This window comes from Vitis riparia, chromosome 18 (assembly GCF_004353265.1).
Source record: "Vitis riparia cultivar Riparia Gloire de Montpellier isolate 1030 chromosome 18, EGFV_Vit.rip_1.0, whole genome shotgun sequence".
Classification (NCBI taxonomy): Eukaryota; Viridiplantae; Streptophyta; class Magnoliopsida; order Vitales; family Vitaceae; genus Vitis; species Vitis riparia.
The window spans coordinates 38,956,276-39,027,452 of NC_048448.1; the positions used below are offsets into that span (position 1 = coordinate 38,956,276).

At 32.8% G+C, this 71,177-nt stretch overlaps 7 protein-coding genes and 1 non-coding gene across 13 annotated transcripts in view; all 8 read right to left on the bottom strand.

Annotated features, from left to right (window-relative positions):
• Nucleotides 1-8,875: 8,875 nt before the first annotated feature.
• On the bottom strand, nt 8,876-14,111 carry LOC117906775 (RNA-binding protein 24-like). Of its 2 annotated transcripts, none has more exons than XM_034819959.1 (6): nt 13,570-14,111; nt 13,310-13,442; nt 12,799-12,931; nt 12,284-12,320; nt 10,976-11,258; nt 8,876-10,261 (listed from the first exon to the last, which is right to left on the bottom strand). In XM_034819959.1, exons 1-6 carry the CDS (start codon nt 13,750-13,752, stop codon nt 10,221-10,223), a joined length of 810 nt encoding a protein of 269 aa, XP_034675850.1. In that variant the 5' UTR covers nt 13,753-14,111; the 3' UTR covers nt 8,876-10,220. The 2 variants fall into 2 exon arrangements, with proteins under 2 accessions (XP_034675850.1, XP_034675851.1); XM_034819960.1 differs by having other exon boundaries at nt 8,876-10,281.
• A 14,136-nt stretch (nt 14,112-28,247) lies between these two features.
• On the bottom strand, nt 28,248-32,499 carry LOC117906051 (DNA repair RAD52-like protein 1, mitochondrial). Its single transcript, XM_034818991.1, has 4 exons — nt 32,182-32,499; nt 30,819-30,856; nt 30,600-30,694; nt 28,248-28,774 (listed from the first exon to the last, which is right to left on the bottom strand). The coding sequence occupies exons 1-4, from the start codon at nt 32,469-32,471 to the stop codon at nt 28,631-28,633; spliced, it is 567 nt and encodes a 188-aa protein (XP_034674882.1). The 5' UTR covers nt 32,472-32,499; the 3' UTR covers nt 28,248-28,630.
• A 1,574-nt stretch (nt 32,500-34,073) lies between these two features.
• On the bottom strand, nt 34,074-37,300 carry LOC117905864 (GDSL esterase/lipase At1g71250). Its single transcript, XM_034818722.1, has 5 exons — nt 37,051-37,300; nt 36,214-36,341; nt 35,552-35,794; nt 34,537-34,786; nt 34,074-34,294 (listed from the first exon to the last, which is right to left on the bottom strand). The coding sequence occupies exons 1-5, from the start codon at nt 37,298-37,300 to the stop codon at nt 34,074-34,076; spliced, it is 1,092 nt and encodes a 363-aa protein (XP_034674613.1).
• A 1,554-nt stretch (nt 37,301-38,854) lies between these two features.
• Nucleotides 38,855-39,873, bottom strand: LOC117905865. Its single transcript, XM_034818723.1, has 2 exons — nt 39,485-39,873; nt 38,855-39,308 (listed from the first exon to the last, which is right to left on the bottom strand). The coding sequence occupies exons 1-2, from the start codon at nt 39,871-39,873 to the stop codon at nt 38,855-38,857; spliced, it is 843 nt and encodes a 280-aa protein (XP_034674614.1).
• Nucleotides 39,874-51,405: 11,532 nt separating this feature from the next.
• Nucleotides 51,406-51,526, bottom strand: LOC117907994. Its single transcript, XR_004650114.1, has one exon. It is a non-coding gene; the product is annotated as a U5 spliceosomal RNA (small nuclear RNA).
• A 1,348-nt stretch (nt 51,527-52,874) lies between these two features.
• LOC117907621 (F-box/LRR-repeat protein At3g48880-like) lies at nt 52,875-53,892 on the bottom strand. The gene is made up of 2 exons (XM_034821223.1): nt 53,430-53,892; nt 52,875-53,347 (listed from the first exon to the last, which is right to left on the bottom strand). The coding sequence occupies exons 1-2, from the start codon at nt 53,747-53,749 to the stop codon at nt 52,900-52,902; spliced, it is 768 nt and encodes a 255-aa protein (XP_034677114.1). The 5' UTR covers nt 53,750-53,892; the 3' UTR covers nt 52,875-52,899.
• A 10,642-nt stretch (nt 53,893-64,534) lies between these two features.
• Nucleotides 64,535-67,790, bottom strand: LOC117907230. The gene is made up of 4 exons (XM_034820699.1): nt 67,726-67,790; nt 66,757-67,208; nt 65,536-65,860; nt 64,535-65,133 (listed from the first exon to the last, which is right to left on the bottom strand). The coding sequence occupies exons 2-3, from the start codon at nt 67,132-67,134 to the stop codon at nt 65,669-65,671; spliced, it is 570 nt and encodes a 189-aa protein (XP_034676590.1). The 5' UTR covers nt 67,135-67,208; nt 67,726-67,790; the 3' UTR covers nt 64,535-65,133; nt 65,536-65,668.
• A 401-nt stretch (nt 67,791-68,191) lies between these two features.
• Nucleotides 68,192-71,177, bottom strand: part of LOC117907228 (F-box/LRR-repeat protein At3g48880-like) — a 20,878-nt gene continuing 17,892 nt past the window's right edge. For 3 of the 5 annotated variants that reach the window (XM_034820696.1, XM_034820695.1, XM_034820693.1), the window contains exons 3-5: nt 69,782-69,975; nt 69,078-69,436; nt 68,192-68,972 (exon numbers count right to left, since the gene is read on the bottom strand). In XM_034820696.1, coding sequence (XP_034676587.1) covers nt 68,414-68,972; nt 69,078-69,436 — 918 coding nt within the window. In that variant the 5' untranslated portion in view covers nt 69,782-69,975 and the 3' untranslated portion in view covers nt 68,192-68,413. The remainder of the gene's footprint in view (nt 68,973-69,077; nt 69,437-69,781; nt 69,976-71,177) is intronic. The other 2 variants (XM_034820692.1, XM_034820694.1) reach the window with 1 other exon arrangement.

The following is a 71,177-nucleotide window of genomic DNA, read 5'->3' on the forward strand; positions in this document are numbered from 1 at the left end:
CGATAATAACTAATTTTTCGTAATAAAAGGCATAAAAATAATCATGACAAAAAAATTACATTTTATAGTAAAAAGGCAGCTTGTTGCCATAAAAAAAATCATCACACAATTTGCTTGCTTTTACCCCATGAGTTTTTGTTTTGTTGCCAAGAAAGCAATAGTTAATAAAGCAAGCCAAAAGATGATTGAAACCACACAGACCAGACCTAACTCATAATTGATGAACATAGTGTTTCTAAGGAAAAGCCCCAACGTGTAAAAGATTCCATATAGTGCATGTTGAACTATGACCTACACCATTTATGGACCTACAAACATCCAACTTCTCATCAGAGCAAGTTTTGATACTATGATTAAACTCGTAAGATTTGGATTGAATATGTATATCATGCTGCTTAACGATGTATATTATTAATTGAGTTTAAATCTATAAAAATTTTAGACTTGATTTGAAAGTGCTCTTTAAAATAATTTCTTTATAACAAAAAATAGTTATTTAACTTTAAAAAATGGAAAAAAAAAAACCAAAAAATTTACTTTCATAACTTGTTTTTAAAACAATTTTTACATGTTTTAGGAGTTTTTTTTTTTTTTTTTTTAATTTTGATAAATAATTAAAAATATATAAAACACTGAAAGAATTTTTACATTTTATGTAAGTGCATAATATCTTTAGAAAGAATGAATAAAAATAAAAATAAAAACTAATTTTATATATGATTTTTCAAATAAAATTTTGTCCTTAAAATTTGTTCCGGATTTTGAAGTCCTTGCTAAGGAGGTCAATAATATTTATTCTCATGTTTTAGTAGTTTCATTTTCTAAGTTATTTTCTTAAAAATTTTCAAATTTTTTTATATATGAAATTATTTTTTATCTAACTTTTATAAATCCTTTATAAGATTGTAGAAAAGGGAAAAAAAAGTCTTCATAGCCATTTAACTAAAAAAAAAATGAAAATTTCAAAAATGTTTTTTTTAACAAAAATCCCAAAATTCAATAACTAAGCGTCTATTTGATAAATATTTTTTAAAACAGTTTTTTATTCTCCAAAACAAAAAAGAACAAAAAAATTACATTTTTCATTTTTAAAAACAGAAAGTATGATGCTTTCAGAAAACATCTTTTAATTTTTTATTATTATTTTTACTTGTTTTTTAGGACTGTTTTAAAAAATAATTGTACAAATATATAAAATAATTAAAAGTAAAACACTAAATATAAAAATTATTGTTTAAATATACTAAAAACATTTTAAGTTTTCAAACAAACTTTTATTTTACAAAATATCATAGAATTATTTTTAAAAATTATGTTTTAGAATTATTTTTTAAAAAAGTTATCAAATACAACCTAAATATTCTATAAATTAAAGCACAAAACTTCCACATGCTAGTACCCTTTACATTAGAGTTAGGCTTAGGCCAACTCCTTTATCTGTGAGCCCTCCCTTTCTTCCTTCAAATTATCCCAGTGGACTAACTCAATGGCTTACTGGTTATAGGGCGGGAGTCGGAATTGGGAAATACTTCTAGATCAAGGAAGCTTCGAGCTCATATTGATCATGGGTTGAGAACGGGAATTGAACTCTATGAGATCTAATCTCCCGTTGTTCCTCAGTAGCTCAGTGGTAGAACGATCGACTGTTAATTAATATTTGTATTTGTTCTATTCTATTGGTACTAATGGAACAGTTCAAATAAAGCCTGAGGATTGGCATTCCATTGCTGTCATTTTATATGTATATGGTTATACAATGTGCCTATGATGTAGCACCAGGAGGACTATTAGCTAGTGTGTATCTGTCAAGAAGTAACAGCTTGTTTAACAACTTAACAAGCTGTTATTTAAGTAGTTAACAGCCTGGTTGTTGTAACTAATTAAGAAGTGGTTAACAACTGATTTTTAGATTCCTGTATATAAGAAACAGAGGACCTAACAATGGGTATCTTAGTTGTAGCTCAATTTCAGTTGTTCATCTTTCTGGTTTTCTCTCAAACAGATGCTCTGCACATCTCGTTCTTATCTTCATATCTCTGAGTTCTTTCTTGGTATCAGAGCCACAAACTAACATCTGCAAATCCTTTTCCATGGCATCAGAAGGATCAACTTCTTCCACGGATCATCCTAACTCCAGTTTTGCTCATCATACAATGCCATCATTGAATCAAGCATTCACGGTAAGACTCGATCAATCAAATTACTTACTGTGGCGAACTCAGATGCTGAACATCATCATTGCAAATGGTCTTGAAGAAATGATCTATGGCAAAATCCCTGCTCCTTCACGATTTCTTGGAGATTCAGAGAACATAAATCCAGAATACAGTATATGGCAACGTCAGAATCGCTTAGTAATGTGTTGGATCTATTCTTCTTTGACAGAAGGAGTGATGGCACAGATTATCGGCCTTGATACTGCATCAGAAATCTGGACTGCTCTAGAGAAAATTTTCTCAGCAGCTTCAAAGGCTCATATCATGCAGCTTCGTTTCCAATTGCAGACAACGAAGAAAGGAGGATTGAGTATGATGGAATATCTACTCAAAATCAAGTCCATTGTAGATAACCTGCTGGCAATTGGAGAAAATATTACAGAGCAAGACCGAATTCTCTATTTACTTGCAGGACTCGGAGCAGAGTACAATTCGTTTGTCATTTCAGTTACCTCTGGGCATGAACCATTAAGCCTAGAAGAAATTCACAGCATGCTCTTGACTCATGAAAATCGATTGGAACAACAACACACAACAGAAGAAACAAATCTCCTGCAAGCAAATATTACAACAATGAACATTCAAGGACACAACAAAAAAAATCAAAGGTCTGGTCAATTCAAGACTCAAGGTAGAGGCAATCAGAATCAACAACAATTTAATCATCAGAACTTTGGTAGAGGCCGTGGGAGAGGCCACTATAACAACAATGGTGGAAATTTTGGACATGGTCCAGGAAGAGGTAGCTTTAACAACCATTCTTACTCATCTGGAAACTTCAATAATGTTTCTGGTGGCAGCAATAGAAAACCACAGTGCCAAGTATGTGGTAAATATGGTCACATTGCAATTAATTGCTATCATAGATTTGATCAGACTTATCAACCAACAATGAACAATCATCTTGCTGCAATGGTTGCAACTCCGTCCACTGTTGGAGATGAAAGCTGGTACATGGACACCGGAGCTACGCATCACCTAACTCCAAACCTCAACAATTTGAATTCACATACTCCATTTGCTGGTTCAGACAAAGTCATGGTTGGAAATGGTAATTGTTTAAATATCTCAAATATTGGACACTCCACTATTTCTTCAGCTTCTCGGTCTTTAAATCTAAAAAATATTTTACATGTTCCACAACTTACCACCAATCTAATAAGTGTGAATAGGTTGTGTACTGACAATAATGTTACTGTGGAATTCTTTACTAATGGATTTGTGGTGAAGGATCAAGCTTCGAAGAAGGCACTTCTCCAAGGCAACCTTAACTATGGCTTATACAAACTGTCGTCTTCAGCACCTAGTAGAAGATATCAAGATCCTGATGATAATAAACTTGCTCGAAGAACAAGCTTGACAACTGAGGTCCCATGTATGTCATCTACAGTACAACTTTCCAATAAGGCAGATCTATGGCATTTCAGGTTAGGCCATCCTGCACGTAAAATAGTCAATAAAGTTCTGAGTGTTTGTAGCTTGCCTCCAGAACATTGGACAGGTGTTTGTGAACCTTTTCAAATGGCAAAGAGCCATCGCCTACCTTTTACTTTGTCTGAATCCAGAGCATCTCAGCCTTTTGCTCTTGTACATTCTGATCTATGGGGTCCTGCCCCTGTTGTTGGTACTAATGGTGCAAGATACTTTGTGCTCTTTGTGGATGATCATACAAGATTTTCTTGGTTGTATCTACTAGCTTCTAAAGATCAAGCTATGTCTGCCTTTTTGCAATTTAAAGTGATGATTGAGACTCAATTTGATACTAAAGTCAGAATGCTTCAAACTGATTGGGGAGGAGAATTTCAAGCCTTTACTAATACTTTGTGTAAGTTTGGGATTCTGCATAGAGTATCTTGTCCATCCACTTCTCAACAAAATGGCCATGTGGAGAGAAAACATAGACATGTGGTTGAAGTAGGCCTTTCCTTGCTTGCTCATGCTTCTATTCCTCTTAAATATTGGCCTTTTGCCTTCCAATCTGCTTTATATTTGATTAATAGACTTCCTTCCTCTATGCTGAACTTTTCTTCTCCATATAAGACTCTTTACCATTGTCTACCAAATTATTCTTTTCTTCGTGTCTATGGTTGCACTTGTTATCCTTTTCTCCGCCCTTTTAATCGCCATAAATTTGCATATCGATCAGTTAAATGCACCTTTATTGGCTATAGCTCTAAGCATAAAGGATATCTCTGTTTAAACATGTCCAATGGAAAAATACATATATCACGACATGTTATTTTTGATGAACTAGATTTCCCGTTTGCTAAGCCCTCTACAGTTCAGCCTCCTTGTCATGTTTCCCCCACTCATTGTGCCATTCCTTTAGCAGTACCAATCACTCCAATATCTTCCCTCTTGCCTTCCTCATCCAGTCCATCTTCAGAGTTGGTTCCAATCTCTAATACTAGTGTGTCAATTTCCTCTTCTGAGGTTGCACCTATTCCAACAGCTCAATCTTCTTCCTCTCATGTTCCTTCTCCTTGTCATCCCATGACAACGCGTGCCAAAAATGGCATCTTCAAGCCTAAGATATTTCTGTCTCCTACTGAGACTATTTTTCATCCACTTTGTGAACCGAATTCTTTCAAGGAAGCTGTTAAAGTTCCTGAATGGCAGCAAGCTATGCACCTTGAATTTGAAGCTCTCATGAGCAATAAAACATGGGTCCTGGTCCCTCCTCCATCTAATCAGAATATTATTGGATGTCGCTGGGTTTATAAATTGAAGTACAAACCTGATGGAACTGTTGAACGCTATAAGGCACGTTTGGTGGCGAAATGATTTCATCAAACTCCCGGTTTTGATTACTTTGAAACCTTCAGTCCCGTGGTTAAACCCACTACTATTCGTGTGGTTCTCTCTTTAGCATTAAGTAAAAACTGGTCTATCAGACAACTTGATGTCCATAATGCATTTCTTAATGGTGATTTATCTGAGCAAGTTTTTATGACACAGCCCCCAGGCTTTGTGGATCCCTCTAAGCCCAACTTTGTTTGTAAACTTACCAAGGCATTGTATGGTTTGAAGCAAGCTCCACGTGCTTGGTTCACCAAACTCAGCTCCGCCTTAGTTAAATGGGGTTTTTTCATGTCACAAGCAGATACATCAATGTTTGTATACTGTAACAATTCTGCCATGCTTGTTGTCTTGGTTTATGTTGATGATATTATTGTCACTGGCTCAAGTTCCTTGCTCATTGAACAACTTATATCCTCCTTAAACTCCTGTTTTGCTCTCAAGGATCTTGGTCCTCTCAACTTTTTTCTTGGAATAGAGGTGCTCAATTCTGGATCTTCTTTGCATTTAAGTCAAGCTAAATATATATGTGATCTTCTTCAACGTGCTGGTTTGTCTGAATCAAAGTCCATGGCTTCCCCAATGGCTGCTGGTCCTGTTCTCTCCATAACTGATGGTACCAGATTAGAAGATCCCACCTTGTACCGGAGTCTTGTGGGTGCCCTACAGTATTGCACAATTACTAGACCAGACATTGCTTATACTGTTAATAAGCTTTGCCAATTTATGCATGCTCCAACCTCTACTCATCTTCAAGCCGTGAAACGTGTCCTTCGTTATCTCAAAGGTTCATTGTTTTATGGGCTTTCCTTCCAACCATCTTCCTCCCTTGATCTTATTGCCTATACAGATGCGGATTGGGCATCTTGCCCTGATGATAGACGTAGCACCAGTGGCTACTGCATATTTTTTGGAGGCAATCTGGTCTCTTGGTCAGCCTCTAAACAAAAGGTGGTTTCTCGCTCCAGTACTGAATCCGAATATAGGGGCTTGGCTAACGCAACAGCTGAACTCACTTGGATCCAGTCCCTGCTTAAAGAACTCTTTGTTCCCCTGTTTCAGCCTCCTGTTCTTTATTGTGATAATCTCAGCACTACTTATTTAGCTGCAAATCCTGTCCTTCATTCTCGGGCTAAACATGTGGAAATTGATTATCATTTTGTTCGTGAACGAGTCTTGCAAAAAACTCTTGATGTTCGATTTCTCCCATCTGAAGATCAAGTTGCTGATGTCTTGACCAAAGCTCTTTCAACTCAACGTTTTCTTCATCTCCGAAGCAAGCTCACTGTCCTTTCTCGCCCTGTGTGCTTGAGGGGGGATGTCAAGAAGTAACAGCTTGTTTAACAACTTAACAAGCTGTTATTTAAGTAGTTAACAGCCTGGTTGTTGTAACTAATTAAGAAGTGGTTAACAACTGATTTTTAGATTCCTGTATATAAGAAACAGAGGACCTAACAGTGGGTATCTTAGCTGTAGCTCAATTTCAGTTGTTCATCTTTCTGGTTTTCTCTCAAACAGATGCTCTGCACATCTCGTTCTTATCTTCATATCTCTGAGTTCTTTCTGTATCATCTTACAAGAATAGAGTATGGTGTAGATCAACCGAAAGAGGTATGCATAAAAGCATTTGCCTCAAGGAGGAAGCAATAATATTTCTTCTTCAACAATATATTCTATACTAACAACAATATCTTTTTCTTTATTTTTATATTTTTTTTCTTTTTATTTTTCCTTGTTTCCTTTCATTCAATGCAGGGAGTGTTGGTAAGATGTGTTGGATGTTAATATGAGTATAAAAATATAAGTATGACATACAAATACTATACTTACATCGTAAATATATTAATATTATGGTACACGAGGTTAATATCTAATTTAAAAATTTTTGAACCTTTATTAAACCGACAATGTTGTGTACTTAGTATGTTAATGTCATGTATCAACCTTATAAGTCAAATAAAGTATTAATTTAAATTCATAATACTTATAGTTTTTTTTTAATAGTATTATTGCATTAAGTTTTTTAATATTATAAATAAATACCAATGTCAATAAGATATAAATAGATATATATATATATATATATATATATATATCCGATTCCCTTTTCATAAAATATAAATATAACATAAATATACTACACTTACAATAAAAATATACTAACATTACAATAAATTATACTAAACCTAATTTAAAAACTTTTGGATTTTTTTAACAAAATTGACCAATATGGTTATCATGCTATATTCGCAAGTGAATATCTATGTGTGGTTCATTTGATATTTGTTATTGGAAAATCGGTATTTATTTTATTAGGGTAAGAAAGTTTTCATTTGATTAGTCATACATAATTACTAAAATTTGTAGTTATGGGCTTTATTCCATTTGGTTTTCATTTTAGATATTGAAAATTAACCTTTCTCGGGTTTTTTTTTGTAAAAATCTCATTTTTTAAAAGGAAAAAAAATGATAATTTGAAGAAAATATATTTCAAATAATTTAGTTTTTCTTTTTATAAAAATGAGAGAAAATTATATAATTTATATATATATATACACTATCTCATCACCTTTTTTTTTTTTTCCTCATATTTGTACAAAGTAACTAAAAAGAAAAAAACAGTGAATAGAGGGGTACAATTGTCCTCTCATGGATTGGATCCTCCAATGGAAATAAATAGGACACCTTTTTGGCCCTCATGCCTCAGCTAACCCACCCATAAGTTTTCTCCCCCTTTTTAAAAAATTTTTTTTTTATTTTATTTCTTAAAAAAAAAAAAGAATTAAAAAAGCATTGTGCAAATTCCAATAAACCAACACATATTCCACAAAACTACATGTAAGGGAGCAGTACTGCCATTGCATTTTGTTTAAGCAAAATGATGATGCCTCAAAAAGTGCAACATTAATAGTCAAATCTTCTTTTTCTTTTGCAAACCGGATATTTTAGCTATAGATTTTAATTCTCTTTTCTATCCTATTATTAATAAACAAAATTAATAAAAATATTTATTTTTATTATCAGACCCCTTTTTTCTATTTAAATTCTTAATCATCTTTTTTATATATATATAAATAATATTTATTTATATTTTTATTTAATTGTGTAATTTTTTTTACATTTTTATTAATGAATTTTGGAATAATGTCCTTTCAATTCTTAACATTTTTCTTTTAATTGATATATAGTAATTCCTAGTAATAATAATAATAATTAAATCAAAGCTTTTGAGAAACCATTCAAACAAAGCATATATTATTATTCTTTTAAGTTTACTAATATCTTTCTCTTTTTTTCTATATATATTTTTTATTTTTTATATTGGGGTTTGATTTGGTGAGATATAACTTAGCAATATAATATTTCCATTGAAAATGAAGATGAGAAAAGAATACCATCAAAACCCATCAAGTAGCTTCACAAACCCTAATTCCTAAATTCATGTGAAATAGCCTCTAGAGACCATCACCATGACAACATCATCAACATCAAATAGAATATAAATCAAGCCCATTACAAGCAAATCAATCAAGGGTTAATTCATAGACAACACTAGATTGATTGATTGATTGATTAATCATTTCAACCCCAAATGAAAAATCCTCAAAACCCTATACACACTTGGCTTTAATTTGCATTTTAGTGCTAGTTTTCTTAGTGATTTTTTTTAAATCAAAAGTTGTTTTGAAAGAAATATCACTTCAAGTATATGTGATGATCACATTTTAATCATAGTGAGCAATGGGGTGCAAAGAGACCATTTCATACAACTGAATTTGGATCAAAACATCAACAAGAAGTTGCTGAGTTTCTCATTCCCCAAGCAATCGTGGATCCAAAGTTTAAATGAAGGACAATAAGTATGAAGCTTTTTGGGGGAATTAAAAAATAAGCATTAGCAGATATTAAGCAAAACAGTGTCCTCTAAAATTACTTAAGCAGAGAGTAGTAGTAGTAGGTAGTGTATGATCCATTCTCAACCAACATGGATGGAGAATGAGGGCTTGTCTTAGGCATAATATCCCTAATTACAATGCAAACCATAAGCTTATACATAAAAGGGAGTATCAAGGTCCATCTCAAAGTAAAATTTCACATCAGAGATGAATGAGAGAGGGAGAGGGAGAGAGGGAGAGAGGGAGAGAGGGAGAGAGAGAGAGAGATGGAGAAAGTGGGAGAGAGCTGGTGATGAGGATGACCTAAGTCCTAACCATGGTTGGTGGGTTAGTAGAGAAGAACCCAAGAGACTCAAAATATCTCTCAAGGGTTTGAGCTCCATATCCATGAATGGAGATCATAGGAAGTTGGTGAAAAATGAAAAGGAAAAATGCACTATCCCTCCTATAAGTTTAGTTGGAAAAAGGGGCTGAAACTCCCAAAGTTCAGCCACAATGAATGTACAAGAAACTAACAACAAAAGAAATTAGTGACATTATCCCTCCCTTACCCTAAGGGAAGATGTTTTGGTTGGTTAGACACAGATTATGTGAAATCATCAGTTGGTAAAAAAAAGATTTCAAAAGTAAAAACAGTTTTAAAACCCTAAGATCGAAGACTAGCTTAATTTGATGTCAAAACACAAAAAAACTCGGGCGATCCATGCCCATGTTTTCGATCGCTAAAACTACCTCTACATCTAGAGGTGATTAGCTTAAAACCAAAAAAAAAAAAAAGAAAGACAAGATGGAGGGACTATCCATTTTCTTCAAAACTAATACTGAAGCTCATTGAGGGCTTGGTATTTGTGTTGAATTTACAGTTTTTGCAAGCCATGTTAAAAGCTTTTAGCCTTTTCCAAAGGCTAAAATGTCCAAAAGGGGTTGTTTTTCTTAGCCTTTCCAGGGCTAGAAATGTTGACACAACTTCAGCTAATTCAATAGCTTGAGTTGATGATGATGATATTTTTATATATAGATGTACATGCACATGATTCTCTTGAAAGGAACCCTTCTCTTTCAAGGAGATGCAAAGAAGGAAGAAAGATGCATGACTCTCCACATTTGGAGGTGATGACTTTAGCCCCTATGGGGGGCTTTGTGTATGCGAAAATGCCGGTATGCCAAGCATACATGGGCTTTGTGTTAGAAGAGAAGAGATAGAAGAGAAGACAAGAGAGAACCATGGTTAGGGCAAAGGTTTCTTGAACTTCAGAAGCTGCTGAGGAACTGTGAAGCACTAGGAAGACTTGGGATGATCAATGAATCTTTAGCGATTTGATATCGGTGCATGAAGAGCCATGTTCACGCCTGTGGCACAGCAAAACACACTGTCAAAGATGTTAGTACTCCTTCCTTCAAAAACCCTATAAACATCATTCAATGAAGAACAAAAGTTATGACACCACCCCCTCTTATCCATCGATTTTGACGGTGTTTTTAAAAACAGTTCTAAAAAATTACGGAAAAACAATTTTCTTAACTTATATTTCATGGGAGTAGCAATGTTATTCTCCATATCTTCGACTATTTCTCATCAAAGTATATCAAATCTACTATAAAAAACAATCTATTCTCAAAATAAATTTTTTACAAATTGTTTCGAGTTAAAAAAAAAAAAGACAAAAAAAAATATTAAACCATTTTTTGATGGGGTGAGCTTGTTTGTTTTTCTAAATAGAAAAATGTTTTAAAAAATACTTTAATTTGACATTTACGACTTTTCACTCAATCGAGTTTGTTGTGTCCACACAATGTGGCACATTGAGATATGAGCATTCTTTCGTTGGCACATGATGCTTGAATTCAATTATTAGTGTTCGTGTTAGTAGTATTAGGCAATGAGAATAAGAATCTATTTGATAATGATTTTATGAAACGTTTTTAATTTTTATAAAACTTGAAAGTTTTTATGAAAAAGGCTGTGTTCAAATACTAGAAAAAAATTACAAAGGATTCTTAAAATCACTACAAAACAAGCTTTACTAAAATAATAAAAACCGAGGTGTCTATGCCAGTGCAAACCTGATTGCAACGCAGGGGTAGGGGCAAGAGACATGGGAGCACCATAATGCTGAGGGTACCCTCCAGTGGAGTTGATGGCCGAGTACTGAACAAGGTGGTGCGGGTACTGGACTCCATAGCCCTGTCCCGACGTGTAGCCACCACTAGCCGCTGCTCCTCCGCTCCCTTCTCCGAACTGAAGATACGGGTAAAAAGCCGCGCCTGCGCCGGTCATCATCCCTCCTGGCCCTGCCCCATACACAGGATATTGGGCAGCTGCACCTCCATAAACACTGTAGTAGCTCTGAACCAACAACACACAACTCACTTGTAAGTCTTCCACAAAACCCTAATGCCCATTTTGCTTAAACATTAGCCTAAATGTACTCATTTTCGGGTTTTAGGCGATTACATGAGCTTTTTTCGCCTTTTCTTTCCTTGAAAACTCAAATTTTAAAAGCGTTAAAGTGATTTCCTTTATAGAAAGATGGGAGAAAAGGAGGTTTGTCTTTGTTCACTATGCTCATTAGGAGACCAAAGCAGAAACATAAATAGTTCTGATGCTTATACTTCTATGAGCTTTTTACTAAAGACTGCTAACATTTTGCAGGCTTGTCTGAGGAAGAAAATGGACCACGAGTCCATGGACCATGTACAATCTGAGCTAATGATTGTGAAAGTCTTGCAAGACAAAGCAAAGATGACAAGTTGCTCATGATAATTTTCTGTCGTTTAGGGATGACAACAAAACGGGTATTTACATTTAGATTGTGCTACATTGTATGTGTTAATATCGGATCCGTGTCATATGGTACAATATTAACATGTTTTTTTAATGAAAAATTGTTTTTTGAAAATATTTTCTAAAAAATAGAAAACCCATTTTGGGGTCAACATGTATGTTCATTATTTTTATTTAAAAAAATGATAAAAGACACATAAAATCATGATTTGCATTTTTGCTATTACACAAAAATCCATAAAAATCTACCAATTTATTTAAATGATTTTGCTATCTACACTCAAGAATTTCATTTTCAATGAAAAAAAAATCATGCATTTTTCACTCTTTTCATATTATCATACAAATATTATTTTTTGTAATTACTATCAAACTCAAAAACAGTCAAGGGTATTTCTTTTTTATATTCTCAAAATAATTACTGTTTAAAAAGAAAAAAAGAAAAAAACTCCTGAGTTGGCAGAGAAAGTTAAAAAGTCATTGTCCCTCAAAAAGTGTTACTTCCAAACGCATCCTAAGTTGTAGAAGTGAAGGAAACGCAAAAGTCCATGAATAAGTAAATAAATAAAAGATAAAACTGTACAAACCGTAGGATATGTGTAGTCTGGGGAGTATGGAGAGTACCTGCACCAAATGACAAAGTAAACACTATTAACACTCATTTTCGTTTATCCTCACTTTAAATTCGGGATGATATATAAAATTACACGACATACCATTATATTTATCAAGTTAAAAAATAAAAGCCAAATCCCTAAAAACCCGAAAAGCAATTCATAGAAGAATTATTTTCATTGTTTGGATGAGCCATTCTCAGGGTTTAGCATGCATGCATGAATCAACTTGGGTGAAGAACCATTGATTGATCAAGAGTATGAATGAGTGATGATCATGGCATACATGCATGGAGGGCACATGCATGTACATAAATCAATGTATAGACATGCATGAGCATGATCATGATCATAATCATGATGAGTTGGCAATGCACGTGCAAGTACACATGTGAAGATAGATATAAATAATTAAGGATACATGCATGCGCTCATATACATTATAGATTTATAGGGTAGATATCCCTTAAAAATAAAGGCATACATACCCATAAAGATTATAGGGTATCCCTTGTTGGATGGCATAATGAGGGAAGGTTGCTGCTGAAGGAAAAGCTGTGCCCACCCCTCCTTGAAACCCTGTCTGAAAAGATCCCATTACCCTAAAGTTCCTGCCTCCACCTGCATATATGTCTCACATTATATATGTATATATATATATTTTCATATTTTCAAACAAAAAGCAAAAACATGTTTTCCAAAACAAAATCCATATTGTCTTAGAGAATTTCATGCCAAGTTGTTGATCCATTCCGTTTTAGGAAACATGGAGTTAATGGGAATGAAGTATTTTCCATTTTTTGGAGGAATATTCATGGCACATGATCCTGAATGTGCTGGCTCAAAATGGAAAGGTTACGAAGAGTATGTAACAATATGAAATCAAAGATTTTAATCGATATTTGGTAGATCTACCTTGATATAAAAAAAATAAAATAAAGTTACAAAATGGAAAAGAGGAGTAGATGTATATATATGTATATATATATATATATTTACCATGTTTTGGAGTAGAGGGCTTAGATCTTTGGACACCCAAAGAGGCTAAATTGCAGTTGGCCCTCCTCCCGTCTATGACTGGAGCAGCATCAACACAAGCTCTCATGGCAGCATCTGGCTCACGAAAAGTGACCTAAGATGATGAAGTGAATGAAAACTAAGTTATAGATCTTCCATTTTGGGACAAGATCTTGAGAAAATTGAGAAGGAAAATGAAAGAAAGTGGGGGAAAAAAGAATAAGAAGGGAGGGAGTACGTACAAATCCATAGCCTTTGGATCTTCCAGTGGTTTTATCAGTGATGACAACAGCCTCCAAGATCTCTCCAAACTGTTCAAAGTATTTCTTCATGGTCTCTTTCTGGGTCTCCCAAGCCAACCCACCAACAAAGACTTTGGTGTAGGTGGTGTCTCCGAACTGGCCTGCTAAGTTAGCTGGAGTCATCTTTCTCTTCCAATACCTCTCTCTCCCTGGATTAGAGTTTCTTTTCTCTCTCTGTCTCTTTCTCTCTGTGGATGTATGGTGAGGGTTTCTCTTTGTCCAACCTTGGAAGTTAGCTAGCAAAACTTGGTGGGTGGGTGTGTGTTTTGTTCGGTTAAATGGCGAAGGGGAATTGGAGTGGATCTAAGTTAAGGAAGATGGAAGAGGAAGAGAGGAAGGGTGGGGGGATTTGGAGGGTTTTATCCAATTTTTTGGAGGCGAATTTGGTGAAGATGGAAAGAGAATTAGGTCAGAGATCTAGAGTATAGAGAGGGAGAGACAGAGAGAGAGAGGGAGAGGGAGAGGGAGAGAGGGAAGGAGGAGGGGGAGGGAGAGAGAAGGGAGGAGAGAATTAGAAAAGAAAAGAGGGAGAGGGGGAGGGGGAGGGGGGGGAGAAAGCAAAAGGTGGAAAAGAGGAAAGACCTCTCATAATACGGACATGAATTGTATACACACTAGTCCCACCTCCTTTCCGTTCCCTCTCACGCGCCCTCTCTAACGTGAGTCTCACGCGTTTCTCTAGGGTTAATTCGGTGCCATTTTCTATTTATTTTCTCATATTTTCACATTTAATTATTAAATACAAAACATAAAAACAAAGTAGCAAAATGTTTTTAAATCATTATTCATTTACATTAATAGAAATAATCGGCACTATCTCTATTTATGTTGTTACGCTACAATCCATTATATGGTACTAAATATTTGATATATTATTATTTATTTATATCAACAAAAGTAATTATTATCAATTTATATTATTGTATTTTAATTTATAATAATTTAATATGAGATTAAAAAAATATTTATTCTTGCACAAAAAGTATACAATTCCAACAAACACCAAATTAGTTACTAATATATTAGCATTTCATTATTTATTTATATCGATAGAAACAAAAAAAATTAAATTATTTCATAAAATAAAAATTAAAAATTTAAAACTTTATTTTATTAGAAAAAATTTATAAAATTTAATCAAATATTAAAACTTTCAAATCTATCTTTTAAAGTCGATCCAAAAAATAACAAAAAAAAATTATTAAGTTATAAGTCAAACAAAAGGATGAAAAAGATTTGAGAATTTCCAATATACAATTGTTATAATGAGGTAAAAAACAAAAAGATAAGAAAAAATCAACTTTGAATCTTTAATCATAAAGATCACCTATGACACTGACATTAAAGACCATTACTATTTGAGTGACTCGTCCTTAATATTTTGTTTTTTAATATGACATTTTTATTAGTTGAAATTACAACTCTTAATTTTTTACTTTTGTACCCAATTTAATTATTTCACTGAAAATTAATTATATTTATCATAATACGCTAAACTTTTATAATATTTAACATCTTTTGATTATTTATTAAAAAAATAAATTCTTGCACCCATGCCGGCTTCTAAAATTTTTTGAAAATGATTTAAAAAATACAAAAAAAAATGAAAATCTTAAAAGAAAATTGGAAAAATCATATTACAAATACATTCCCTGAATCACAGATTCACAGTGTTGGAAGCCACGCGCCAACATGCGGGTGGGACTGGCATGTATGGCATTATTATGTCCGTCATCGCTGTACTTTTTTATTTTTGTGTAAGGGAAGGCGTGGTAATCTAAACGCCCTCAGTTTTTCCAATAATTACGAGTTTTTACCAGGGGATCCTGTGCTGTGAAGTGGCAAGTCCGTGGTGGCAGAAACGTAACGGGAAATAATTTCTTAAAACGGAGAGATTAAATCACAGCCACGAGGGAAGTCAACGGTCAACCTTCAAGATGAATGTTTAAAATGACTACACTTTTTAATTTTTATTTTTAATTTTATATTCGGTGAAAAGGATTAAAGCGGCCAACCGAAACCTCCGATAAGTCTTTGGCGGCAGAATTTTGCTGCCAAACCCTACAAGAAAAAGCTAATAATAATAAAATTTCTTTCTTTATTTTAAAATGGTGAGATTTCTATTTATTTTGTCACATAAATTGTAATTTTATGTAAATTTATTAAAAAGTTTATCAATCATATTAATTATCCAAAATAAAAATGAGGCATAGATAATATTAACTATATTTTCTATATTTCAAATGTTTTACTCATATTCAAATCCGATTAGACGACAGATGATATTTGGTTTAATATGATACTTAAATATCTTATCCAATATTAAAATATTAATATTTGTATTTTATCAAATTGAAGTAACTTTTTTTTTCTTTTTTTTTTTTTTTAAAAAAAAATTATTTTATTTTATCTATTTATTTATTTTTATTTTGAGTAATGGGTGAGAAGACAACATTATAGTTATTATTGGGAGGTAGTGGGGAAGTGAATAATTGGAGACGAGGCAAATTGTTCCATGGTGTTTGATTGGTTGGTGGATATTTAATTGTGAAGTTGGCAAAGGACAACCCAAACCCCTATTATTGATGCCATCCCTCATGCCTCTCAGGCTTTGGGCCATTCTCACTTAAATGGTTTTTTTGTTCTCAATATTTTTATTTTTAAAAATATTTCATTTCTAGTTGATGCTTAGAATATTTTTATCTTTAGTGATAGTAGGTGTGATTTTTATTTTTATTTTTTAAAATAAGTGTATTTATGGTAATATATCCTTTAACATATAATATATTTTAAGGCTATTTTAAAAATGAGTTTTTTTTCCTAATATTATTAAGACATTAACTTAGCATCTTGTGAAAAAAATAAATCTAAAAAATACTTTCAAGAAACGGTTTCTAAATCAATTATATATATATATATATATATATATATATATATATATATATATATATATAATCTATAATCTATTTGGGAACGTGAAATATTATTAACCTATTTTTTATATTTTTAAATATGTTTTAAAAAAAAAAATTTATTTGTACTATTTTATTTTTAATCATTCTTCATATTTATATAATTATTTTTTAAAATTACTTTCAAAAAATAAATAAAAACAACTAAAAAAATATTATATAAAAAGGTCATATTTTCTACTTTTAATAATAGAAAACTGTTTTTAAAAAACTGTTACCATACATAATCTTACTCTTAGACTCTTAGAAAGCAATTTAAAATTAGATATGTTAAAAACAAAAACATCTTTAAAAATTGTTTCCATAATAACTTTCATTTTGATTGAACACATACAATTACTTTAGCATATTGTTTCTTTCTTTACTTTTCCCCTCTTTTCCTTTTTAAAGAAATATATGTAATTATGTGATTCTAGTGTCAATGGAATCTTCATTCAATCCTATATAAATAAGAGGACATAGGACAAAAGTGCTTGTGGGTTGATCATATCCCAAATGGCAATATGGGCCATTACCATTTTTGAATTACTTTAAGATATCCAAACTCACAACCCATTAACTTATTAGAAATAATTAAATTTCCTAACAATATTTTGAGAACCTAACAATGTCACGCTATGTATTATTTATTAGTGTTAGGTGAAGATTCCATTTTTTTTCATCTTTTTTTTGGTGTCACAATTAATATATGATGAATGGTTTTTTTTTTTTTAGATTTATTTTTCAAATAAATGAACGAGAAAATTTTACTTCATTATTATTTTTGGAATATTGAGGAAATTTTTTCTTTTTAAAAATAAAAAATAAAAATAAAACCTTTTATGAGTTTAAAAAGTTAATAAAAACAATGTGATGGTATTATCCAAACCCTACACCTACCCCCACCATTTATGGTGTCCCTACTTTTTGAGTATTAATTATCAAAGAATAAACTTTCATACTTAGAGTTTGATGATAAAATTAATTTATTAATCAAATTCTTAATGTGGTTTATGATTATTTAACAAATCATATTGTCTTAATTAAGCAAACAAAATCAATAATTGTGCAAATGCAATGTCTCATGGTCTTCTACTATAAGAGTGCATATTTTTTATGTAATTAATCATATTCATTGTTGGTAAAAAGTTTATCAAGGTCATGAAGTTCGTGAAAATGATGGGAAGGAACCTAACTCATATCACGTGCTTAGTTGTAATAAGATGTGTTTACCATGCTTTAACTTAAATGATAATCAAAATATCGATTTCAAATTTTCTTTTATTTTAATTCTAATATATTATATTATGAACTTTGAATTTGTTTTGTTGCATTTTGGTTGAGTTGTCAGGGATTGAGCTTCCCGCTAAGCTCATGGGGATTAAGCTGTCCTATTAGTTTGTGGGGGTTAAAGGGGTAGCGCTAATCGGAGAAATTTTTTTTTTTTTTTTTTGATAAATGATGAGTTTGTCATCGTTATATATTTAATCATGTTATGTTTTTCAAGGTTTTTTTTTAGATAATACAATTGTAATTGAAGGAGTTTTTGCGAGCTACACCATTGCAACAATTTGTTTCTTTTGATTAGTGGATTGTTGAGTCTTGGTGTACCATGTGGAAGTAGAGATCACATTGATCGTCAAATTACGTTCATTTTTTTTTTCTTCATTTTCTACTCATGTGTGTACTTGGTTTTGGTTAACATAATATGTCATGTAAATTTGGATGAATATGGAGCCATTTGAAAACAGATTTATATTTTTTAGAATACAAAATAATTTTTTAATTAAAAAAAAGTATGATACTATCATAAAATACTTTTTACAATTGTTTTTAAAACAAATTTTAGGTGTTTTTAGTTGTTTTCTTATAATATCCAAACAAAATTTGAAATTTGAAGAAAACTTTCAAAAATTTTATATTACATATAAGTGTGCATTACTTTTATAAACAATAAGCAAAAAAAAAATTGTTAATGAAAATAATTGAAAATTGCATGTCCTTTTTGGTGATTTTTTCAAAAATAGTTTTTGAGAATAGTTCCTAAAAATATTTTTCATTTTTTTAAGAATAAAATTTTGTTTCAAAATGAACGTAAATGAAAAAACAGAAAATACAAAAAAAAAATTTTGAAATGATTTAAAGTTGTTCTAAAAATCCTATTTTCAAAACAAATTTCCAAAAAAACTGTTTCTATTAAAAGTTTGTCAAATATTTTTTAGGTAAGAAAACTATTTTTTATTTTAATTTAAAGATCATAAATATGTTTTTAAAAACAATTCTAAATGGGTCCTATTACAACAACTTGATTTTATATGGATATTTAAGCAAACAACACCATCAACCACACTTCTTGTATACAAATAAAAATAAGATAAGATAAAAATTAATAGCTTAACTCATACTATAGGCAATAGAAAAATTAGAATGGAGACAAATAATTAAATGATATTATACTTATACTAGTCCCAAAATGATATATGGTCCACTTTATGAAAGAATATAATAGAAAATTAAATAAGCTATAAAGATTAGGTTATTTATCGAAAAGATTTCAATCATATCAAACATATTAAAAAGAAGACGACATAAATAGGAAATGTATTCGAAAAAACTAAGGAATTTATTCTAATCTTGTGCCCATAAGTTCAAATTAGTACCTTTAAAGCAATCAATACCATTTGATGTTGCCCTTCATGCTTTGTTTCCAAAAGCACTTATGGTGTCTCTACTTTTTGGTTGCTAATTATCACAAAAAAAAAAAAAAAAGAACTTCTTATAGAATTAATACCAAAATTTATTGACCAACATATAATTTCAAAATATCTTAATGATACTGATTATTAGTGAAATTTTTAATCATGATTATTCAAAACCTAAATAAGAGAAATTTGTAATTTTTTTCGGGGAAATTAAGGAATGTTGACCAATTTTATTCTAATAAGTTTAAACTAGTAATCCATTGATTTTGAGGTAATCAATATCATTTGATGGTTTGATTAAGGCCATGTTAAAATTCATTTAGTAGACGATTAATATGATTTATGACTACCTAACCAAGTTAGTTTTAGTCCATTGTAAGTAACCCTCTTTGGACATATATCAACCATAATTAGTTAATTTCTTTGGTTAGTTGAATTCTTAATTTATGAAGACCAAATAATACATAGCAAGAATTCTCTAAAAGATAAGGTTAGGTATGAAGACCAATGTGGTTTAATTTAATTGAGGGTTTGATCCTAGCTAGGACCCACCAAATGTATTAACTTCAACCATAGACTTTGAAATTTTGATTTTTTTTTCAAATATCTATCACAACATAATATTATTTTAATATTAATTTCATGTGATAGAAAATAAAATATTAGTAAAAATTTCTTAAAAGGGGTAATTAATTATATTAATTTTATGAAAATTATTTTCATAATATTAGGAATGACATATGTAATAAAATTTGAGATATTTTCAATATAACCCTCTTTATTTTTTTCTTTTGATGTCATATATTATCTATGTCCTTTATTGATTTAGTTTAAATTGTATGGTCTCATTGATTTAATTTAAGTTGTTTAGTCCAAGATTTTGCCCTCAAGGCTACCTTTCAAAACATTAATTAAAATTGCATTTGGATGGGAAATATCAAATAACTTATAATTTTTTTTGTTCTTTCAAATTATTTTATTAGTAAAACCTTGTAATTAGCTTAGTAAATCACATCATATGATGTCCAAACTTGAGAAAGAAAGTAATATTTTCAAACATAAATTTTAAAAATGCGATAGGTATACAGATGACAACAGAGATGGGTTCGGAACAAGTCACCTTCATTCCAACCCATTTCATTTATTTATATCTATTTTCATCTTCACCCCAAAAAAAGGAGACGAGACAAATATAGAAAATTATCACATCCGTTTAAATTTTCTTTAATTTTTAATAAAAATAAATATAATTTATAAATAAAAAATACTATAAATATTTATAATTTGTTTTTATAAAAAAATAATATTTTATTTATGTTTAAAAAGTTAAAAATGAAAAAAAAAATCATCTAAAATAATTTTTTATTTAAAATTATATATAATTATGATAAGACAAAATCATATCTCAACCCGTTTCAATTCCGTTTATCTTTATCTCAAACCCTTCTCATTAAGAGTGAGACTGGGTAGGGTGGGTACTAGAAAAAATTCATCCTATTGCTTTCTCTAGATGGGTAAATTGAAATTTCTATCAAATTTTATTTTTATTAAATGTCAAAATTACTTCAAAATGAATATAAATTTACAAATTACATGAACAATTGTCCAAAAAACTTTATAAAAATTGGATCCCTTTATAAATTAAGAAAAAAATAAAAATAAGTTGCCGACCTTTATTTTGTTCATACTATTCATATGGAATTACATTCTTTACCATTTACCATTTTTTTTTTCTAAATTAGGAAATATATATGCCTTTTTTTAATTTCTACTCGTACGAGAGTTGACAACAAATAATGAAAAATAGAGACAACTATGATTTAGTGAATAATTTACTACCTAGAACATTCCTTTTAGTTTTTTTTTTTTAAATTTTTTTAAAGAGTTTCTCTCAAAATTTTCAATTTATTTTCCAATATTAAATGATGATGTACATATGGGTGAATGATAAATAAATAGAAACAAAGGCATGCTGCCCTTGTTTTCAAACTTACTTACCTTTGAAATTTTAGTATCTTTTAATTATTAATTATCCATCTCCTACTTAATATACTATAATTTTTTTTTGATAATTTGTAAATTTAATTAAGCATGAACCGACTTTTTGAATAAGTTAAAAAATAACGTACATAAGAAGCAATATTATCTCGACTTTCATATTAAGCTTCTATTTGAAATTAACTTTAATTAGAAGTTGAAGACAAAGAGAGAACCATAATTTTTAAAGTGTCATATCGGTATTACAAATTTTTTATTAAATATGAATTAACTTCTAATAGAAATAAAATAATAATCCTAGAAGAAATAATATTTTCCAAATTTCTATATTAAGTTATTTTCAAATCATGAGTTTATTCAATAAAATTACTCAAATAATTAGATAAAAATCCTTTATAAGATCTCCTTTAAGCACATCGATATGGTTCTTAAATAAATGTTTGACTTTTTAATTTTATGTTTGGTTCTTAAAAAATTTGAGAGAAAAAAAAACCAAAAGGTGAATGACAACAAAAGTAACTTAAAATTAATAAAATTTATTTAACTTATATTTTTATACAAAAATTAAATAATTTTAAAAAATATTAGTTTCTTATTAATTTAAATTAGTTTTTAAATTCTTGTTGTTTTGAATTTTGATAAGACAATCCAAATGCCTTAGTTTTTAAGTCAACTAAAACATGGATTAAATCAACAAATCTCATCTAATTTAATTTATAAAATTATCATAAAAATTATATTTAATGTCCTCCAACATGATAAGACAGTCCATTCATGATGCATGAGGCATGATGCATCAAGACATGGCAATTATAAAGTAGTTGAGAATCAATAAAAAGAAAAAAGAAAAAACATTTTTATTAATTATTACACCTTCCATCTCTTAAAAGAGATTTAAAATGGAAAACTACTTCCTCCCACTTCTTTTATTAATTTCACCCAAATTTTTTTCATATTTATGCATGTTCCCATTCTAAAAGAAAAAAAAAAAAATCAAATTGCATGTGGACAGTTTTACCCTCCACCATGGTAGCTAAACCCTAAAATAAATACAAATATTTTTAAATAATGGTTGGAATAACTTTCTTTTTTTGGTTTGAGCGAAAACTTGAAGTTAAAACTAATACCATAATGTTTGATTGGTGACATTTTCTAAACGTCAATTTTTGAAAATGTTACTTGAAAGCAATTTTGCCTTAATTTTATGAATAAAGTTCTATTTAAGAAATTACTTCTAAACAATAGTTTTATTATTTGTATTTTAAAACACTTTTAAAAATATGAAAAATCGCTTATAATGTTAAAAAATTATTTATAATGTTTTTATAAAAAATACGTTATTCTCGTAAAAACACTTTCGCTAAAAACATTTTAAGTAGAAATACTCTTAAATGTGTCGAAAGTATTTTTACTCAAAATATTTGTAATGGAAAAAGCATATTTAAGAAAATCATTTATAAAACGTTTATAAAAAAACATCATAAGTGCATTTGAAATGCACTCATAGTGTTTTTAATGGAACTATTTTTTTTAAAACTGTTTTTAAGATAGTTACTTATAAAATGTTTTCAGAAAACACTATAAGTGATTTTTTTAATATTATAAGTGATTTTTCATATTTTTAAAAATATTTTCTAAAATTTATCAAACATTTTTTTAAAAAAACAAACATTTTTTTTGAACTAATAACGCTTCTTAAAATCACTGTATAAATAATTTTTTTAACACTAAAAATAATTTTTAAAAATTTTAAAAATATTTCTAAAAACCCAAACACTTATTTTAAAAAAAAAAATCTAAAATTACTGCAAAATACACTATTATTAATGCACCTTATACTATGCGTTTCTCTGGCCTTGGACGAGGAAGAATTAGAAAAAAAAAAGCTTTAAATTTATTCTAAAATTAGTAAATTACCTATTAACAAAATGTCAAATAGATTCATAATTTTCAAGAGCAATACAGATCCAGAGAATTATATATATGGTACAGGAGGTGGAATCTTATTTATAACTGGAGAAAAGTTGTATTTCATTATTTTCTTTTTAAAAAATAATTATCATTTAACAGCTAAAATTTTCTGTCACAATTCTCAGACTCCAAACAGATATCTCTGAGGTACTATGAGAAACAGTTAGGCAGCAGCCATGACACTAGTGGTTCAGATTTCCCGGGAAAATCATTGAGCTTTTCCGCCCAGGGTGGCTGGACCCCCACTTGACGAATCAAACCAGTCCACGTTTCCACCCCTAGTACCAAACGGAGTGGCATTTTCGTAATAAACAGAACAACCAAGCCCAAATAACAGACAGCCAGACCCACCACCAAACCGGCCCTTTAACTTTTCAATAACAACGTAACATTCCCATCCTCTATTCTCAGCCGTCCGATGATGCTGATATTTGTCGGAAGATCTACGTAGGTGGTGTGGGCTGGAGAGAGTGAAAATTTCACTACGTAGTAAACTCGAGGGAAGCAGTCAAATTTTTTCACTGCCTTCAGTTATTAATAATATTTTTTACCCAAATCATTCGTTTTGAGGATGACTTCAGTTAAAACTCTTTTAATACATAGTACGTTTATTAATAATATTTTCTAAAAAATATTTTTGAAGAGAATAGCTTAAAGCGATAATTATTTTGATAGTATTTTTATTTTATTTTATAATATGTTATATAATAAAGCGATAATTATTTTGATAGTATTTTTATTTTATTTTATAATATGTTATATAATAAAGCGATAATTATTTTTAAGTAATTACCTATCAAGAGATATCATGAAATCATTTGAAGGGATTTTTTAGATTTTTAAAAACGATTTCAAAGTTTAGTTAAACGCTTCTATTTGTGCAAGTATTTTCAAACATTAAGAAGAGTTTTAGACTCTTTTAAAACAATTTAGGAGTAATTCTGGTTAAAATACTTTAATTTGCAATATTTTTATTAATTTCGCTTCAATTAAGAATGTTTTTAAGAAAAATAATTTAGAGTTTGTTTGAAAGTTATTTTGATTAAAATTGTTTTAATCCATTCGTTAGTAATATTTTTATTAAAAATGTTTTTAAATATTTAGATGCAACAATTTTTTTAAGCGAATTACAAAACCCGAGTAATAATCACTTTGTATCAAGCATTTTTTGGAATTTTAAAGTGTCAAACATCAAATTTCCATAAGAAAACACTTTAAATCGAGAGTAAACGTGCTTAATCCCGTAAAATCACCAAAAAACAATACAAGTTGAAATTTTTTTTGCCAAATTAATATAATTACTTTCAAGTGTTGTCTAATCCATATAACTACTTTCTTATGAAAATAATATATGTGATAAATTTTTAAAAATTATTTTTAATTCGTTAAAAATCACTTAAAATGATTTTTAGTGATACTATGTAGTTATTTATTTATTTATTTATTTTCTTTAGGCTAAGGTGGTGTTTGTTTTTTGACTGAATAAAAAAAGTCAAAATATTTAGCTTTTTCTATTCAACTAAAAGTAACTTGTTGACATCATCCAACATAACTAAAATGAACTTATTATCAATAGGTTCAGTTTAGTTATGTTGGATGATGTCAATATATTACTTTTATCTGAATAGAAAAAGCCAAATATTTTTTGTTTTTTCTATTCAGTTAAAAAACAAACACCACCTAAGTTTGTTGTTCATAAAAACCTTTTTTTAGAACTTATATGAAAATATAATTTAGAATCCGTTTGATAGTGATTTAAGAAAATGTTTTTAATATTTATAATATTTGAAATTTTTTATTATTTAAGTATTAGAAATATTAAAAACGTTTCATAAAATCATTTTTAAACACATTTTAGAACCAGTTTAATCATAATTTTAAAAAGTATTTTTAATATTTTTAACTCTTAAAATTTTTTATCATTTAAGTATTAAAAATATTGAAAATATTTTTTTGAATCATTATCAAACCCACTCTATGCTTATGTTTATAATAAATATATTATTAATAATTTTTTTTATAGATAAAGGGACTATTAACGAACTAACCTCCAAAAATAGGTGAGTGCAAGGTGGAGAAAGTAAAACATCAATAACAATCCAACAATCCCATCCTCAATTCTCATTGGAATGTTGCAGATGCATGAATTTCATTATCATATTTTGGATTATTACACGTCATAAGAAAGTAGTTAAAATTTAATTATGTTTTTAATATAAATATTTTTCATTTATTAATCATATTCTACTTTTAACATATGGTGGGAAAAACAAAATTCTAAAATATAATATCATAATAAACTTTGATCAAAATAAATCTTCACGATTTTGAAATACATTTATACGATTAAAAGAAGTCTACGTATGTATAATACCAAAATTTTATTACTCTATTAGATGTGGGATATCACAGAACTAACAAAATCATGTCTCATATAATAATTATTTTTTTAATAAAGTTATATTAAATTTAATTATATAAATTCAATAATATAAAAATACTAATTATATATACTTCTATTTCTTGGATTCTCCTGCCCAAAAACATATAAATTAAAATAATATCCAAACACGTCTTTAGTAAAAGATTAAAATCAACATAAAAAATTCTCCTAAATAAAAATTTAACTCAATCATATTGTAATGGTAAATTTCTTTTTTTACTTTTTACTTTTTCTAGAAGTCTTTAGCAAGACTTCAAAAATCCTCCTCAATGAGAATTTAATAATTATTTTACGAAAAAAAATAAAAAATGATGATGTTCTTATAGATGACCAATAATAAGAGGGCAGATGTAGAGCCGAGGAGGAGGGAATAGAAACTCAACCTTTTGCAATAGCAAGGGTGGATGATTGAGAGACGTACGTAGGTCTGAGAAGGAGGGAATAAAAACTGCTGAGAGAGAGAAAAGGAAAAAGAGAAGAGAGAGCAAGCTGTCACCAACTCAGAAAATGGAAAAAAAAAAACTTAAAAAAAATATAAAATAGAGAAAGTGAGAGACAGCGCAGACACATATGATTCAATCCTCTCTCCCACATGCCAACTCTGAACACAAAGCCTTTTTTCCTTTTTTTCCTTTTTTTTTTTTTTTGGGATTGTGTGGGGGAGAGAAATGGGGTGGGGACCACAGCCAGCTCACTTTCACTCACCTGTAATTGACTGTGTGTGTTGTTTGGATGGCAGGAAAATAATGGGAAAATGTTGGGGCTGACGTCTGCCACTCTTTTTTCTACCAGCATGTGTCGGTTGACGTGGCAGCATCAAATACCGTAGTCTAATTTCTCTATCTAAGCTCAAACATGGATTTGAAATTGGTATAGGTACATTAGCAATTACTAATTGCATTAAAAATAACTAAAATTAGTTTTTTTTAAATTAAAAAAAAATTTTAAAATATCTTTTTTTATTTATAGTTGAAAATTGGAATTGACACCAAATATAAATTTTAAGAATAATATTAATATAAATATAAAATAGCTTTGGATCTCGCAAAGCTTAGATGATAAGTAAGATTTTTGTGACAGACACATCCAACTTTTTTTCAAAAAAATTAAATCATAAGCTATGTTAATAAAATTAATTAAATAAAAATAAGTAAATAAATAAATAAAAATGCTATTGTAAGACGTGTGACAACTTATGCATAAAATAATTTTTTAGGTCTAAACAATACATTTGAAAAACTTTTGGAAAAAAAAAAATAGTTTTTTCAAAATTTTGAAAATAAATTTAAAGTATTTAAGAGTTGAGAATATTAAGAATATTTTTCAAAATTTTACATTATATATAAATATATATGATTTTTATTAAAAATAAGAAGAAACCATTTTTATATTTCAGTTTTCAAATATAATTTTATTCTTAAAATCAATTTAATTGTTTTAAAAATTTATTTTTAAAAACATTATCAAACACATCATTATTCAAAAAAGCATTATCAAAGAGACTCCCATGATTTCTTTTTCTTTCTTTGTTTCTTTCAATGTTTTTCATCTTTTATTTTTGTTTTTCCTCCTTTGAGAATAGGAATGGGCCAAGAGCATGAGAAGACCAAAGTAGAGGTCGATTGGACTTCATAGGTTGTCTTCAAGTCATGTAGAGAAAAGAAATTCTCTGCTTAGCTTACAAACTAGTTGGCTCATTTTTGTATTCTTTGAAACAAACTACCATTCTAAGGGGAGATAGGCATGAGTTGGAAATTTTCATGCAAATTCCCTGCACTTTCCATTCTACATGGGACAATAATGAAATGAAACTTAAATTAAATTAAATTACAAATAAATGAGACTATATTTTGTTACATGCCCCTATCATCATTAGCCATCACTTTTCAATATGGTACCAAAAAACTATTTTTCAATACCATATAGAATGACCTTTTGGCATATGTTTCTTTCTTTTGGCAAAGAATCCATGGGGAAACATTTTGTCTCATATGTTGATGAAGCAAATCCTAGGTGATATGTTTCCCATCCTAAGCTACTTTGATACTACAAAGATTTTGAACTTTTTTTGAAATTGTTTTTGAAAACAGTTTTCAAAAAATGATTTTTTAAAACAGTTATTGCTCATAATAAAATTTAATTTGAGAACTTACAATATGAAAAACAGCTTGACTTATTCTCTGTAAAGCTTTTATATACATATAAAGTTCCTAAAATGTTTTTCATGTTTTCAATTGTTGCTCAAAACATTATACAAAAACTAACTTAAAACAGTCCAAATTTGTTCTGAAAAACAACCTGTTATTAGAACAAATTTTCAAAAAACTATTTTTTTGTTGTAAGTTTGCCATGTGTTTTCCAAACAAGACCATAGTCAAAGTGTTTTCCTTTTAACAGTTAAAACAGAAAACAGTTTTCAAAAACATTTCCAAACAAAGCCTTTGAGAAGGCACTACCATTGATATGGTTAGAAAGGCCTTCAAGTTGCTTTCATTTTAACAGTTAAATATGCTTAGAAATGGACTTTTGATTACATATGGGACATATGCGGGATGCAGAAAGCAATAGGCATTTTGCCTGCAACCTGTATTAGCAAACCACCATAATCACAAGTTAAACATGCTGCAGTTGCACCCGAATATCGACTTTTAAATTCACGATTACCATCAGGAACACTAACAAGACAGCGTGTTTAGCATTCACATTGGATAATATGCGACAAGGGAAACATTCTGAACAAAAAAGAAAGCTGTAAATCTCCTGGCTTAACACGTGAAGAGGCACTTCAATTGCAGTTTCATATGCAACAATGACAAAACTTAAGCTTCCGGTTAGCATGATCCCCCCATCCACCAAATGAGATCACGGTCATAGCAGGATTTCCCAATGTCAAATGCGAGCAAGCTGAATTTGAGGAGCATGAACCTGTTATCGTTCTATAGCATGTCCTCATGATAAAGATGGAGGCCAAGACCAAAGCGTGCACAAGCACGCCTGAAAGCCATTGCTTCCGCCTTCTGTACAGGATCTCCATAGCCTGTGTCCTCTACTAAAGCAGTTCCTGTTGACTCTCTGTACATCTGGTGGAAAGACAAATAATGTTACGGGCAATTCAAGTTAGTTTTCCTTCAGGGGTTTGGCCTCTTTTCATTTTTGAGATAAAAAACAAAGTAGCTGATGCTGCTGACCAATTACCTAGTTTTAGACGGGGTTTTCCCTGAAGGTTTTGTTATTTTTAGTCTTTTCCTTCATATTCAATAAACTGTGTTCGAGTATATGCTATGCATTATGAATATAAATCCTAACAGCTTAAGTTTTTAAGGCATTGATTGTCTAACATGGTATCAAAATCTCATTTAATGGGAGGTCTTGACAAATTAAATCTATTTTCTATATGATGGAATAGTAATTCTAAAATCAGGAGAATATGAGTAATTTGACGTCTTTCCTCATGCCTTCGCCTACTAGAATATTGTTATAACGTCTTCAGAGTACTTGAAACAATGAAGCAAGACGAGCAAGATGTACAACTTGAGTTGTTCGTTTAAATACTCCTTCCAGAATCATAAATACCTTGATATCATTGTTATTCCATCGTGATTTTAGAAGCATACCTATAAAAATCTGCGGAATTATAATTCAAATTATAATCAGATGTTAATATCCCCTTTCCTGTCAATCAAGTTCATTGTTGTCTCATTATTCAACACACTTGTTTCACCACTTTCCCAATCAACAACTCTACTTTTCTAGACCAGAACAGCATCCTGTGCCTTAGATGAATAGGAAATCTTCACAATAAACAATCATTCCAAGATCACATAATACCATTTTGAACCAGATGCTTGTGTAATTTTACCAGATTTTATCCGGGTTTCCAACATCTAAATCCCAAAGCTCATCTGCAACTTAAGAGAACATCATTTCCATCCTATTCTTGGTTTTGGCTATGTATTTTGCGACAAAAGATATTGTTGAAGTTCATCAAATTCTAAATCTCATTATTCAAGATAACAGCACTCTACTCTGCCTAAGCATCTCTAGATCAAACCACCATTTCACACCACAGTGCTCTAGACAGTTGGGAATGCATAGGCAAGAGGTGTGTCATGCACCAAGCAGCAAGCTGAACCTTCAGCATGTCCCCATATCCCAAATTGAATCAAAAGCCAATTTTGAAGTTCTCCCAGATTACAATATTGCTTTGTCCAGAGATACCCCGAAACTTCAACAATGATCATTGGTATAGATCATTTTTCTCCATAGCCTATCTTAGATCATCACAGCCCTTTACAATGACCAGCAATTATCCTTGTAAAAGGATTTACCAATTTTTCTCAGACAAACAACAAACCTGAAGCCAGCTAGATTATCTTTAAGAGTGGTACAGATATTTTAGTTCTCAAAATTTTCGTAGTATTTTTAACAGTATGAAAAGGAATTGGTGTCATGACTAAAATCCACATTTGACCTCATTTTTGTGAGGCAGTTCATACTTCTTCAACCGCAATCAAGCCTCCACTTTCCATAAAAATTACATCATACTAACTGTATATCCATGTACTTATAAATCTGTTACGAAGCTGCAAAGGGGTTTTATATAGTCTGGGCCTCTAAATCAGAACCTAAAAGGAATCATTTAGTAGGGTGTGCTGGTGTATGCTGTCCTTAAGATGGTGGGTTTAGGTCTAGGCACCATGAGTCTCAGGACTAAATCCTTTATAATGATTTATATATGTGCATTTGCTGCTGGGCTTTTTATGATACTTCTAATCGAGAAATTTAAGAGCACTATTAAATCTAATGGGTATTTTCTGTTGTTATTTCTGCACCAGGACAATGTTCAAAACCAAACAAATTGATATAACAGGCACAAGCTCTGAAGTTTAACATGAAAAAAATTACCTCTGCATCAGTCCCATAAAGTGTTACACGGTAAACAACAGATACAGATTTTCCATCTGCAGAATAGGTGATGCTTCGAACCTCCCCAGACCATTCTACAATAAGAAGAGCAAAATGAATCATTGTGAGAGTTAAATGATTTGAAAGCCTTCTTATAATGAACAGTCACAAGTTTGACTGGGGAAAAAAAAAAAAATGAAGAAAAGGAGTGAAACATACCGGGAGCATGTAAATTCATAATCCTATTTACAATGTGCCTGCATATGATGAAAATTGATTACAGGGAAATCTTAACCATAAGCTATGCCTTTTGGCAAACTACACATTAAAGCTAAAATCTGATTAAAGCTGCTAAATGGAGTAGAAAGTAGGGGTATTCAAAAAACCAATTGGCTCAACAAAAACTGACTGAATTGACTGATTGAAGTTCAAAGATCTTTTCAAAATTTTTGTTTTCTAAACATAAAACAAATTGGACAGTTGGTCTAAGATTTCCCATTTAAAAAACCGAATAATAAACCAAACTGAATTGAAAGTTATATATACATACATATGATATACATGCATCGTGCAACTATTAGTTATATTATTAATTTGGCACACATCTTCCACTGTGGATGGGATCCCAAAATAGGTTCAAATAAAAAATAAAAAAGGATCAAACCTTTCAAATCCATTTCAAATTTTCCTTTTCTCGGTCTTCTTCTTACTCTCCCCATTAGATTATAATAATATGTTTTGAAATGAGCAGCAATCATGTGGTTTAAATAGGTTTTTGGTTATTCAAGTCTTTTGGCCCAAAATGCCTAATTGTCAGCATTTTGGCTTTGGGTCAAATTGGCAGAAAAAAAAGGTTTTTCTGTTAAATCAAACTAAATCAAAGTGAAGTAAACCAACTTATATCAGTTATCGTTAATAAACCAAACCAAACCCATCGATTTCCTCTTTAATTTCAATTAGTTCTGTTTTTAATGGAAAATTGGTTAGATCAATTTGGTTTGATTTTAATCCTAAAAGCCAAACACAACCCTACTAGCATCAAATAGAGGTCATATATCAGTGGTTATAAATCAATTTTAATGAGACTACTCGGAGAAGAAACACGTAGGGCCTCTCTAGTAGTGAAAATCAGAATGTGGTTTTCCCAAAAAAAGGTTCTAATTTTTTGGAAATATTTTCAAAAAGGTTTTTAAAAACATGTCACCAAACACATTTTCTTTGTCAAATTCATCTTCTGTTATGATAACGACAGGTATTCTGATAAAGCATCACTGCACTTTGTTGATCACAATTATCTCCCACTGTTAAATCGTTCTCCTTTGCATTTTGCACACCTTTGATTCCATTAATCATCCACATAGAATCCAACAATCATTCCCGGAAAAACTTTTCCCCGGGAAATTTTCCCACATTGCGTCTAAAATTTTATCACAATGTTAAAATTTCTGTATAAATGTCAAAGTTCTGCTTAAATTTCATGATTCTCCAAACTTCAGAACAAACTCAACTCAAAACAAACAGACACAGAACAAAGAATTTTCCGGGAAAATAAGGAAAGCCCACCAAGCAAGAAAATTCATACCAGGGAATGTATTTGATGGAAAACCCATCTTCCGTACGGACTTTGACGAGGGTATCGGGGACTTTTTTGCTGAGTTCTTTGAGGATTTCAGAGAGGGGTCTGCTGATTCCGGAGGTTGGAACGACGTCATCTAAGCGCTCTGGCTCTGGTTCTGGTTCCGGAACTATCACTCTTCCTTTCTGTGTAGCCTTTGCGTAGGATCGAAGAGAGCTGACAAGCAATGATTTGAGAGTCGGAGAAGAAGGTGAAAGTGGGTTTTTTGTGAGAGATTTCAGCAAAAACGACGTCATTTTGAAGTCTCCCTGTGTCTGTGTCTGTCTCTGTGTCTGTCTCTGTCTTTTCTTCAGTCGCAAAACCCTATTTTATAGGGTTTTAGAAGTGGGCCCAAATTAAACCCCAAAATTGGGCCCAAAGTAAAGCCCAAATATTTGTCCTTTAAATTGGGTCAAAGGCTTTTCCTTGGCCTTCGTGGGCATATCTGGGTGAGATGAAGATTGGCTTTCGCATGCATGCAAAGGCAGAAGGGAGATTTCACTGTGAGGGAAAAATGTATTTCGACATGCTCATACGAAAAAAAAAACCCATAAAATAAGAACCTAAATTTATAAAATACAAAATTTAAATATCCATTTAAAAATAATTAGTATTTCATGCATTTTTTGGTTAAAGGTACTATTTTGACCATTCAAATATATCTTTTAATGATATACATTTGACTATTTGCGGTACTATATTTAACAATTGAGTATATAGATTTTGAATAATTTTTAGAAAGTTTCTACTTTATAATTATTTTTACATGAGTATACGGAAACTCATTTTTTCCTTTTAGGTTTTCAAAGAGACTTTGCCAAAGTGTTTTCAAAATAGTTTTTAAAAGCCGTTTTATGATATTATGTAAAACAAATGTTTGCTTGAAAGCCTAAAATGTTTTAAATATATTTTCTATATTTTCAAAATAATTTTTATATGTATTAATTTATTTTAAATCATTCTCCATAGGTATATAATTATTTTTTAAAACAATATTTTAAAAATAAATGAAAATAACTAAAAGATGTTATTTGAAAAAAAATCATGTTTTCTATTTTTAAGAATAAAAAAAAAAAAAATTATGTTTTCCAATTGTCAAACATGTTCTCCTAGGCCTTTTTTTTTTTTTTTTGCCTTAAAAAACATAAAACTATTTTAAAAAATAATTACCAAACATAACAGTTTTAAAAAATTGTTATAAAAAATTATTTTTTGGAATTATTTTTGAAGCCTATGCTTGTCATCTTCCTTTCATTCATTTTCGAAGGCTCCACCTTTGGATGTTACTATAATGATCACTACGAGCGAATGGATGTAGGTCAGGACATCGATGTTTATGATTCTGATCGTGACTGAAAGTTGGTGAATTGTTCATTTAGCTTGGGCTTGTTAACCTAGATCTACTTGTTTATGGCCTGGTTATTGTAAGATGAACCATCCATCACTCCAATGTTTTCTAGTCCTAAACACTTGAAAGGCTCAGTTTCACGGCTTATTCACATGGTCGACCGTTCTCATCTTTCAGGCCACCGAGTTTTTGACTGATCCAACTTCAAAAAAAACAAGACGTTTCAACCTCTTGGACTGGTTTTGATCAAATCCAAATTTCAAAACATTGCATAAAAGCTAAGCAAAAGCTGGGCGAAACAAGAAGCATCTTCCGTTCTTATTGCAATAGTGTTGCAGCATAGTGGGAACAAGCTAGCTAGGTTAATTTATACCTGATACTATATGAAACAAAAATGAAAAATCCATATGAAATAGCACACCAAGTACATATATTTAATTTTTGCTAGCAACAAGTAGGGACCCATGCATGAATGCATGAGTGTGTGTATGTATAAATATAGGAGTAGTGATTAAATGAGAGCCATTTGCTGGACATTGATGGGGTAGCAATCAGAGGGAGGACCATAGAAGGCCGTTTGAGCGAGGATGACATTGGCAGCCGTGGTTGGATGAAAGGCATCCCAAAACACATATTCATTCCTGTTTAGGCATGGCATTTGCATAGGCAGACATGTTATCTGCCCTTGGTTTCTTCCTAGTCCACAGCACCCTCTATCCACTACTCTGAACCCTGCATGCATTCACATATAGTCATAGTCTCATTACTAGAATCCATAGTCACTGTTTCATACAATATATCACACGTTAATTTATCAGTTACCCTAAAAATTTAAGAAGAATGTGGGGAATGGACTAAGAAAGTTTAGTAAATACACCAAATCTTGACATATTTCTCGTGTGTTATCTCTTGTACTTTCATAGGAGTTCAACAAGTTTAATTAGGAACATCATGTGAAAAGTAAGATCGCTCACCATAAGTAGCAGGATTATTGAGAATGTCACCAAAAATACCATAAGTATTGCCATACACAAAGATGGAGCCAGGATGGTTCCCATTCAGCTGGTTGACGAGTGCCCTGAGCCCTTCATTGAAGGTACCAAGTATCTGATTATCGTAGTCGAGACATCGACCGGGCGGCGCCAAGGCTCGCTGGTTTGGCATGCAACCAAGTGGTCCAATCCCGGCTAGGAAGAACTTCCTTAACCCTAAACTATACAGTGCCTGCATTTATACATGCATGCTAATTAAAGATAAAGAGTCATAAGCTTGAGAACATGATCAATGATACACTTAAAAAATGATATGAATTTTAGCTAATTATATCATAATTCGTTTAATAAATAAGTCATGTTTGAATCTAACATATTTAAACTATTATTTAATCATATCAAAATAACTTATGACTTATTCGTTTAACTCATATACATTACAAACTTCAATTTAAAAATGATAAAAATTAAACTTTTCTAAATATCTATATCATATAATTAAAAATATTTAATTAAATAATTATAGTATATTCTATCTTATAATTCTATCTTAACGATAAAATTAAAAGTTTAATTTATCTTCTACCTTATAAATATCTATGTATAATTGGAAATTTGATAATTAAATTAATTAATATTTGAAAAAAAGGAAAACTTAAAAACAACTAAAAATATTGTAAAAGTAATATTTTATAAATTTAACATCTTAAGAGAGTAAATGGGTTTTGGTGGTATATTAATGATTCTAATAACTTAGAATTATAATAATTAGTTGGAATTGTGTTAATGGATTATTTGTGTTAATTTGTATAAATTTGTATAACTCGATTCAACTCATTTATTAAATGGGTTAAACAGGTTGTGCCATACCAGCTATGTATAAATACAGATGATTCACTATTAGGTATAACTTTCTTTTAATAAAACTAAGAATATTCAGATGTTTTCTATTAGATTTTTGATTTTTCAATATAATAAGTAAATAAACAAAAATTACCAAAATTTGACGAGCATAATGGTTGAGGAGGAGGTTGGCGAAATCCGGGGGACTATAGTTGTAGCTGGAAGGGTAGAGGGAAGGCATGAGGTAGTTGTTGAGGTAGTCATTGCTCCCGAAAACCATTATAACTATGGATTTGGCCAAGTACCGACTCAGAGTTGTTCCATTCGCCATTGTTCTCATTTGGCTCAATGTGGTCTCAAAATTCAGCACCTGTTGGCTCAAGCTAAACCTTTGTCCCTGCACCGATCCATTCCACATTCCAAGCACTTGTATTAACATAATATTGGTATAAGTACAATCATGATTTTATCATCAGTGCTCGCAATTAAGGTAATTAAGAATTTGATTCATAGTGACCCCAAGAGGGTTAGAAGTACTTTCTAAGACTTAAAAATGTTTTCTTTAGAAAATTTCAAAAATTGCTTCTAAAATTTTTAGAAAATAATTTTTAGAAATCACTTAAAGCTCATTTGGGAGTAATTTTGAGGGGATTTAAAACGTCCACTTATATTAATTAGATGTTTGACAAACTTTGAAAATCATTTATGATGAATATATTTCTAACAAAAGTGCCACAAAAGTGCTTTTACAATAATTGCTTGCTCTCTGGTCCAAGTAATAATAGTAATGGAATTCAAGAGGTAGAAGTATGATACGTAGTTTTGGCCAGTTTCATCAAGGATGCCAGCAGCTGCTGAAGCATAATTCACTCCACTAAATATTTTGGACCCTGTTGAGCCAGGATCTGCGAAAGGTTGAGGATATGAAACACCTAACATCTCAGCTGCAAATCAGAAGGAAAAGAATTCGATATCAAATGACAAAATTCTACTCACATACTCAAGAGTTCATTCTCTTTAACTTTGCCAAATTTGCAGAAGCTGGTCGAAAAAAATGATACCTAAAGATTTATCAACATTTTCAAAAATTAATTCTTAAAAAAGGGTTTTTGATAAAGTTCTTAACAATGATATTTTCTTATTTTAAAAAATAAAATTTTGCTTGAGAAACTAATTTTAAAAAATGACTTTATTTGGCTTGTTTTAAATTACAACAACATATAAAATATGTCTAAGAATGATTGTATTCTTGATGTTTCCTTAACTAATAATACGGTATATAAAAAAATAAAAATATCTTAAATTTTTTTCGAAAGTCACCTTTTTTTTTAATCAAAATAAACAAATTATGGATAAACTATATCATCAAAAGTGTTTTTGAAATTGGAAAATTATTTTCCATTATTTAGAAAAAAAAATAATATTTTTTATTCTTATGAAGAAATTAAGAAAAACTAAAAATAATTTTTTTTTTGTCTAAAACTAACATCCATTGTCAACACTTTTGATGTACAAATTTTGGATCCATCCATAATTTGGTAGAAGTGTAACAAACTTTGTCCCATTAAGAACACACATGATCACCGGATAAAATCAATAAAAAATTACCTCAAATGATATTCTTATGAGAAAATGAAAGATAGAGAAACATACCAAGTAGATCAACAATGGTTTTCCCATTACAAAACCTGCCAGTAGGGCCTCTGAAATCAATCCCGTAAGGGTAGTAGTTTGATTTGGCTATGGAGTCCAGGAAATTGTTGTTGCCATCATCTATCAACGAGTCTCCAAAACAAAAGATCGCTGGAACCCTCTGCGATCTTGCAACCTGAGTCGAGAATTGTAGACTAAGCAGCAGCAGAAGCAGCACTGCTGCAGACCGCAGTGGTTGTTGCTTCACCATGGTGATCATCATCCTCTCAAACCTAATTGTCAAGATGGCTTTAGAAGATGAAAAATGAGAGGGTTGATATAGAGGTGGCACAGGATAAGATTATCCTCTTGAAACCGCTAAGTATGAAGGAAAAGGCCATGAAATGTTGCTTTTTCTTTGTGCTTTTTTCCGGGTTTTAGTTGGTATTTTTTGGATGGCCGTTTTGCCTTTTTCTTTTAAGCCTTGGGGTGGGTGCATGGATGTGTGTCACTTTGTGAGTTTGTATGTCAGCAAAGAGGCACGTAAAAGGCTTCCATCAAAGCAAAAACTAACAATTTTGTGGTTTGTCTTATCCTAGATTCGAGGTTCCACTAGATAATTCGAGTTTCGTGGAAAAGAATGTTTTTCAAGGGGGGAAAAACAAGCGTATCTAGCTTAAGCTTGGAAATAAGGTATAATTTCGCAATTGCTAATATTAAAATTACGTTTTGTAGTGATTCTTTAAAGTGTTTTTAGGGAAAATATTTTTTCTAAAAATATTTTTAGAAAAATAACCTATAAAATATTTCTTTACAAAATATTATAAATGATTTTCTAATATTATAAATTTATTTTTTAGATTTTTTAAAAAATATTTTAAAGTTTGTCAAATATTTAATTTTTTTTTCAAAAACAATTTTTAAGTTAAAAATATTTACTGAAATCACTGTTAAATGAATTCCTAAAGTACATTTGGAAATATTTTTATTCGAAATATCTTTAATAAAACTATTTTTTCTTAAAGGTTTTTCGGAGAATCAGTTATAAAGTGTTTTTTTAGAAAACATTATAAGTGATTTTTTAGAATTTTAAAAATGTTTCCTACGATTTATCAAATACTTATTTTTCTTTTTAAAAATATTTTTTAAACTAAAAATATTTTATAAAATTATTACCAAATAGAATCTAAATTATACTGTACTTATTAGGATTTCACTTTAGAACATTAACATTGGTTTTATAATGTACTTATCATGATTTCACCATAAAACAACACTGGTTTTAGTGACTTTCGTAGTTATAATTGACTTACAATTGCAAATAATAACATTGGCCATAATACATTTTTTGAGTTTGGCTTAAAACTATAGCTATTAATATTAGTTTCTTATATATATATATATATATCATACTAGTTAATATTAGTTATAGTGCATTTTTTAATTTGGATTATGACCATAGTTATTAATATTTATTCTTGTGATTTTCTAGTTTTGCCTTTGACAAAGTATTTGTTAATGTTGGTTACATTGCTTATCTTAAATTTAGCTTTAAACCACAGTACTTAGTTTTGACTTCAGTTATTTTTGTAACTTTGGCTTAAAACACTCTTAGTAATGTTGAACAGCCATATAGACCAAGAGAAATAAGATGTTCCCAGCACTTAAGATTATACCTTCTTAAGATTACATGGTACTTTGGAGTGTCTAGGAAAACAAAACACTAGAGTGATGGATGGTTCATATTACAATGAGCCAGAGGACTAGACCTAGCTTATCAATTCAACAACTTTCAGTCACTAAAATGATCAGAATCACTAGAGCATCAAAAAGAGATAGAACCTTCACACATGAACGCAGGAATGTGAGAAGCAAGCTCCAATATCTCAACATCATTCTTATCAAAGCCAATGCAATTCCTGACGTCCAAATGAACAATCTCTTTGCAGCCTAGCAATATCAGCACTAGATATTCCTGCTTATAGAATGTTGATCCCTCTAGAACCAAGTACTTAAGCTTCGGTAGTGAGGTGACAATGGCTGAAGCAACTTCACTCCCAACATTGGTACCTCGAGCTGCTAGCTTAGTGATGTTGCAATGAAGACTGATTTTCGCTAGGGCTTTCCCACTGTGATTTCCTCGTCCAAAATCCAACGTTTCCAGGTTTTTCCAGTTGCTCAACAGTTTTGGAATAATAGTTACTTCTTGGGAAGGTCGAAGAGATGATCGAATGCAACGCTCAGCAATATTGAGAGACAAAGCCTTCAATGCAGGACACCTGAAAATAACAATTACCAACAGTACTACATGAAGCCATTTATTGAATTCTAATTAAGCTGCAAGGAAGACGATACGATTGCTTGAATTGGCCTTTCCTCTAATTCTAGGATATTTTCATCTTTACTCTAATTGTTGTGTTCCTTTTTAAAGTATAGAAAATTTTTGGTAACTTACTCATTCGCAGCATACTTTAATGCCTTTCCACAGCAGCAGAAGGAGAGGCTAAGCTCAGTAGCACATCTACGACTACGGTTAATCACGAATTTCATGAATGCAGTGATAGGAAAAGGACATCCAACTTCCGTCAAGCCCTTGATATAGTGACGGTGACCATATTCACTTATTATCCTTCCCGGATATGGAGTGCAGATATAATCCCATGCGCTACAAGGTTTGATGTCTTCAGGAAAAATAAGATGTTCCCAGCACTTAGGATCGAGGGTAGCTTTATACCATGGCTTGCATACCAAGGGAACATCCAACAACAATGACTCCATCCCAACTCTCCCAAACACATTCACCAAACAGTCTAGGTTTAGCTCTTCCCATTTTCGTCCTTCCATCTGAGAAAATGAAATATTTTTCATTCAAAAATAAAAACAAAATTGATACATAGATTCATGGCATAAAATAACCTTAATTTGTACATCATAAGGTATAGTTTTGAATTTTGAAGGAAAAATATGTGAAAGTAAGACATCTTAAGAATATATATTCCAGGTATTATGCATGAAACATACTTATATCGAATTCATGAGATAATACAGAGAAGGAAAAAGGTTTATGCAGAATTTTCTTCAATGAAGAGAATTAGATTTACCTGAAGTTTTTGTGAAGAACTGGAGCGTTAAAATGGTGGTTGGATATCGGTATGCAATACTTTTTTATTGTATGCAACTGAATATTTAAAGAGTTATACTTGACCACCTTTTCAACTTCTATCTGTCTCATTTAAGACTTCACCACCCTTTCAACTTCCAATTTTCATTGAATTTTCAGGATTCAGCTTGTTAATTTATAAAACTTTTAACCTTCCGATGAACTTTTAATACAATATTCATTGATTACAATCTAGAGTGTGGCCGGCCTGTCTTTAATTTCTTTCTTAGTAATTAAACCCCATGGCTTTTTTGGGATGATTGTGCGAAAAAAGTAGAAAAGAATTCAATTTTTTTTTTTTTTTTTTCTGATATATGTGTAATCAAATATAGTTCAAATTATATATATATATTCTAAGAACCAAACATAACCTAGATGTTTGGGAGTATGCAAAGGTGGGTATGAAGTGGAATGATGAATGCTTCTACACTTTCTATCGGCTTCATGAAGAGAGATCCTAGTTGAGAGGTGCCCTAATTGATTTATTCCCCAATTTCCTTGATTTTACTCCAAGTTGATGTCTTTGAATAACATAGGATATATGAATTTTGCAAGTCTCCTGGAAATTATGCTATAAAAACCAGATTGTTACTTGTTTTGGTCCTGTAGGTGCTAAGGTTCTGATTTGCCATGATTTGGGTATAGCAGAGGTTAGGGGTAAGCCTTAATTTTAGATTTGAAAGAGATGGGCTTTTTAAGTTTAGGGTCATCCAATTAATCCAACCCCAATCCAATATCCTAATAACTAATCGAAGACTTGAGGTTGCCTTGAATTTGCAGATTGGATGGGGCTTTGAATTGGGATGATCTCACTTTGTTTGTAAATAGGGTAGGTCTGAGTTTGGATAGCTTCTCGTTTTCTTATTCCTTTTCTTGCATCATCGTCAAACCTTTTCCAATTTTGTGTTTAGAAGGAGGGGTAATTATGGAGCAATGTTCTTCAATCAATGGAGTATACACTATTACCTCATTTATAGCAAATCAAAAATTTCTATTATTTACATCTTTAACCCAACCTAGACAACTTACAGATTAATCACGTTATTAAAGTTTAACAAACAACACAAGTTTGGCAGCAAATATGATGGTCTTGTTTAGGGTTGGGTTTTTTTTTTTTTTTTTTTTTTTGTTTTTTTTTTGGGGCTTCAATTATAAGTAGAATAATGCATTAAAAAAAAAAAATCACAAATATTGCAGTATTTTAGGACTTTCAAAATGAGCTTTTTGATAAAATTGACACTTTTATGAAATTAATTATGACCCAAACACATTTGAAAGTTCAAAATAAATTTTGCCTTATTTTCTTTTATCTATGGAAGCTTAATCCCATATCGTTAGCCTAAAAAGGAAAAAACAAAAAAAAGGCTCTGGTTTGGAAAACTCCAATCAAAATATCTCCTAATAATATTGGTACATTTTAAGTGCAACAAATCAAAGCTTAAGAATTATTTTTAAGAACTATTTTCAATAATTAATTTAAAAAATGTTTCATACAGCTCCTATGAGTTTGAATCTTTTTGCTTGAAACTTCTTTCACTTGTTTGTTTCCTTTATTCATTAAGCCAACGAGCACTTTTCCCATGCATTTTAGATGATGGAGGTCTCTCCTTATTGATCAAGTTCTCTTGTGAGATATTCTGGAGTGGAATGAAGGAAAAGGAAAAGTTAAAAAAAGATCATATACAAGGGGTAAGCCATGGCACTGAAGTTTTGAAAATATTTGGTGGATTTGTTTTGAATTCTATAATGCATTTTATTTAAGTTTTGGATTAAGGAAATGAGAATTTTAAGATTATTATGTTTGATTTTTGGAAAGTACTAAGAAAAAGGAAAACAAAAATGAATAGGAAAATGATTTTCTCATATTTGGTTCACCATGAAAAATATGAGGAACTCTGTGTTAACAAGCCCAAGACCAATTGAAGTTAGCTCACCAAGTTTCGATTTTTAAAAGGGGCTCAGGAAGGCTTAGATCAATATTGCTTAGTCTGTCAATGGAAGAATTAAAATCCCTGAGCCTTCACACATGAATGCAGGAATATGTAAAGCAAGTTGCTATCTCTCAGCATCATCATCCTCAAAACCAATGCAGTCTCTGACGTCTAAACTCACAAGTTCTTTGCAGCCCTGCAATATCATCACTAGATTCTCCCGGTCAATGCCTGATACCTTTAGAAACAAGTATCTAATGTTTGGTACAAAGTTCACGAGGCCTGGAGCAATTAGCTGAGCAAAGTTCTTGCAATGAAGACTGATATGGGGTATGATTTCCGCCATATTATAGCTCCACTTGATTGGCAATACTTCAAGATTTTTCCACTTGCTGGTCAGTTTGGGATAAGGATGGATGATTCATAAGGTATAAAATCATGCAGAACCAGAACTTTCAGGGCAGGACACCTTCTTATCAATTCATTGCAAAAAAGACTTAGTTTTCTTTTGACAGATCTTAGCAGCATACTCTAGTGCCTTCTCGCTGCAGTGTTTCGGCAGCGCAAGAGTGGTAGCATATCCACTGCCACGATCGACTACCAACTTTATCAGTGAAGTGCATTCCATGAGTAACCTTATTGGGATATCTGCCTGCCCATATCACTAGGGTTGATGTCGGGAAAAACAAGATGTTTCCAGTACATAGGATTGAGGCTTGCTTTATACCATGACTTGCACACAAAGGGAACATCAAACGAAAATGACATATATATATTGGTTCTCAAAAAGTTCAAAGGAAAATACAAGGAAAAGAAAATATAAAGAAAAATTAGAAAGAAGAAAAAAACAAAAGAAAATAAAAAATCGATTTAAAGTCATTAAATTATTTTTACAGTTATTTAATTCTTCTATACAAAGATAATATAATTTTAAAATATATAAATTAAAGTTGCATTTACTTTCTTTTGTATTGTCCACTGTAAAACTAAACATGATAAAATCATTTTGTTTAGGCAATGGTGGACATGAGAGTATGTAAAGGTAGACATGAAGCAGAATGGTGAATGCTTCTACACACTTGTCAAAAAAAAAATGGTGAATGCTTCTACACTTTCTGTCAGCCTCATAAAGAGATCCTAGTTGAGAGGTGCCCCAATTGATTTCTTCCCCAATTTCCATGATTTTACTCCATGCTGATGTCTTTGAATGATAGAGGATATATGAATTCTGCAAGTCTCTTAGAAATTATGCTATCTTGTTTCTAAGTCCTACAGGTGCTAAGGTCTTGATTTGTCATGATTTGGGCATAGAAGAGATTGGAGGTAAGCCCTAATTTTGGACTGGAAAGAGATGGGCTTTTTAAGTTTAAAGTTTTCCAATCCAACCCGAATCTATGTCCTAATAACTAATCTAGATTGAGGTTGTTACAGAATTTGCAGATTGGGTAGGATTTTGAATTGGGGTGGCCTCACTTTATTTATGAATAGGGTAGGTATGGGTTCAGATAACTTATTTTTTTTTCTTATTCCTTTTCTTGTATCATTGTGAACCATTTTTCAATTTTGTATTTACTCTGGCAATGGTGGGAAAGAAGGGTAGCTATGGAGCAATGTTCTTCAATCAATACAGTATATATTATTAGCTCGTTTACAGCAAACCAAAACTTTTAACTATCCATTTCTTTAACCCACTTTCATTTCTTTTAACTTACATGCAACTTAGGAGCTTAGTAGAAATCTAGCCTACACAACTTACAGATTAATCATGTTATTCAAGTTTAACAAACAATAAAAGTTAGGCATTGAGCTTTTTGATAAAATTGGCACTTTTATGAAATTAATTATGACACAAAAACATTTAAAAGCTTAAAAAAAGTTTTTCCTTATTTTCTTTTATCTATGGAGGCATGTTGGGCCATAAGTTGGACAAGATCCCATACCATTAGCCGAAACCTAAAAAGAAAAAAGAAAATGCTCTAATTTGGAAAACTCCAATCAAAATATCTCTCTATAACATTGGTACATTTTATTTTATTTTTGATAGGCAAAAAGGAGATTGTATTAGAAAAGCCTAGCAAAGGCGAAAAGAGTACACACGAAGTATACCAGCAACGCCCAAGAAGCTAGGCCAAAAAAGATAACCTTTCTTCTATCTAGACAAAAACCACTCTATAAAGTCAAACAAGGACAAAAAATGATCCTCTAAATATACCCTACCCCAATTCACAAAAGTGTACAAAAAAGAAAGTTTTAGAGCTTGGTCAGAATGTTCAGTGTCATTGAACACTCTTTCATTTATTTCCTTCCATAATGTCCACATTAAACAAAGGGGAGCAACTCTCCAAGCTTTTTCCTTTCTCTTACTCATAGAAGCACCATGCCAAGCTATCAAATTCCTTTTGATTGAGGAATGCAGGACCCACTGCACATCAAAAAGGGAGAAAAGTAAGCTCCATAACATTGTAGCCTTTTTACAGAAAAACAAAAAAGCTAACTCTCATGGGAGCCCAAGATCTCCAAATAATGCTCCAAGAAAAGGTTCACTAGAGGCAAGTGTGAGGGATCTGTAGAGAGATCTAATAGAAAATGAGCCATTCTTGCTAATTTTCCAACTCAAAACATCCTCCACGTCACTATGCAAAACCAAAGGGTGTATTTTTTTGGAGCAAACCCTCCACATCTTCCATTTCCCAATCATTAAAGTGTCTTGAAAACAAAGGATTCCAACTTCCCACCTCTCCTTCCTTTTCCCAAGCATCGCACACCCATTGATCCTTGTTAACTGCCAATCTGAATAAATTAGGGAAAACATCTTTCAAAGCTTGGAACTCACACCACAAATCCTCCCAAAATTTGACCTTCCTCCTATTTCCCACTATAAAGCGGGATCTAGAGTGAATGATTTCCCAATATTTTCTGATGGCTTTCCACACTCCCACACCATAGGCTCCCCTCACTTCTTTTGAACATCAACCTCCCTCTTCCACCCCATATTTGTCTATGATTACTTGTTTCCACAAAGAATTCATCTCTACAGCAAATTTCCAGCTCCATTTCCCAAGCAAAGCTTTATTTAGGGCCACAAGACTGCGAATACCCAAGCCTCCTTGTCTTATATCAGTACAAACCGCACTCCAATTCACTAAGTGCGACTTTTTCTCTAAAGCGCCACCGCTCCACAGGAAGTCTGTTTGGATCTTTTCAAGTCTTACGCATACCTTCCATAGAATGACAAAAAGAGACATTAGGTAAATAGGGAGGCTTGAAAGGGTACTTTTTATCAAGGCAAGTCTCTCCCCTTTGGAAAGATATTGTCTCTTCCACAAGGACAAACGCTTTTTGAATCTTTCTTCCACTACGTCCCACAACCTTGAAGATTTGAAGGGAGCACCCAAGGGAAAACCTAAATAAGAAGAGGGGAGTTTCCCAATTCTATACCCCAAAATCGAGATGATATTCTCCAAAGAGTCAATCCTTCCTGTAGGGATAACCTCACTTTTATCCATGCTCACTTTTAACCCAGAGATAGCCTCGAACCATAAGAACTCCCAACTCAACTAACGCAATGGCACATTATTGGCCTTGCAGAATAAAAGGGTATTGTCAGCTAACAGGAGGTGGAACAGATCCATTTCTATTCCATTATTGTTTCCCACCTTAAACCCCTCAATGTAGCCCCCACTTTTGGCTCTAAAGAGCAGTTGGCTAAAAACTTCCATGACTAATAAGAAGAGATAAGGGGGTAAAGGATCCCCTTGTCTCAACCTCCTAGTGTTGCGAAAAAAGTCTAAAGGGGTCCTATTAATTAAAATTGAGAAGTTGGCTATGGAGATGCACCAACTGATCCAATTTATCCACTTTTTCCCAAACCCCATCTTGGACATAACTGAAATAAGACAATCCTAATTGACATGATCAAACGCCTTCTCAATGTCTAATTTTAGAAGGAGTCCAGGGATGTTAACCTTCAACCTGGAGTCTACTGCCTCGTTTGTAATGAGAGCGGCATCCAGAGTCTGCCTATTCTGGATGAATGCATACTGGTTATCTGAAACCCCTTCCTCATCAGCTTGTTTCAACCTATTAGCCAAGACTTTGGTGAGTAATTTGTAAAGGCTCCCAACCAAGCTTATTGGTCTGAAGTCTTTAAGCTCTTCCGCACCCTCATTTTTTGGAATTAAGAAGAGAAAAGTGGAGTTTAGGCTTCTCTAGAAAGTGTCAAGGCGAAAAAAATCACCAAAAAGGCCATAATCTCAACTTTGGTAAAATCCCAGGAAAATTGCTAGAAAGCCATGGTTAACCCATCCGGACCAGGCGCTTTATCTCTAGAGAGGCTACAAAGGCCTTCAAAAACTTCTTTTTCTGGAAAAGGCTCTTCTAAGCTTCTGGCCCTTTCTGTCCCCAGAACACAAAACTCTAAATTCCCCATTCTCGGTCTTCAGTCCTCAGTTTCCAATAACAAAGTCCTATAAGCCCTACACACCCTATTCTTGATATCTTCCGCACTAGTAAGGGAGTCCCCATTAATGTTCACCTTGGATAAGAAGTTCTTTCTCGCCCTGGCATTGGCCATCTTATGAAAGAATTTGGTATTCTTGTCCTCTTCCTTTAGCCATGTCTCCTTGGATTTTTGCCTCTAGAAGGTTTCTTCCATTAAAACACACTTCTTGTACTCCTCTAAATCCCCAAACGAGGCTTTGTTTCTTCAAATGATAGGGGATTAAGACTCTCATTTGAATCCCAAAACTGAATTTGAGAAAGAGCCTCAGATTTTTTAGCAGAGACATTACCAAAAACTTCCTTGTTCCATCTTCGTAGATTCCTTTTAAGGGCTTTTAGTTTTTCAGCAAGGCGGTGGTTGATAGATCCTACAACCGAGTAACCTGTCCACCACGCACAAACCAACTCTCTGAACCCATCTGATAGAAGCCACATATTCTTGAAGCAGAAGAGAGTCTTCCATTTTTTAACCCCCCGCGCCCTCTAAGAGAATGAGGCAATGATCAGAGGCAATTATGGGGAGAGCACTTTGAAAGACACCCGAAAAGTGATCTTTCCACTCGTTGGTGATCAGAAAGCGATCCAATCTAGAAGTTGCTTGAGAATTAAGACCGCCAAACCATGTGAACTGACCACCGGAAGAGGGCAGATCCTTTAGATTCAATTCCTCGATGACCTCAGAGAACCTTCTCATCTCTACTGTCAGATTGTGCCCATACCTTTTTTCCCCTGGAAATCTAATGGAATTGAAATCCCCCCCAACGCATCAAGGCTTATCCCAGAGGCATTTGATAGAGCCTAGCTCTTCCCAAAACTCCTCTTTTGCCCTCGAAAGGACTGGTCCATAGACACTAGTGAACACCCACATATAGTCGTCTTCCACATTCCTAAAATCACTTGAAATGGTGTAAACACCCCACTCCAACTCTAAGAGTTCCAGAACCTTATTGTCCCAAAAAACCAAGATGCCTCCTGAGGCATCCCCAACATCAACTACCCCCCAGTCCATGAACCTTCAAGTGCCCAAGCTTTTCACCATCTTTAACGACATCTTCGACACCTTTTCGTTTCTAAAAAACAAACTAAATATGCCTTCTGGGCTCTAACTACTGAATTAATCATCCATTTTTTGTCCCTATCATTGAGCCCTCTAACATTCCATGCAAGTATTTTAATATTTATCAATCTACAGGGATCAATTCCCATTTGCTCTTGCCACTTCTTTGTTTGCAGACTCTCCATAGCTAACTGGAAAATCCAACTTTTTCAGTTCCCTTTTAGAGCGCAATGCGGACACCACTTTTTTTTTTCTTTTTTTTTTTCTTTTTTTTTATAGAGTGTCTTCTTACCAGTCATTTTCTCCAACTTCTTTAACAACAAAACTATTTTTTCTTTCTATCCCTCAACCGACTTTCCCCAAAATCTACTGAAATCTTTGAAATTGGAAAACTCTTTGTTGGATGGTGTATCATCTTCAGAGGAAGCATTCTCAGGGAAAACCACCTTTGATCCATGTTGCACAACCATGGAAAGAGGCCCCTTTACAACATCGGCCCTTGTTTCCAGCGCGCCCACTTCCCATTCGAGAGAATCACCCCAACTCTTCAAGCATAGGGATGACTCTCCACGATATTCACCCAAAAGAATTAGAAAACGGCACCCAAGAAGGAGTAGTAGATTAAGATGACCCTTCCCTTCAAGAAGAACGAGACGGAGGAAGCGTACCTTTTTAGAATCTAAGGACTTCATCTAAGAGAGCAACGTCGGCAAGAGGCTTTGCAATCGCTGTCGAAAGAGACACGCAGGGATCAATGCCTTGTGAAGGACCTGCCGGGAAAGACGCATAGTGAATAGTGCCTTGCGAAGGACTCGTCGTAGAGGGAGGAAGTCTAGGGCTCCGAACGTGAAGAGACGCACGGGGATCAACGCCTTGCGAAGGACCCGCCGGGAAAGACGCACAGTGAATAATGTCTTGCGAAGGACCCATCGTCGAGAGATGACCCATCGCTGAGAGAGGGAGTCTAGGGCTCCAAACTTTTAGGAGAAGAAAAAAGAGTCTTCCTACCATTTGAAGAATAGGCCCGACCCACTTTTAGCTGGGCCTAACCTAAAGAAAGCCTTTTGAGGCTTCCACCAAAAGCAGAGCCCAAAGCCTAAGAATTAGAAGCAAAGACCTCTAATTCTGAGCCCAACCGAGCCCCCAAAGCCCCCGCACCATTGAGCTTCCCTTTCCTATCAGTACTTGCAACTGTTCCTGTCAGGAAAGGAGCAGAGTCCTCTCCCTCTTTATTAGAGGGCAGCGGGTCAACTGTCGACACTTGGCCAACCTCTTTCCCAGAGCAAACTCCTACAACTCTCGGGAAGGCGCGTGACCTAACCTCACCCTCAACCTTACCCTCTCTTCCCTTGCAACACCAAGAAGGCTGCACCTCACTGATCCAAGGAGCAGTCTCCCACCATAACTAGACCGTGAAACATATAGAACCTGTTACTAGCTGCAAAGAGCTTGGGAAATTCGACCCTCTTACTTTGATGAGGATTCTGGCCCACTGCAAGTTCCGACGTTCCATCGTATCCTCGTCAACACCAAAGATGAAAATATCGGTAATCACGGATATATCGGTAATTCGATTTTACAGATATATCGGATATATCGGAGATATTTTTGGATATATCGGAGATATATCGGTGGATATTATTGGTAGGCTTAAAATTGTTAAAAACTCATGGAAATGCAAGAAAAACCTCATAATAATATAATTAGAAGTATAATAGACATTTTAAAGTTATTTTATTGAAAATTTTGATATATGTATAACATGATTTATCATATTTGATAATAATATCGTATGCATCGATAAAAATATGAATTTTATAAGTGTACATTTATTATTAAATTACACCTAATATTATGATATTTGATTATAATATGTCTAATTTTAAAATATATATTAGTATTAAAATATGATCCATTTAATTCAATTGTATTAAACAATATAAAATGAATAATGATATATATATATATATATATATATATATATATATATATATATATATATATATATATATATATAATTTTTTAATATTTAATTAATTATTAATGATATTAAAAACATTATGAAGAAAATTATATAATTTTTATATTTTTGGTAATTAATTAAAAGACTTTGCATTTAATTATAAAATAATTATAATTAATAATATATATTAGTATTAAAATATGATCCATTTAATTCAATTGTATTAAACAATATAAAATGAATAATGATATATATATATATATATATATATATATATATATATATATATATATATATAATTTTTTAATATTTAATTAATTATTAATGATATTAAAAACATTATGAAGAAAATTATATAATTTTTATATTTTTGGTAATTAATTAAAAGACTTTGCATTTAATTATAAAATAATTATAATTAATTTGCTCTTTAAAATATTCTTATATTTTCTTTATATAATGAATTTAAGTATATATATAGTTGTTGCATATTATATATCAAAAGGGGACTTAGCCCAGGTGGTAAGTGGGTGAACCCCAAACCTTTTGGTTTGGGGTTCAAATCCCCTTGGCAGCAGGCAAATGGAGACTTGGAGAGGTACTGTAGCGACATCTGACCCGCGTTGACCGCGCAATATATCGGAGAAAAATCACCGATATATAGGCGATATATCGCGAGAAATCGCCGGACCGATATTTCTCCAAGAAATATCATGTCAAAACCCTTCAATACACGATATTTATCGCGATATTTTCTTCCTTGGTCAACACTCACAAAGCGGCCACAGACATCCCCTAAGCTCTTGAAAAAACTCATCCCCCAAAGGTGCAGAGGGAGCCCCAAAATTCTTATCCACACTTCTCGGTTCTTCTTGTCCATTGTGAGACAACCAACGGAGGGTTTCCACCAATCCAAGAGAAGACATTTACCCTTAAACCACTTGACCCTTGACTGCAACACCCTCTCTAATTCAGCGACATCTTCAAACTCAAAGAGTATAAACGGGCCTCCTAACAGAGCCAAGCGAAGATTTCTTCTCAACATCCAGCTGGACTGTGCCCAAGACTTAAGGGAGTCGAGGAAAGGGGTTGATCAGAACCCCCCCATCTCCCTACCAAGCTCCTTCTCAAAACCTCCTTTTACTATCAGTCACCTAATTTTCTGTTTCTAACCATACAACGTTCCAAATTTCAATAGAACCAGTAAGATCTGTCTCTGGAAGTAGGTCATTCTTCCCGACACTGGCCTCATTAAGACCTCTCCTTCCTAAAGGAGAGGCTGAGTGCTCGTCAACCCTTTGAGCTAAGGAGAAACCCAGGCTTCTTAATTTCCCAGCCAAAAGTTGCTAACCTCCAACCACTCCCCTGCCTTCGGGGAAAGCCAATGAGAATTTCTTACCTTCTACATCCCAGACCGTGCAAAACAAAAACTGACCTGCTTTGTTAGAGCGCAATTCCATTTGATATCTTCTTCCCCTTTCCGCCTAAGCTTTTTTGAATCACTCCCCCATTTTGAGAAAGCAACAGGTCTCAGCTCCTTCCAAAAGGAAGGACAAGCCCTTACTGCTAAAACGAATCCAAGAAGAAACTGTTCCTAACACTTTCCCCTTGGCCTCATCGACTGAAATCTCGAAGGTCTTCGAATCCACTCCTTTCGCAAACTGTTCCTAACATTGGTACATTTTAAGTGCAACATATCAAAGCTTAAAGATTAAATATTATTAGGGAGTGTTCCAATAGGGAGCACTCCCTTCAAAAATAGGCTTACATTTTAAGTGCAACACAATCAAAGCTTTAGAAGTATTATGTGGCAATATGTGGGGAACACACGATATTTTTTAGTAGAAGGCAAAAGAATAGTTCACTTTGTGCATACCACACGGCTTCATGGCTTGGAAGGGCTTTAAATTCTTAGTTATATACTAATCTATGTCCAAGTGATTCTATTCCCTACCTGATGTGGGACCCCTCCATTTCTTTCTTGAAATCGTTATCGAGTCTGAGAGCTATTTCCTTTTTACTGCGCTTTACACCTATCACTTGGCCACTCTCATCTTCCACGTAATTACAAGCCAGCGCATCTCTTTCTTTTCTTCAGAGTCTTACGCTTGTTGGGTTCTTTTTATCGTGAAAAACAACACCACATCATTCCTCTCATCATCATGAGCATGGTTTTGGGATTGAGAATGAGGAATGAGATTCATGTATGTTTAGTGTGTTTGTTATGACTCGGCTGGCACCAGTTTGGTGAATGGTAATGCATGTAAGATGTTTGCTGAGATTCTTGACAGAAATTTGGTTTTATTATGTTTGGCATTCTTGAGCTGAGTATAGGAGTTGATTTTATAGATGTGAAAGGACTCTAGAGGCTTGATTGGATGATGATGGTTACAACTATTCCTACGCAGATATGGGGTGCATGAGAATTGCCAAATTGGTATGTGGATATGCAATGAGAATTGGGTTTGAGTGATTGAGTCATTTGTGAATATTACACTTTTTTTTCACTCTAGAATGTAGGGACTTTGACTGGGTCAATGGGTGACTGGTTGATTAATTTCATGACATTCAATGATTGATGGTTACGCCTAATGTAGATTTTTAATGATCAATTACTGTTTCTGAGGAGATGGTGGATGAGTTGGTTGAACCTGCTTAGTTAGCCATCATGGGACCATGCCTAACCTTTTTTATTGGGCTGGCTGCTGGTTCAATGTGACATGAGATCTTATTCAAAAGGATGCATGTTGAGCTAGGAGATTAGTGTTTTTTATATTTAAGTTTTTAAGAATTATTTTCAAAAATTAATTTAAAAAATGTTTCACACAGATCCTATAGATTTGAAACTTTTTGCTTGAAACTTCTCTCACTTGTTTGTTTCCTTATTTTATCAAGCGACCTAAAACCAAATAAGTACTCCTGCTCCATGCATTTTAGATAATGGAGACCTCTCCTTAGTGATTAAGTTCTCTTGTGAAATTGGCTGGAGTGTAACGAAGGAAAAGGAAAAGGGAAAACCGAAAAGGAATGGAAAAGGTAAAAGATATATAGAAGAGAAGAACAAACAAGGACAGGCATGTTAGCTTTTGAAAACATTTGGTGGATTTGTTTGAATTTTTTATTGCATTTTATTTTTTTTCCTTCCTAGTTTCTCTTAAATTTTCCACGAACCAAATGTTGGATGAGGGATAAAAAATACTTATTAATCCTATGTTTGAATATTGAAAAATTTGAGAAAAAGAAAATAGATCAATAATGCTTAGTCTGTCAACTGAGGAATAAAAATCCTTGAACCTTCACAAACGAATGCAGGAATATGTGAAGCAAGTTGCAATATCTCAGCATCATCATCCTTAAAACCAATGCAGTCACTGACGTCTAAACTCACAAGCTCTTTGCAGCCCTGCAATATCATCACTAGATTCTCCTGCTTAATGCCTGATCCCTTTAGAAACAAGTGTCTAATGTTTGGCACAAAGGTCACCATGGCCGACGCTTCATCTTTCCCAATGATGGAGTTTGGGGCATTTAGCTGAACAAACTTCTTGCAATGAAAACCAATTTGGGGTATGATGTCTGCCATATTATAGCTCCACCTGAGTGACAATACTTCAAGATTTTTCCACTTGCTTATCAGTTCTGGAATAAGGATTGATGACTCATGAGGCATAAAATCATGCAGAACTAGAATTTTCAAGGCAGGACACCTGAAACATTTTACAATTCTTATCATCAATTCATTGCAAGGAAGACTTGTTTTCTTTTGACAGAAAATTTTAGATAACTTACTTCTTAGCAGCATACTCCAGTGCCTTCTCACTGCAGTGTTTCGGCAGCGCAAGAGTAGTAGCACATCCACTGCTACGATTGACTACCATCTTTACCACTGAAGTTGATTGTATCAGTAACCTTACCGGGATCTGCCTGCCCATATCACTCGGTTTGATGTCAGGAAAAACAAGATGTTGCCAGCACATAGGATTGAGGCTTGCTTTATACCATGACTTGCACACAAAGGGAACATCAAACAACAATGACAACATTCCCACTTTCTGAAACACATTCGCCAGACAGTCCATGTTTAGCTCCTCCCATTTTCGTTCCTCCATCTGAGCAAATGCATGAAATTATTTAACATATGACTGGTCATCCACCGAAGACACTTTCCTCAGAAATAGTAGTGGGGAGATCTCAGTATATATAAAACCGATTTCAGAGGGCCGGAGAGAAAGTAAAGGTGATGAAGTCAGTGAGTTTTTTTTTGCTGACTTGACTAAATACTAAAGAGAGGCAGTTGTACTATTAAAACTTACAAGGGTAAACCTCTCCTTAGTGCTTAAGCTCCCTTGTGAGATTGATTGAAAAACAAAGAGGGAAAAGGAAAAGAAGAAAGATAAAGAAATAGTAAAAAGAAGGCAATTAAAGAAAAAGAAGAGAAAAAAAATGAAAGAGGGGGGAAAAAATTAATGGCAAACTCTGAAAAGAAAACTATGTGCTGCCTTCTTGTACTCGGTAGTGTACAAGTAATTGGTTAAATTATTGAGGAAGTGCAAGGGGCATCTGCTAGGACAACCACCATGTGCTCTTATGGAATCTTAAAAGGAAGACTTCTGCTTAGCGCTTAAGCTCTCGTCCGAGACTGGCCGACGAGTAAAGAAAGAAAAGGAGAAAGTTGAAAGGAAAAGTAAAAAAGAAGGATAAGAATAAAAGGGTAATCCTTGAAAGTGAAATTTGAAAATATATATGACTTAGATTTGTAGTGAGTTTTTATTTGTGATTTAGTTACATTTGGACTAAGGAGGTGAAAAACTTAATATTTGGTTGGAAGAAAGTTTGAAAAAAAAAAAAAAAACTAATAGAGGAAAAAGAAAGGAAAAAAAAAACGAAAATTTTAATTAAAGATTTTTTATTTGATTGTATATAAAAAATTTGTGAGAAAGAAAATTTAAATTATTGTTAATATCCAATGTGTGGTTTCAATACACATGCAATATCAAATTTAATCTATTAATAGCTAATTTGATGAAACAATTGAACAAAATGAAATTGCAATTAATGGTGGTAAGATGAATCAAACTGTGAAAAGAACAAGAATTTTTATGTTAAAAAATCTCTTCTAAGATTATAATTAAAAATGTATTTTAAGTAATCACAAAACCACTGATTAGGAAAAACACTATAGTGGAAAAGACTTACTAGCTCATCAAGATCAAAGATTAATCACGAATGGAATTTCTACATGCCTCTTCGATGTAAGCTTGATAGCAAATCATTTAAAGCTCCCAAGATTCGCACCAAATCCAAAATCACTCTAGTGAAGATGAAGATGAATCTTCAAATTGGATCAAATCAAGGAATGAATTGATGAATGCAATATTCTAAGCTTAGAATTTTTTTCAAAAAGCTCTCTTAAGAAAATAAATTAAGATATGAAGTAAAAACACATGTGAGAAAACACTTCGGATATAATGATTCACCTTGAATCAGGCGGCCTGGTGGATGGCTTGCTTTTGGTGCTCGTGGTTTCCTCAAGTGATATATATTCATCTCTTAGAAAATGAGGACTTAACTTTTTCAAACTACTTCTAATGATCAAAGTATGCACAATACATAATCCTTTCTTGATATTATCTTTTCATGTTGAATGTAATAACTACTTTAAAGTCGGAGAATGCATGAGTCATCCAAACGAAAACTCTTAAATGTAGTATGATGCTAAATATAATAGAAGGTTTAACATACTCTTATTAGATAGTAATGGACTTTCAGATGAGATGAATAAAACTTGATTAAAAAATTAGTGTAAAATATGAGTCACAGGAGGGTCAGATTTCAACCGCACACAATCAGAGATACTGCAGTACCTTTAGACATACTGACCATAGGAAAACTTGGCTTTGATCTTAAATTCCCATAAGCTCCACACAAGATTGCTCAATGCATGCATGACTGACCTTTTGCATCAAGATAGAAGTATACACACAATGGAAGAAAATTACCAATACACTTAGAGTCAAATTTAATTATATCATGTAGTTTGTTCACAAACAGGCATCACACAAGACTCAAAACAATAGTAGCATATTTTCCAGTTTAGAACAGCATTAATTCTTTGGAGTTAATGATAATTCATATTACATTACATAAAGAGGCACATGAGGGAGTTTTTTGTAGCAGCTCTAGCTTAATTAACAAGCTCCAACTGAACTCAACTCAATTCACAAACTGATCTCAATCATAAATCATCAAAATCGAAATCATAACCAAAGTCATCCGGATCAAATGAAAAATCGATAGGTGCGTCTAGCTCAGGAAAGAGGTCACACATGAATGCAGGAATATGTGAAGCAAACCTCAATATCTCGGCATCATCAGCATAAAAACTGGAGCACTCCCTGACATGTAAATGGACAAGCTGTTTGGAGCCCTGCAATATCATCACTAGAGTTTCCTTCTCAAAGTATGATCTATGTAGATCCAAGTACTTGAGTTTTGGCAGTGAATCCACGATGGCCGATGCTCCAACTTTCCCAATGTTGGCATATGGAGCTGATAGCGAAATGAAGTTGTTGCAGTGAAGACCGATCTGTGGTACAATTTCCTTCATGTAAAATTTCCCTAGTCTCATCATTTCAAAACTTTTCCACTTGCTTATAAGTTTTGGCTCAATCGCTAACCTTTAATTACCCACATCGATAACCTTTAATCTGGGACACCTACAAATCACAATTCACTTCATATGAAGCCAGTTCTAGAATTCTACACTACTGGAATTTTGGGAAATTTTAAGGTCCATAACTGCTCTTTAGAACTAGAACTTAAAGTCAAAATGATGATACTTTTCAATGGTTGTAGATTTGATTTTATGAGATTTTATTTCTTTTGCCTGCTATAAAATTATAGTAGACGTATAATGACCAGCCCAATGGTCCTATAAAAGGTCAGTGTCTTGTCTCTAAGAGAATGCAAAGAAAATTTAAACTATTACTAGCTCTCTTTCCATGTATTATATAGGTCCTTTATATATCTTTTCATCCCTTTTACAAACTACTTTTTCATCTCTAATGTTTGTTTTATAAATTTGGGATATTTTCATCCCTTTTAATAAAGTAATCCTGTATATATATATATATATATATATATATATATATATATATATTTCATATAATGAGCATTGTGTTCTTGTTTACATGCATTTACTTAATTGTGAGTCCATCGGATCGTATCTTAGACTTTAACATATCGTTGGATTATGAATCTTGAATCAATGTTGTTGTGTTATGAAGAAGATGTAATTAAGAAATTTTAATTTGTTGAATAGGGCAAATGGTCAATATCATTGAACTCATAATGGTCAAGCTCAGGGGGTTGAAGAGTGCAACACCCATTATAAAATATTTTTTTATTTGTTTTATTAGTGATTTTTGATTGTTGGTATCGTTTGTGGACGTAGGGATCATATTAATCACTAAACCACATTAAAATCTCATTTTTTTCCCTTATTTCTATTTGTTAGGAAGTGTCCTAAATTCCTAATTAGTATAAATTCTTTTTTTTTGTAAAGAATATTATATATAATATTTCTAGGTTGATATATTATTTTAATATTAAACTTCAGAATAAGAAAGGTTGTTGGAAATATCTCTATAAATATTCTAGGTCATAAGGGGAAAAAGTTATGAGATGAAGATGAGCTTGTAAAGACTATACAAGGTGGATAAAGATGTGAGGAAGAACGGGAGGTACCTGGTAGAGCGAGAAGGCTCATGGTAGTGTAGGGATACAAAGAGTGGGGAAACATGAGATGTTTTGAGAACCCAATAATTGCGTCTGGTTATATCATCTGTAATGTTCTGGTTTTGTCTTTTGTAATGTTCTCCATTGTATAGTGAAATAATTCTCTCTCATCTGTGGACGTAGGCATGGTTAGCCAAACTATCTTAAAACCTCGTGTATTGTTTGTGTTGATTATTTTATCTTTGTGTTCTTGATTAATGATATTTGCATCAAAGCTTCCACCTTTGCAACACTACTCATGTGCATGGTTGTGTTAAAACATATAAGATTATATGACTCTCCATTTCAGGTCAGCTCTTTTGCAATTTTTCTTACATTATGTATGCCATTGATTTGTTTCTACATATATGAATTGAATATATTTCATATTGCAATTAATACCTATGAAAGATGAAAACAATGCAAAAGCTGAGAAATTCTAGTTGGTTAGTAATGGTTTTTCTTCATGGACTTACTAGTTAGAGATAATTTAAGATGTCTTACTCGTTTGCAACATACTCCAATGTCTCCTTGTCGCAGAGGCTTGGGAACTTGATGATTGTAGCGCATCCACAGCTGCGGTTAACTATGAACTTCACGAATGCAGCGATAGACAAGTTTCCTCCATATTCCATTGCTAACCTCTGCACGAAGGGCCTGTCAGGGTTGTCTTCCTCCCAAATATCATCAGGTTTGATGTGTACTCAGGAAAAATAAGATACTCCCAGCATTGAGGATCGCGGCTTGCTTTATGCCATGACTTGCATACAAAGGGAATATCCAATAACAATGACTCCATTCCCACTCTTTGAAACACATTCACCAAACAGTCCATGCTCAAGTGCTCCCATTTTCGTCCCTCCATCTGATCGAGCAAATAAAAAAACTTATGTTTCAGACTCACCGTCTTGTTTAATGCTATTTCACATCAGTCTTTGTGGGATGTTAAATGGGATTCTAGGTGAAAATAAACCTATAATTAACAATCTAAAAAAACTACATCCTAAAGACTGTTTGATTTTGCTTTGGATAGTACTAATATGTTTGATTCATTGAAAGAACTAGAAAAGAGAAAAAAAATACTACAAAAGGAAAAAAATAAAATAAATCTTATGTTTAGATGTCATGGAAAAAAATGTTGTTACGAAGTATTAAGCAACGGAGGAAAAAATGTTTTTTTTTTTAATTTTTTTTCTTAGATTTGGATCTAGGGAAAGGCAAGAAAAATATTGGGAGATGAGAAAATTTCAAGGAATTGTATTTCTCAAGGATTTAATTTCTTTTCATCAACTTCTATATGATCTATGAGAAACCGAAGCAGCAACAGTAATGGGGATATCTCTGTTTGAGAGCGATTAAAGGTTGCAGACTGAAGACTAAAGGGAGAGTAGTCCGAAAAGGAAATGATTTTTCCTCCCATCCACTAAGATAATACATTATTAAAACTTTATCCCCTTTTAAAAGTGATATATAAATTTGAACTTTGAAGGTCTGGAAATGGATAGCTCTCCTTAATTAGGTTAATTATTAATTGGTCAATTTAATGTGGACAAGGGGCATCTGCTATGACAGCAACCATGGGCTCCCTTCTGCTTAGTGCTTAAGCTCTCTTCTGGGATAGGCTGAAGAGTAAAGAAGAAAAAGGAAAAGTTAAAAAAGGAAGAGTAAAGAAGGAAAAGGGAAGGGAAAGGGAAAAAAAAAGGAGAAAAATAAGGGGAGAAAGAATAATAACAGTAGATGGGAAATCCTTGGAAGTTAATTTTGGAAATACAAAGTAGATTGTATTAGATTTTTAATTATAATTTAGTTACATTTGAATTAAGGAGATGAAAAACTTAATGCTATGTTTTGTTGGAATAGAGTTTGAGAAAGAAAATAGAGGAAAAAACAAAAGGAAAGAAATATGAAAAATTATAAAATTTTTCTTTTATTTGAGTGTTAATGAAAAAATTTAAAATAAAATAAATAAATTTGTGATCAAAAATGGACTTTTTCCTAAATCTTTCCATCTTTTCTCAAGAAAAATATAAAGATGGTATTTTAAGATTTTTTATTTTTTTCTTGACTTTTTTTTTTGACTTTTTATGATATCAATGTTAGAGTACATGATATGTATTATTAGCTCTAATCTTTTAAGTATTTTGAAAATTGATTGTTTAATATAGTCTTAAAGTCTTGTTTGACATGAGGTCATATATTTGAACCTCAATGTGTGCATATTTATTATTAATCCTAAAATTGCTACTTTTTTCCTTAACTTATTAAGTATATATATATTTTTTTATAAGTAAAGAGAAATACATTAAACAGAAAGAGGAGACACCAAACTAGTGCCCTCTACGTAAACAGGGAGTACACAAAAGCAGTCCATAGAACCAAGGAAGGGGAAAAAACAACCCCTACCCTTACTTAGATCCTAGCCACTCAAAAAAGCTAACAAGAGAACAAGGGCTCAAAACTATAAACACCCTAACCTAAGACCACATATTACATATAAAAGAATGTTTTAGCCTTTGGAGTGAAAACACCTCATCCCCAAAAGCCAACAAATTTCTTTCCTTCCATATTGACCAAAATATACATAAGGGGGCCATTTGCCACGCCTTTTTACGGGTTTTCCCCACAAATGCTCTATGCCATCCAAGGAGAGTTTCCTTAACTGAACTAGAGAGAACCCAAGCCACATCAAAGAGAGAAAAAAGAAGATTCCACAATGCCCGCGTCTTAACACAATGAAGTAAAAGGTGATCCACCGTTTTTGTTTCAGAAAGGCAAAGAAAACACCTATTTGCCAAAGAGTACCCCCTCATCTGGAGTTGCTCCAAAGTTAAGATTTTGCCTCAGGAGGCTTCCCAACACCTATTTGCCAAAAAGTAAAACTAGATAGAGTGCTTCGAATTAGGGTGAGTCTTCCCCCTTTTGATATATACTGTCCCTTCTACATAACCAGCCTTTTCCGAAACCTCTCTTCAACACTATCCTACACCACCTTTGATTTAAAGGGTGCCCCCAAAGGCAAACCCAAATAATAGGAAGGCAAACCACCCACTTTGCAGCCCAACTCCAAAGTTAAATCCTCTATATCATTCAATCTCCCCATCAAAATAAGCTTACTCTTGTCCAAGTTAACTCTCAACCCTGAGCAAGCCTCAAACCACATGAGAAGCCAGCTTAGATTCATTGACTGATCCTGAGACTCCTCACAAAACACCAAGGTGTCATCCACAAAAAAAACAAGTGAGATATCAGAATCCCTTCTCCACCCCTACCTCTTACTCTCCACCCTGATAAAAAGCCCCCACTAATGGCCCTTCTCATTAAGCAACTAAACACCTCCATAACTATCACGAACAAATAAGGGGATAAGGGGATAAGGGGTCTCCTTGTCTCAAACCCCTTGAACTTTGGAAAAATCCTGAGGGAGAACCATTTATAAGAATAGAATATCTTACAATAGAGATACACCACTTTATCCACTTAATCCATCTCTCCCCAAAGCCCATTTTTTTGAGCACCGCCAACAAGAACTTCCAACAGACGTGATCATAGGCCTTCTCTATATCCAACTTGTACATCACACCCCCTTGATTGCTTTTCAACCTGGAATCCACAACCTCATTGGCAATAAAAAATGCATCAAGAATTTGTCTATCCTTCACAAAGGCATTTTGGGGTTTCGAAATCACTTTTCCCATTACCTTCTTGATTCTATTTGCCAACACCTTGGCCAACAACTTGTAAAGGCTTCCCACAAGGCTAATCGGTCTGAAATCTTTCAAATATTCTGCACCTCCCTTCTTAGGGACTAAAACCAAGAAGGTGGCATTTAGAGATTTAACAAATCTGCCCCTTTCATGAAATTATCTAAAAAAGCCCATAATCTCAATCTCTTTACCACATCCCACCCAAAAAGCCAAAATGCCATGGTAAAACCATCCGACCCTGGGGCTTTGTCTTTGCCTAGATCTGTAAGAGCTTCAAACACCTCTTTCTTCGAGGAAGGATTCTCCAACCCCTCAGTCTCATTGTTATCTAACCCCATAAAGGACAACCCGTCAATACTAGGGCGTCACCCCTCTTCTTCCGAGTACAACTTTTGAAACGCCTCCACCACACTGTTTTTTAAATTATTTTCCTCTGAGTGCCAATAACCATTAACTTTCAACCTGGACATCCAGTTTCTTCTACTATGAGCATTCGTCATCCTATGAAAAAATATGGTATTATTGTCCCCTTCCTTCAACCACAACTCCCTAGACTTCTGCCTCCAAAAAATCTCTTCCCTCATCACCTAAGACTTATGGGACTCCCTTGCTCCATTTCTTGCTTCACATTCTTCCATATTTAAAGCTGCATATTTCTCATTTTCATCCCAATACTCAACCTGCATAAGAACTTCACCCTTTTTAGTCTCAATTATCTCAAACTCTTCTTTATTCCAAATCTTCAGAATATTTTTAAGGGCCCTCAATTTAGCATCTAAAATGTAGCAGGATGTCCTTGTAAATTTTAAACTTCCCCACCACATCTTCATCTTGTCTTTGAAACCCTCCTCTTCCAACCACATATTCTCAAATCTGAAAGGGGAAGGTCCCTTCTTCAACCCTCCTCTTTTTAGGAGGACCGAGAAATGATTCGAGACATGTCTGGGGAGAATATTTTGCACAACCCCATTGCACAGATTATCCCAGTTGTCTGTCACTAAGAACCTATCCAGCCTCGACTGGACCTGGTTATTCAAGCCTCCTCTCCAAGTAAACGGTCCTCCCATTAAAGGAAAATCCCTCAATTCCAAATCCTCTAACAGTTCTGAGAATCTCCTCATTGAAGCAGTAAGCCCACCTTCCCTACTGCGTTCTTCTGGAAACCTTACAAAATTGAAATCCCCTCCCACACACCAAGGGTCACTCCATAGCCCTTTAACTGACCCAAGTTCTTCCCAGAAATCCTCTCTATCTCTACTACATACTGGCCCATACCCACCAGTGAACACCCATACTACACCATCCACACAATTTTTAAACCGACACGAAATTGAGAAAACCCCTTCTTCCCAGCCAACCAGCTCCACTAGTCTATTGTCCCAGAATACCAAAATACCCCCAACTGCACCCCTATAATTGACTGCTCTCCACTCTATGTTTCTTCCCACCCCTAGACTACGAACATGCCTCGTAGTCATTTCTTTAATTTTAGTTTCCTGTAAACAAACCACGCCTACTCTCTGGGATTTAATGACTGACTTGATAATCTTCCTTTTATCCATATTATTAGCCCTTATAACATTCCATGATAGAATTCTTATCTTCATTTACACCTTGATCCTGAAGCCCCTCCAAAAATACCCACACTAGAACCTATTTTTGTTTTTTTGTAGCTAATAGTCCACTCCAGCTTCTTGAGTTCCCTACTGGATTTTGAAGATTTTAAACTCGTCTTCCTAGTCACCCCTTCCTTACCCTTTTACTCAATTCTCCCCTTCATTCTCCTTAAGAAGTACAAAATTTCCTCTTCGAAGCCTTTCGTCTGCATACCCAAGCAGTGACTGAACCTCGCAAGATTTCTTGAACTCCACCCTTCATCATTTCCCCCTTCTTCCAGGTGATAGATACTCCTTTTCTCAAAAGGACTCGTAAAGTCCAACCCACTGGGACAAAAGCTAACCCATTCCCTATCTCAGCGTCAACCGAGTCCTAAGAAGATTCACTCCAGCCTCCGAAAGCCAACGTAGCTCTGTTCCACCCCACGCTTGGTACAAACTGACCCAACTCCCCTTCCACTCCATAATCAACCCCCTTCGATGCCTCTACAGCCTCGGCGTAGCCCCAAAGAGAAGAAGAAGAAGAGGATTCCCGAAGCCCCAAAATAGAAGAGGAAATAGGAACAACGTAATACCTGGAAGCCTCCTTCATCAGAGCCTCGTCGGTGACCCTCCGACGACTCGGCGTCAACTCCATGGCGACTTCAACTTCAACAGCCAAGAGCTCCGCATCCATTCCTCCTACACCCTCCGCGAGAGCAGACAGACCCCTAGTCGAGGAGGGTCGCTCCAAAAATCTTGTGCATGCCTTAATAAAAGTGGGCCTCGGAGACCCACCCCAGCCCGCCTTTTCAAAGCTGATGGACAATGGGCCTTTGGCCCAAACCACTTCACCACTTAAGCCCAAGCAGCCATTCTCTTTGAAAGCCTTCCCATGTGTAAAGAATGCTACTTTATTTCTTCAATTATTAAGTCCATGTGTAAAGACCATATACATAAGATAAAGTTTTAGAGTACATGATACATATTATGAACACAAATCTTGGTTTTAATTTCTCTTTTTATGTTCAACGGATATTTAAGGAAATGAAAGAAGATTTGTGTATATTTTCGAATGGGAAAAGTGAGTTTTGATTTACTAATTTGAAAAAAAAAATATAGAAAAAGAATTCCAACTTATACAGGTAAGTTTTATCTTCGTCAATTTAAAAATATTTTAAAATATATGCACTTTTTCATAAGTTAGAAATTTATTTCTTAAAATACCTATTTAATTGATAATATTAAATAAAATTATCAAAAAATTAATTTATTATTTTAGTTTGACAAAAGTATTTTATAAATCAATATATTAAAATTTTTTCTTATATAATATGAGATACAAATCATTTTGAAAAAAATTCTCCAAGATCCTCTAAGTGATAAATAAGATCTTTTTAAATAATTATGAATTAAACTAATTTTATTTTATTTTTTTATATATGAAATAAAAAAGGAATAATAAATTCATGTTATATTTGATTTATGAAAAGTTAAAGAAAATGGTTTTCTTATATTTATATGCTATGAAAAGTACCAAAAAATATTTCAAAAAAAGGGAGGAAAATTTTTCCATAGAATTTTTTTTTTTTGTTTTTTTTTTCTTTCTCTATTTCTTTTTCTCTATTTTCTTTCCTTCAAATTTATTGGGAATCAAACATACCTCCAAAATTTACTAAAAATAATTTATTTCCTTCAAATCTCATTTATATTTTTCTTCATTTTTCTTTGATTTTCCATTTTTCCTCTTCATTTTTGTTTTTTATTCTTTTCTTCCAATTATTATTTTTTGACTCGGTTTTTCACAGCCTAGTACATATGGCGGGGATACAAGGGAATTTCTCATAGCAAGTACTTTAGGTTAACAAGCTGAGCTGAACTCAGCTCACAAAGTTCCAATCAAATGGGTTGTCCCATTCACCAAAAGAAAAATTGTTTCTCCCCATTCTGCATAAAGCAATCAGGAGTTCTCTGTCCTCATAATTGTCTATATGGGTTGATCCTTCACACCTGAATGAAGGAATATGTGAAGCAAGCTCCAATATCTCAGCATCACTCTCCTCAAAAAGAAAGCAGTCCCTCACGTCTAACCTCACAAGCTCTCTGCAGCACCGCAGTATCATCACTAGATTCATCTTCTCAATGGTTGCTCCTTTTAGAAACAAGTGCTTAATCTTTGGCAGATGCGTGACAATGGCGGACGCTTCATTGGCCCCGACGTAGGACTTTGGAAGCATTAGCTGAAAGAAATTCTTGCAATGAAGACTGATTTGAATGAGGATCTCTGGTACATAATGGGGGGCCCACATCAGTCTCAATACTTCAAGATTTTTCCAGTTTCTGATCAGCTTGGGAATGACACTTGCATTTTTGAGAGATAGAGAACCATGGAGACCGAAAACCTTTAAAGCAGGACACCTGAAAAAACACAAAGAAAGAGAAACTCTACTGTTTTAAAAAACGGAAAACTGTTTTTCTAACTCAAAAACATATTTGATAATTTTTTCTTCATAGGATATAGTTTTTTGAGAACTTGTAATGTTCTGAAAATGTATCTTATTTGTTTCTTAAAGGATATTTAAAGAAATAATTGTATGAAAATAAAGCATCATGGAAAAAACTTACTTTTAAGAAATATTTAGAAACAGAGAAAATAAGTTGAAAACATTCCAAATTCCTAAATCGACTTTTCTTTTAGAAAACATTAAAGAAATGTTTCTTGAAACAACTCCCCAAAACTATTTTTGGAGAATTGTTTTTGAAAATGTTCCCAAATAGGTCTTATTATTTTCCTTTGATAGAAAATTTTAGGTAACTTACTGATTAGCAGCATACTCCAACCCTTATTCACTGCAGCGGTAGGGCAGCATAAGAGTAGTAGCACATCTACTGCTGCGATTGACGATGAACTTTATGAATGAAGTGATAGGAATTTCCTTTTGATATTCCTTCATTATCCTGTCTGCAAATGCCTCGAAGTTTTCTGGAAAAATAAGGTGTTGCCAGCACATAGGATGGAGGGTTGCTTTATACCAAACTTGCATACCAAGGGTACATCCAACAACAGTGTCTCCATTCCCACTTTCTGAAATACATTCACCAAACAGTTGATGTTTAACTCCTCCCACTTTCTTCGATCCCCAATCTGAGAAGATGAAAAATCTAGAGTTATTTCTTCTTCATGGATTCAAATTCAATATAAGATGTATCCTATATATTTATATTTATAGATTCATGGCATTATAAGAAAGTTACAGTGTTTGGGACTCCACACACTTACGAAGTTGATATGATCAGGATGGACTAAGCCTTGGACAGTTTTCCACCAAGATTCTTCGGCTAGAATTTGAAGAAAGCAAAATATGGAAATAAAAACAACCTTAGCGAGTTTGGAAGTGTTTCTATTTGGAGTAGTTTTAGTCAGAAGTGTTTTCTATAAAAGAGTTTTTGAAACAATCACCTATCAAGTATTGTTTACGCGGAAAGCACTACAAGTGCTTTTCAAATTTTTTTTAAAAATGTTTTCTAAATTTTTTCTAAAGGTTGGTTTTTCTTTTCCAAAATCGCTTTTTTAGTAAAAGTACTATTTTTTAAGGTCAATGACAAATAGAGAGAGTATTTGATAGTATTTAAAACTCTTTTATCATAAAAATTGCTTTTAGAGAAAACTCAGATGTTTAGTAAAATTCAGAAAACATTTCTAAAATGTTGAAAAATCACTTATAGTACTTCTTGAAAAAACATTTGATAAATGATGCTCTTAAAAATATTTTTGAAGAACATATTTTAATTAAAAACATTTCAAATGGAAACAACTTCCTAACACACCCTTAACTTCCATATGGTGGTAATTTTAGAAAACGTTTCTAATATTTTTAACACTTCACATTTTTTATCTTTCAAATATTAGAAAAATTAGAAACATTTTTTGGAATAACTGAAAAATACACTTTTAATGTTATAGAATTCATTCGCTTTTGCGTGTTTTCACTAAAGGAAAAATTGCATGCATAAAAGAACTAATAACATAAATATATATACCAGTACTTTGTTGTCGTCAATTTTAGGAAAATCATTTGAGAGCTTGGATGAAGTCTCCCCATTATTTTTACCATCATCACCCACCTCCACTGCATTAGTCTCTTTTGTTAGCAAAGCAGTTGCTTCAAGTACCCGTAAGGGTGCTGGTTCTTCCTCCAAATATATTTCTACACAGTACACTCCAGATCTGCTGGGCACTTCCAACAAAAGTTCCACCCCCTCATCATTCTTTATAGGGATCGGTTTATACTCCTGTGAAGAAATAGGATATCTGCATATGATGTTCAACTCAAAATCCTGTCTGTCGATGGCGGTGGTTGCATAGATTTTGTCCAACAATCCAGCATAGGTAGTTCCATGGAACACCTTAATAGGCATGGCATTCACCTTGGCACCTTCGTAAACAACATCATTCGATTCCTTTTTCACTCTCCCGTTCCAATAGCAATTCACTGCAACACCCGTCACAGCCATGATCTATACCATTCAGAGCCACAATATTAGAGAAACTATTGTGCATATAGAATTTAGATAACAAATGGCTAGAAAAAGTAATCGAAATGACTGAGATTTTGTCTAAATTTCAGTGATTTTCAGCAAGAATTTAAAGCAATTGGTCATCAAACATACTGACCAAACTGTAAGTATTTTCAACAAATCATTCACACAGACCACAACTGCAATCCAACCCAAATATAAATGGGTTCTCAAACCCATTTCTGTGTAGAATTTTCTAACTGTTTTACATCAATTTTCATTACTCCATTAATATAAGATATTATATTTTCTGAGGTTGCTCGCTTCGAAAAATGACCGGATTGGTGGATTGATGCTTGAACCTCATCCGTGAACTAAAATTCAATATCCCAAAGAGAAAAACCGACCACTAGCCAAGTCATACATATTGAGTACAAGCAGCAAAATCTTCACAAATGAAGAGAAAGAAGAAATGTAAAACAATGGACTTACCTGAAGGTGATGAGAAACTGAAGCAACAAAAGCAGTGGGGAGAACTCAGAGGAGAGAGAGAGAGAGAGAGAGAGAGAGAGTAAAGTTAATCAATTCAGTGAGAATTTTCTTTTGCAATTTAAAAGCACATGTTCTTTATTCTAAGGAGCTCCTGCTGAAGCTTCCTTGTGGGATTGGCTGAAGAATAAAGAAGGAAAAGCAAAAGGAAAAAGAAAATAGAAGAATAAAAAAAAGGGAAAAACCTTGTAGGCACAAATGTTTACATCCCTCTTTAAATTGTGTAATATCTTATCATGATTTTTTTTTATTTTATGAGAATTACTTTCCATATGCTAATTCTTCTTCGAGAAAAAAGAAAAAAGGCTCAATGCTCAATGCCCATAAGCTCCATCAGAGAATGCTTAATGCATGATTGATCTTTTGCATTAAGATATCAAGTAAACAAAGTGGAAGACAATTACCAATAGAAGCCAAAAGTCAAATATAATTATATGTTTAGCTCAAAGCAATATTTATAAAGACATTACACAAAAGTCGAACAATATTAGCATATTTTGCAGTCTAGGTAGAGCAGCATTAACTCTTCAGAGTCACTAGTAATTTGTCTTACATTACATAAAGAGGCACACAAGCGAGTTTTTCATAGCGCTTTAGCTTATTAACAAGCCCACCTGAATCTCAACTGAAATCACAAACCGTCAAACAAATCATCATAATCGAATAAATCATAAACACAGTCATCGTGATTAATTTGATCGCAGTATAGCTCATGGTCAAGCCTGCGGTCACGCAGATAACTGGTTTCTATCTCAGGTATTATGCCCGACCCTTCACACATGAATACAGGAATATGTGAAGCAAGCTCCAATATCTCGGCATCATCATCACAAAAACCAAAGCACTTCCTGACGTCTAAATGAACTAGCTGTTTGCAGCCCTGCAATATCATCACTAGAGCTTCCTTCTCAAAAAATGAGGAATGTAGATCCAAGTACTTGAGTCTTGGCAGTAAGGCCACGATGGCCGATGCTTCATCTTTCTCAATGCCGGCATATGGAGCTGATAGCCAAATGAAGTTGTTGCAGTGAAGACCGATCTGTGGTAGGACAGATTTCATGTGAAATTCCCCTATATGAAATTTCCCTAGTCTCATCATTTCCAAGCTTTTCCACTTGCTTATTTTTGGAATAATATCTTCGATAGAAAAATTATTAAAAACCACATCCAAACCCTTTAATCTGGGACACCTACAAATCACAATTCACTTCATAAGTACTGCTCTGTAGAACTATAACTTAAAGTAAAATGATGATATTTTTCAATATAATAATGTAAAAGCCAAGATGCCTTACTCGTTTGCAATATACTCCAGTGCCTCCTCGGTGCAGTCTTTGGGGAGTTTGATGATTGTGGCACATCCACCGCTACGGTTAACTATGAACTTCATGAATGCAGTGACAGACAAGTTTTCTTGATATGTAGTCACTAACCTCTCTGCAAAACCCCTGTCGGGGCTATCTTCTTCCCATATATCGTCAGATTTGATGTATTCAGGAAAAATAAGATGCTCCCAGCACTGAGGTTCGCGGCTCGCTTTATACCAAGGCTTGCATACAAAGGGAACATCCAACAACAACGACTCCATTCCCAGTCTTCCAAATACATTCACCAAAATATCCATGTTTAACTCTTCCCATTTTCGTCCCTCCATCTGAGAGTACAAATTAAAAATCATATTTCAAATTTATCATATTTTCTAATGCTATTTCATACTGGTTTTTTATTTCTATTCCAAACGTGCCCACCCAAACATTATATATATGATAATGTTCTCTTTCAAAATTTGTATTTATTTTAATTCATCTGTAAAAGATGATGGGGTTGATGGATAGAATCTTGAACCTCAAATCGATCTAACTCAACATGGGTAATTTGATTATCAACTAAAATTAAACATCTCAAAAAAAAAAATTCAAAGAAGGAACATATAAAAAAAAAAAATGCAGCAAAATTTGATGAATGAAGAGAAAGAAGAAATGCAAAATAATGGATTTACCTCAAGCTAATCTGTGAGAAACTGAAGCAGCAAGAAAAAAACGCAGAAAAATTGGATGAATATTGAGGAGAAAGAAGAAACTGAAGCAGCAAGAGTTGTGGGGTGATCACAGTCACCAAAGAGAGGGTAAAGCCGTAAAGGTAAATCAGTGAGACTTGTCTTCGCTGATTTGACTAAAGACCAAAGAGAGAAGACTGCGACAAAAAATAAAATAAAATTTAAAAAATTAAAAAATTAAATATTTGACTGCTTGATTAAGAGTTTGCAGCGTTTTTGTAATACTTTTCATAACTCTCAACCACTTTAATGTATTCTAGTGCTACCATTACAAAGTTAAAAGGTCAAATTTTTTATTTATTTTTTCAATTCAGGGTGGTTTTTTTAATACATTTTCCTTAAAAACAACACTTTTTTATATATATATATATAAAATATATATAGGAATTTTTATATATAAAGTTAGAAGTTACCTTATTGTTCTTTTTTTAAAAAAAAAAAATTATTTAAAAATTTAAGGAAGTAAAAAGTTTTAATTTTCTCAAATTCTAAAAATTTTAAAAAATATTTTAAAAAATCTAAGATAAATTTCCATTTTTTATGTAAGAGTTTTTACATTTTATATATTAGTTTTTATTTTTTATTTTTTATTTTGATATATTAAATTTTAATTTATAAATAAGCTCGGTATTTGTCTTTATTTTAATATATTACAAAAAAATAGATTAAAAAAAATTCAAAATGATTTAAAAGTCACCTTATCTTATCTTTAATTTTGAGCTATTACAATTTAATTGATAAAGATCATAACAAGGGATTAATTACTAGCTACTTAATAACTTAAGTCTTAGCTTAAGTGAAAACTTATAATAATAAACTGTATTGAAAAAGTATGAATTTAAAGCTTTGTTGTCCTATTGATTTTTTAAGTTTAGAAAAGGGAGACCATTCCTTAGTGTATAAGTAATGGGTGAATTTACGGAGGACAAGTGACATTTGCTGGGACAGCCACCATGTGCTCCCATGGACCTTTGAAAGGAAGACCTCTCCTTATGGCTTAAGCTGTCGTCTAGGATTGGTGAAGAGTAATAAAGAAAGAAAATGGAGAAATTTTGAAGGAAAAAAGAAAAAGGAAAAAGTAAAAAGGGGAGCTTTCAAACAGTTTTAAAATAGAGTTTTTGAAAAGAAAACTTTTATATGAAGAAAATTGGAACATCATTGTTTTTAAAATGTGTTTTGTAATCATTTTCTATATTTCTATTATTACTTTTTAAAATAATTCTTAGAAAATAAATGAAAACAATAAAAAAAAAAGGTTAGGGCCTGTTTGGTTGTTGTTTTTGAAAACTATTTTGGAAAACAGTTTTTGAGAACAGTTTTTAAGAACAGTTTTTGGTGT

What these genes read in the sequence shown, in the direction of transcription:
- LOC117907621 (XM_034821223.1), bottom strand. Translation starts at nt 53,749, where the DNA reads ATGGAGGAACGAAAATGGGAGGAGCTAAACATGGACTGTCTGGCGAAT. An exon ending in CTGGAGTATGCTGCTAAGAA is followed by an intron (nt 53,348 to 53,429) that starts GTAAGTTATCTA and finishes AAAATGTTTCAG; the next exon opens with GTGTCCTGCCTTGAAAATTC.
- LOC117906051 (XM_034818991.1), bottom strand. Translation starts at nt 32,471, where the DNA reads ATGACGTCGTTTTTGCTGAAATCTCTCACAAAAAACCCACTTTCACCT. An exon ending in TATGAATTTACATGCTCCCG is followed by an intron (nt 30,695 to 30,818) that starts GTATGTTTCACT and finishes TTCTTATTGTAG; the next exon opens with AATGGTCTGGGGAGGTTCGA. An exon ending in TTTATGGGACTGATGCAGAG is followed by an intron (nt 28,775 to 30,599) that starts GTAATTTTTTTC and finishes TCTTTCCACCAG; the next exon opens with ATGTACAGAGAGTCAACAGG.
- LOC117907230 (XM_034820699.1), bottom strand. Translation starts at nt 67,134, where the DNA reads ATGCCTATTAAGGTGTTCCATGGAACTACCTATGCTGGATTGTTGGAC. An exon ending in TTGACGACAACAAAGTACTG is followed by an intron (nt 65,861 to 66,756) that starts GTATATATATTT and finishes TCATCTTCTCAG; the next exon opens with ATTGGGGATCGAAGAAAGTG.
- LOC117905864 (XM_034818722.1), bottom strand. Translation starts at nt 37,300, where the DNA reads ATGGTGAAGCAACAACCACTGCGGTCTGCAGCAGTGCTGCTTCTGCTG. An exon ending in AACCATTGTTGATCTACTTG is followed by an intron (nt 36,342 to 37,050) that starts GTATGTTTCTCT and finishes TCTGATTTGCAG; the next exon opens with CTGAGATGTTAGGTGTTTCA. An exon ending in ATGAAACTGGCCAAAACTAC is followed by an intron (nt 35,795 to 36,213) that starts GTATCATACTTC and finishes GGATCGGTGCAG; the next exon opens with GGACAAAGGTTTAGCTTGAG.
- LOC117905865 (XM_034818723.1), bottom strand. Translation starts at nt 39,873, where the DNA reads ATGGAAGGACGAAAATGGGAAGAGCTAAACCTAGACTGTTTGGTGAAT. An exon ending in TTAAAGTATGCTGCGAATGA is followed by an intron (nt 39,309 to 39,484) that starts GTAAGTTACCAA and finishes TGTTATTTTCAG; the next exon opens with GTGTCCTGCATTGAAGGCTT.
- LOC117906775 (XM_034819959.1), bottom strand. Translation starts at nt 13,752, where the DNA reads ATGACTCCAGCTAACTTAGCAGGCCAGTTCGGAGACACCACCTACACC. An exon ending in GATCCAAAGGCTATGGATTT is followed by an intron (nt 13,443 to 13,569) that starts GTACGTACTCCC and finishes TCATCATCTTAG; the next exon opens with GTCACTTTTCGTGAGCCAGA. An exon ending in CAGACTACACATATCCTACG is followed by an intron (nt 11,259 to 12,283) that starts GTTTGTACAGTT and finishes TTGTTGGTTCAG; the next exon opens with AGCTACTACAGTGTTTATGG.